A 71,939-nucleotide genomic window follows, 5' to 3' on the forward strand; every position below is an offset into this window, starting at 1 on the left:
GGGCCCACCCGTGGTCAAACCCGGGTCGGCTGCACCGGCGTTTAGCCACCGGCGAGCCCGACGCGGCGGCGGAAGTGGTTTTGGCTGTTTCGGCCGCCAAATGGGTCGCGGAGACCACCGGAGTGGAGCTGAGGACGAGCCGCAGCTCTTGGTGGAGTCCGTTGGGGTCGGGGTGGCCGGAGTTGGCGCCGGCGACGACTTTGGCGGCCACCGGGGTTCGGCCGAAGACGAACTTGACGCTAGAGGGGTCGGTGAGGCGTGGGGAGTAGCTAGCTAGGTGCTAAGTGACACGGTGAGCATGATGGACACCGTGGAGTGGTCGGAGGGTGACCGGGAGCACGTCGGCGACGAGCTCCACGGCGGTGGGTGCGGTTGAGCTCTGGGAGGTCGCTACACAGCTCGGGAGCAAGAAAAGGAGGGGGGGAAGATGGCTAAGCTCACAGTGAGTGCGACGAAGCCCTTGGTGCGGCCGGGGATGGACCGGAGCGACGGCGGCGTTGAAGGGGATCTCCGGCGACGGCGGTTCGGGCGAGGTCGTTGCGGTGGACTCGGGCGTTGCGAGCGCTCGGGGCTCGGCGTGCTCGATGGAGTGGACAACGGCGGAGCTCCTGGACACGATGAGAGGACGCACGGGCGGCGGGGAGCACGGCTACGACGAAGGCACGACGATGGTGGCGTCGGTCATGGCGGGGGAGCGCGAGGGGGAGGAGCTGGAGAGGAGAGGGGGTGTCTGGGGGGTTCGGGGGAGCGAGGGAGGCCGATCCACGACGTCACCGGGCGAGGGGAGCGGCGAGGCGGCGAGCAGGTGCGTGGCGCGCGCTGCGGTCGCCGTCGGGCACCTGCCTGCCTGCCTGGCCGGCAAGCAGCTCGCTGGAGCGGTGCTGGGCTGGGCCGGCAGGTGGGCCGGGAGCAGGCGTCAGGTAAGTTTTTCCATTTCTTTCTGTTTTCTGTTTTTTTTAATACTTCTGCAACTTTGTTGAATTAAATAAAATACTTAGGCAACTCCTAAAATCACCAAACTACTCCTGGTCCATAGTTGGATTATTTCCAACATGAAACATTTTAATTTGGAGATATTTGAGCATTTAAATATTTTATATAATTTTAAATGCCCAAATTCAAATATTTATGATTTAATTCAAAAACCCTAAGATGGCCTAGGAAAATGTGCATCACTTTTGGCAGAGGTTCTGAACCAAGACAAAAATGATGGGCATTTTAGAAGGGCATTTCAGGTTCATTGAAAAAGTTTTTAGTAAACCCTAATTGGTTTCAGAGGGGACTGGGGGTTCTGTCATCCCCATTTCAGGTTTCTGATGAAAGATAAACATGATGCAACACTCTAATGCATGGCTAACTAGGGTGTGACAAAAGCTCCCTATTTTTAGATCATTTTCCAAAAGCTTACTACTGATATGTTGACCCCCACCATGCATATTTTCTTTATATATGTATCGTTTTACTGTTTGCTGATGCAAACCATTAACACTTATGAATTGTGACACTTTGCTACCGCTATTATTATCACAGAATCTAATGGGAGTTCTCTTCAACATTAGGTATATAACATCCATGACATGCATCGGGTATCTCAGGTTAGAGTTAAAAAAACTCCATGTCGTGCATCAGGTATTCACAACTTCCATAAAGATGTATCAGGTATCTCTAATCTTACCCTAAATATCCCATACCAAACAATTGCAAACAATCAAGAACAAGAAAAACTACTTGCGTTTGGAAATGCCACAGAAACCAAACTACTAAAATGATAAATATGTTGTTAAAGATCCAATCATCAGGGAGGAAATCAACAAACACTGCCCAACTCGAACAACAAACATGTGGTACCTTTTTTCCAGTAGAACCAGTGAGGAGCTCCTAGTTCTTCATCCTTGGGGAGAAGGAGCTCCTGGTTCTTCATGTTTTTGGGGAAGGAGCTCCTAGTCCTTCATCCTTGTTTTGAAGGAGCTCCTAGTTCTTCATCCAGGGTGGGAAGGAGATCCTAGTTCTTCAGCCTTGGGGAGAATGAGAGAGGAGCACCAAATGCGAATGAATGTATGACAATGGACTCTACCCTCTCACAGCTCTTCCCTTCAACAAGTGTTAGGTTCTAGGTGTCTAGACAAGTGTTTGGAATCTTTTTGTACATGACACACAGCTACCCGCCCTTGGCTTCCAAAAAGCCCTTGAAATCTGAGCCACAGTAGATTCAGTTACAAATGACTATTTCACCCTCCTGCAGAAAGCACGCTAAATTTTATTAATAGTTTATGAAGCAACTTTACTCAATCTGCTGAGCTCAAAACATTGGGTTATTATCTTTTTTCCAATTGTATTAATTATCTAATCCACTAAATGCCATATGAAACGTGGATCCATTGAGGTTCATATTTTGGTATAGTTGTACAGTATTAAACCACCTTGTTTCTAACGGTCAAATACAGCCAGAATGAAATGTACAGTTGTTTGGTGTTCAGATAGAACATCCAAACAAGACTGTATACTACAACGGTTGGCACACACAAACGAAAGGTTCTGTGTTGATGGCATTTAGGTACATTAATTGTTGAATATTAAGTGCATATGTAAAAGGCATACTCCTTGGTTCACTGCCAGCTTCCCCGAATTTCTTTGATCTTATTAGGTTCTTCGGCACATGAATATTAAGTTCATTGGTACAAAAAAATTGCACCTTCATGAAATGTGTTCCTTTTTCGTCATCCATAGATCCCTAGGGCGTGGCTACACTTGTGCAAAATGAAAACATGCATGACGGGTACAAAAATAACTTGGTGGGTGACCAGGAAATGTAGAATGCAAGGAATACAAATTCTTGATAGTTCAACACCATCCACTTAACTAAAAGCCCGACATTTAAATCTACTGCTTACTTGACACTACTAGCATTGAAGCACTTCTTAAGAAGACGAATGATACCGGTCCTAAGACTCACACTAATGATAAGGTTGCAAATATAACTAAAGGAAGGTACTTTCCTGGTTTGCTAACCCATTTGTTCCCACTTAATCTGAACCAACTATTCATTTCCCAACCCAAGCAGCCCCGATTGCGATCATGGCTGCCACTGGCGCGGTGGACGCGAGTGCAAGTTGTAGCACCTTGTTCATCGTCCTGAGGTTCCTGATCTCCCTGTTCCTATCAGCCATTTCCTCGATGAACTCGTCTCGGTCTTCTGTCACCTCCCGCAGCTTCACTCGTTCAGCTTGGATTCTCTTCTGCATGTATTCCTCCAGTACATCCTCCCACACGTAGACCTCGCACGCTCTCCTCTGAACCTGTACATAAAAATCAAGAAACAAGAGCAAAAGAATCTTTAGCCAGTGCAGGTACTGAACTGAATCTGCTACATTTTGTCTTATCTATATATTCTTACCCCATAGTTCACGCAGCTGAAGTAGAACTTGTCCTGCCTCGCCACCGCAGATCCAGCTTTCCTGGCGCATGGCATGCCGCATGCACATCGAAGTATCGGATTTCCAGTCGACATGTTCTTGCAGAAGAAGTGTTTGTTCTTGCAGAAGAAGTGTTGTGCCGATTCATGTTCCATTCCACTCGTATGTATAGACCTTGAATTTATTGTATGCAGCTGTCTACAACCAACCATAGTACGCATGCTTTCGGCGCTACTGAAGGGGGCAGTGTCCGGGTCGTGCCCATACGGTGCGCCGATCAAACAATAAAGTTGTGAGGTCAAATCGACCTTATCTCTACTGCATCGTTGTTTGAGAGGAGTGCATGGTCGACTGGTCATTTTGACTCACCCGTGAGCTGTGTAACACTCTGGATAGTAGGGCATGGGCGACATGGCGTTGTACCACTCCTCCCTAATTGATGCATGTTTTCTGTTATTTTAATACATCCACTTTCCCTCCTCATCTACTCCACGGCATACACTCCCTCTTCACATGAATTGGTTAATCAACAATTCTCCATTGGGAGAGCCTTAAACTCGTCATTGGTATCTCAGAGTCAGTTTGCCCCATTTTCATATCAACACTGGAAAAAAAACTATTTTCCTTAACCGTGTATCCCACTGAGAAACAAGTCAAAAAAACTGCATTATCGTTCAGATAACGCCTCCCTTGGATCCCTCCTGCCCAGCTCCCACCTACATGTCAAATCAACTTAAACTGCTGCCCTGCTTGAACTCTCTATACGCTAGTACCTCAAAGCTGTATATAACTCAACCATCCCTACCTCGTTCTCCTACACACCAACGTCATGGATCACAATGCCGACGAGACGGATGCTCTGTTCACCGGCGAAGCCATGATTGTTCCCCCCGCACGCTCAACTGCCACTACCGTCATCCCCGTGAGTATTGCCACCGGCCTTTGCTTTCAAACTGGCATTGCAGAAATCATTGATATTTTGTTAAACCATATTAAATGTATAGGCTCATCCATCCACTCTCAGGCCTATGACAATTAAGCAGTTGTATGATGGATTCCTGGAGGACATAGAGCGTTACCCTATCGTAGTTGACGGAGACACCGTGTCATCAGTGAGTCTATATATAAAATCATTTAGATTTTCAAAAACCATCCACTAGCTGTTCTTAATATATGTCTTCATTTGATAGGTGATCCTGATAGGAACTGTTTCACACTCTACTGTTCGAATGAATCACTGGTCCTTCGATCTACAGGATGCCACAGGGTTAATCAACATATCTTTGTGGTACTAATTTCATCGTCAGTAAACTCCTTGTATCCAAAGAACTTCAGAAACAATGCATTTAACCTTTTGCTCCATTTTTTTTGTTCTTCTGTCAGGCCGGAAACAACTTCCGACTTTAAACTTGCTTGGTCATCAAGGTCTGATTTATGTATTAAGATAAAAATAATAATTTGCAGTCCTAGTTTTTCAACTAGTTGGTCAACAAGCCCACTGTTTCAATTGTTACATCTTATTTGCAGCAATGGCGACTATGTTCAACTATTTGGCAAACCTGCCATGAATGACAGATTCCTTTAGATTAAAGCTTTCAAGATCAGGTTATTTTAAACCGCATCTTTTTTCTGTGTCATAAATTTTTCACATATAACATTCTTTTTTACACATAGCCATACATTTTAAAAATATTGCAGGTTAATCGAAAACTACAATGACACCACGCACCACTACTTGTATACCATACACACCACATTAGACATTCGTAAGAGAAACACCCACAAGGTAATTCTTCGTGTTTTTTGTAAAATGTACCTAAATGATACATACATTCTTTCTCACATACATTACCTCTCATAGGCAAGAATGGAACCTGACTCCACAGCATCAACTGTTTTCCCAAAGGGGTCGTCAATTACCCCGTCGGAGGTGCCCTTGCATTCGTCAACAAAGGACAAGATATTTGCCATCCTGCGAGACCCAGCTTACCGGTAAGTACTGTATGGCTGGTACATAAAGTTCTTTGATTATTACGAAAGCTAAATGCAATATCCTGAACTAAGTTCCTTTGACCATTAAACATGTATATCCACAAATCTCACAAATAACATATAGGTCCTCGTGCCATGCAGGACCAACAGTTAAAACATAAAGTTCCATGATCCATCCAAAGGATAACTCCATTTTTTTCTCTCATTTGCCCTAACACAGCGATATTCAGCATGGCGTTAGCTTGAAGTTAATCTGTAGTGCACTGGACATCAGCCAGGACGAGATAATGTAAGACATCACATCATTAAATTCATTTAGCCTATTTCCTTATTCAACTTATAGTTGACACATTTTCCGATTACAACTTGGCATAATTAACCAGGCAAGTCATTACAGAGCAAATCAACATTGGGATGATATACACAACTGTTGATGACAACCACTTCAAGTCCTCCATCTGAATTGGTCGATTATCCCTGTGTTAATTATTAGAGCTAAATAATGTACTTGAGTGTCAGACATTTATGGTTAAGCCATTATGTGGATTTTCAGTTAGACCTATCATGATTGTAATATTTATTTCATCTCTTTAGCAATTCTCTCAGTTATTTTATTATGTGGTTTCCCTTTCCCAATTCTCTCGGTTATTTTATTATATGTGGTGTCCCACATCAACACTTTATTATCTGGTGTGCCATATCAACACCTTTTTCCTGGCGCACCTGCTGGATAGGTGCCAGTGTGCCACCCTTACACCCCATACCACCCTTCTTCCCCAAACTAACATCTGTCGTTCTCTATCCACCATGGACATTGACCAGATAGATTTTTCATCTCGCTTAGATAACAATATTTTGAGTGAGATTTTCATCAGGCTAGGATGCACTAGATCCCTTGTTCGTAGTTCTGTAGTGAGTCCTAGATGGTTTGAGATCTGTACCTCCCAGCAGTTCATCATGGAGTATGCTCGCCGCAATGCTCCAGCCGTCCTCGGATTCATTGTTGCATTCGAGCGCCTCTTCGAGCTGCACGTACGTCTTGTGGATGTCGTTGCTTCCCCTCCTGATCCAGGACAAGCTGCTCTGCTTGCTAGGGTCGACGTGGCAACCTTTGCCATGGAGAACATCCTTGCATCTGAAGCAGGTGAGTTGCTCGTCTTGGTCAGAGGTCTCGACGGCGGGTTCTTCTTTGTCTGTCCAAATCCTCCATTTTCTCGGTCATTCTTAGCCCCTAGAATGCCTAGAGTCCCCCTGTTCCAACATCAGCACACCCCTAATTTATATGGTCAATTTGGTGTCATTCTCATTGACAGCAGGCCTAATTTTTCGTTCTTCGTTAAGCAAGCAGCAGGCCCTTTCGTCCGTTCTTATTCTGGTTTGAGTTTCAGTTCAGTTGCTGACCTATATGTCCACGTTTGCATCCTAAAAAACAACGAATGGTCACGCTTTGTTTCCCGACCGCTTCGAACTCCTCCTGGTAATGATGGACCATTGTTCCATTGGGATCCATACTGTCTCCTAGTTGGTTCCAATCTATACATGATGTATGTGGTAGGATTTGTGGTTTGCTTCAACATAGATACTTTTGTCTTCTCCACTGTCCAGTTCCCTGTAAGTGTCACTTCCTGCTTTGATTACCACATCTCTAGGAGCAGTTCAGGTATCATATCATTTGTTCACAGTGACAATCTATCACTTCGCACATGGAGATTATCATCACGAGAGCATGAAGAAACAGCATGGTTTCCTATGTCAGAGATAAACCTTGCATCATCCTTTGGAAGCCGATGTCAGCATCCCATGTGGCGTCAATTATTCCTTGGAGTTGATTTAGACGATGGCATTCATTCTATGCAAATCAGGTCATCTAGCATAGATTTGTCCTTTGTCTTCCTGAAATTCAGCTTTCATCATGCAATTTTCATTTTGCAGAACTCAAGCGGCAACGTACATGAGGTGCAGTACCTTGATGAAGATGGCGCTCTAAGGTCTATTGTTTCTCTTACAGAGCATTGGCCACCAGTGGTTAATATGCCTAATCATGATGCACCATAGAGATAAACATGGCAATGGCCGTGACACCTGTGTATCTTCCTATTCAAATTTATCTTTAAGTACTGTCAAATGTAATATCTTATTATGTTCCTGGTTTGTAATCTCCGAATACTATTCGACTTAGTAATCCCTATGTATTTTTAGTCTTTGCTTTCCTATACATAATCCATTTAGCGAGAAGAATCATTTTCAAGCTCATTTTGTTGCACCACGTATTTAAATGTATTGAGCATTTGTTCCAAACTTTGAATAGGAAAAAACTGACTATTATGTTGATCCACTTATGATATTTATTTCTGTTGAAATATTTTCGGTGTGAAGATATAACGATGTAGAACAGAAAGACTTGTGGAGTATGCCAGTCCAATGTTTTTTTGGAGCTTGACATAATATATCAATTGCTGAAGTCCCGAACTACTTTTTGAATTTATTTGTGATTTCGCTAAACATTTAAACACTAAATTTTAAGGGCCTAGCAATGCGGTACAGTTATCCCACATAAACCGCTCAAGCCAATTCAGCGATATATAAATTAAGTGTGCCACGCGTTTTATCAAAGCACTTGGATTCTTTGTGAATGATTGTGAAGTTCATTAGTTTCGACCTCTCAGGGGCGGAACACGCATGAATAAGTTTTTCTATCCTAAGCGATGAAGTGTGGTACACTTTTTAACAAAGTACTCAGATAGTTATGGATGATCTTAAAGTCCTTTCCATTCGTCCTATGAAGTGCGCAATGTGCATGAATAACTTTTTGTATTCTAAGTGTTTAGAATATTTCCTAAGACATTTTGAAACCTATACCTCAAGTGTGCCACACTCCATTAGTTTCATATCATTCCTCACACTCCAGGGCAATTTTCCTAGAGTTATTGAATCGATTTTAATGATGTTAGGGTGATTCCCAATCAAGGTCTGAATTTTGGGCCTTTCATTAATAAAAATGCGATAGGTCCTTCGCGCAGTGTACCTTATGTCCACACACCGCTTTATATGGTTTTAGAAAATTAATGATGTTTTTTAAGGGCATCCACACCCAATAGCCATGAATGGCTCGTTTCGTATACATTAATCGCGCCTCGCAGTTTAGCAAAGTACTGACATTGTTATTGAGCCCTATAAAGTTCTTTCAGGTCGACTTCTTAAGTGAGAAACCTGCATTAACAACTTTTCCAGCAGAAAAGGTTGAAATAAAGTCGACAAGCCCTTCGTGTCGAATTAATTAATTGCACCACATGCCTTTTAACAAAGTGCACAATTTGCTACGGATGATCTATCAAGTGTTGGGAAACGTTGCATGTAAAACAAAAAAAATCCTACTCACAGGCAAGATCCATCCATGGAGAGTTGGTGAGCATTTTCACACCCTTGAAGACCGCTAAGTAAAAGCGTTTATTAATGCGGTTCATGTAGTCATACATTATCACGATCCTTCCCTATAAAATTCCAAACACACGACACCTCTGTGTGCTGCAAACGTTCATCTCAATGACGTCCTCTCCTTATTCACTGGGAAATTAGTAGATTCGTCCCGCAGCAATACAGAAACTAGACGGGTGATATACTAGATGGCACGGGATTCCTTGGTTAATATTGATGTGTCTTATGTGCTATTCCTGCCCCTATATTTATAAGTTCAGCCCTGGTGGTGCCGGGGCTTGGAGTAAAAGCCTCATCAAAGTGGCTTTTACATGAAAGGCAGGATTCATTCTCTTACTGCTGGACCAGACGCCATGGTTCCCGTTGTCTGGACCCAGATGCCACGGACCGAGGGGATTGACCACTTGACCCAAAGAAAGTGTTCTCGTGCCCAAACACTTAGGGAGACATCTTAAACACCTTTGATATCAAACACTATTATCAGCTATATTAATCTTTACCTCCTGAATATTCCGTAGTTCCTCATCATGACCGTGATGTCATCCAGAACTCCGAACAAAATTTGTTCACCAACATAGATAACTCATATAAGACTATATCTTGAACAAATGTTAATCGTGCGGCCCCATACGGGTTTGAACGCTACGTAGACATTACCGATACGCCTATCAGTTCAATAACAAGTAGCCGAACATGGATGACAACATATGTAATTTCCATTGCTATCTTAATTGCTTGAGATTCGATCGTTGGTATCTTCATACCTAGTTCAAACTCGTCACCGGCAAGTCTCTTTACTCGTTCTATAATACATCATCTCGTAATTAACCCGTTAGTCACTTTGCTTGCAAGCTCCTTCTTCTGGTGTATTACGAAGATGGCACAACGATACCTCTTCTTCACACGGAGTGACAAAATCCAGACTCGACAAATGCAAACCCAACAGACACATTCGGAGATACATGTAGAGCATCTTAATAGTCACCGAGTTAGGCTGTGACGTTTGTTAGCACACAAGATATTCCTCCGGTATTCAGGAGTTGCATGATCTCATGGTCAAAGAAACATGTATATGACATTAAGAATGAAGTAGCAATAAACTAAACGATCTAACGCTATGCTAATGGGTGAGTCTTCATCATCAGATCATCCTCCTTATCATATGAATGACCTGACCTCGTTATCAAATGACAACTCATGTCTATTGTTAGTAAAACATCAACCATCTTTTATCAACTAGCTAGTCAGTTAGAAGCTCACTATGTACACGGGATTTGGTTATGTATCCAAACATGTGTTCAAGATTTCGGTCAATACGATTCTAGCATGAATAAAAAACCTTTCATCATGATTAAGGAAATATAATAATAACAATTTTATTACCGCCTCTAGGGAATATTTCCAGCTGTCTCCCACTTTCAAATCTAATTAATATAATAATAAGGAATATAATAAGGAAATATTAATGCCCGTAGTTCCCATCAACATATGACCAATACCCAAAAGAGTTTACTAGAGTAAAAAATCTAATTCACATCGCCCACCTAAATATTTCTAAGGTGTGATCATGTTTTGCTTGTGAAAGATGGTTTTAGTCAACGGGTCTGAGACATCTAGTCCCATTTGTACTTTGCAAGAATCTATGTTTACAATGCTCTGGATAAGGCTACTTTAGCTAATTGCCCCTACATTTATTACGTTTCCATACTAAGACCCAAAGTGATATTTATTGGTGACAAAGCTGTCATCGACTTAACCCTTTAAGACGAACTATTTATCACCTCCATAGCAGAGAAACATCTTGTTTTTTCTTTTAGCATAATTTGTTGAGCAATCTCCAGTTATCCACCCCTGGAGCACTCTTGTATCCCCTTGCCAGACACGTGGCAAGGCACACTTCTGGTCTGGTACACAGCATGTCATGTTTTATACTCCCTCTGTCCGGTAATACTTGTCGGAGAAATGCATAAAAATGAATGTATCTAGAACTAAAATACATCTAGATACATCCATTCCTCCTACCAGTGTTTCCGGACGGAGGGAATAGAACCTATGGATGTGGCAGAGGGAATCACTTTCACTATCTCTCTATTTTTATGTTGTGGTTGGTCTTTGCGTCTTACTCAATTTCACACCTTAGAACTCAGGCAAGAACTACCGAGGTCTCAAGCAGCGTTCATTTTGAGATCGTTCAAAATCATGTCAATATATGTGCTCCGTGAAAGAATTATCAGGCGTCTTGATATATCCCAATACATAAGTAGATCTACCGAGGTCTTTCGTTCAAAAAGGTCCGTTAGAACAACTCTTTATGCTTTGCAGAAAATTATAATTCAGTCCTGATAAACAAGTATGTCATCCACATATACTTCAGGAATTGCTGTAGTGATACCACCCAATTTTAACATAGGTACAGACTTCACCATAAGTATGTAATAGAACAATATGCTTTATGTATAGAACAATATGCTTTGATCACCTCATCAAAGCGTATACTATATCTCAGTGATTCTTCCACAAGACCAACAATGGATCGCTGAACTTGCAGAATTACGGTGAATCATATACTTTACACGTGTTCACTTGTACCCTTCGATGATGGTATACTACTTATGCGCTTACATATGTGTGAGCGGAGCTACAGATTGATCGAGTATGAGTCCAAGATGAAGAGAACAACTCCACAATCCAAGAGGTATGCTTGGAAGCGAAGAATGAACTGTCAAGAAGAAGGCGAGGTTCAAGCAGCACCGATGGTAGTCCGCAAGAAGCCACGGTACAAGCCCATGCACATGGACGAATTCGTCAGTGCGCTTGATACCGCGACCACACATGCTTAGGTTACCCGGTTCACAAGGGCTGCCTCTATGGAGCTGTTTGGATTTTCCCATGTAATCCCAATTCTCCACTCCTTAACCGTTAGTCCCATGGATGTATAAATACTCCTCCCCATTCAGCAATAGCCAATAATAGATCTAAACATTTGAGCTTAGATCATGTATCTCCCTTTATGGGATTCATCTTGAGAAAGAGAAGACTCCATTGGAGTACAAGACCTCCACTTGTGGAGAAGCATTGCCCAATTGAATCATCAAGACCTCATCTCCTATGGGATTTGGGAAGAACTCTACCTTGTATCTTTCCATTTGATTGTTCACGTATCTTGTGGATCTTGTGTGTTTGTTAGTCTAGTGGATGTTTGATTGAACTTGTTATTGAGTGTTTCTCTTGTGTTTTCATCTCTTGTTCTTGATGGAAAAATGCCCTAGAGGGAATAACAAAGTTGATATTATTGTAATTCCTTAATCATCATAAGGGATTAATATTAATTCCAGGATTGTATTGACCAGAAATTTGAATATATGTGTGAATACATAAACAAATACTGTGTCCCTAGCGAGCCTCTACAAGGTTATCTTGTTTCAAACATAAATGATGATGTTTTTTGTTAGGTCCTTTCTGAAACATAAATATTCAAGTGTCGTCCTAACCGAAGTTGAGAAGTTCTTAGTGGCTTACGCATTAAGTGCGCCTCCCTCTTTGTAGAAAGTACTACATAATGGTATGAATGGCGGTAAAGTTCTTTCCGGTTGTCATCACAAGTGCGCAACGTTCATTGAGAAAGTTTCAATCCGAACTGACAAAGAGGTGAATAAGCACTTCGTGTCATATTATTAAGTGCACCACATGCCTTGGCGGAGTACTAATGAACTTGTGTACGCTCGAGAAATTTGTCTATGTATAACATATGAAGTGCAGAGCATGCATGAATAACCTCTCCTACCCTAAGTGACAATTTCATTTGCTAAACCCTATATAAAGTGCGGAATATGAATAAGCACTGTGCGTCATATAATTAAGTGCACCACATGCATTAGCGAAGTACTCAAGAAGTCGCGTACGTTCGTGAAAAGGTCTATATGTTTGACATATAAAGTGCGGAAGGTAGATGTATAAAGTATCTCACTCAGGCGACGGAGTTCACATGACCTCGAAGTACTCAAGAAGCTTTGTACGCTCATGAAAATTTCTATATGTTTGACATATAAAGTGCGGAAGGTAGATGGATAAAGTGTCTCTATCAGGCTATGGAGTTCACATGACCTCAAATGCGCCACATGTATTTGTAAAAGTTTCGTGGAATAATATGGAAAACGGTGTTTTCATTTCTGGTCGACCTCTAAGTGCGGAAGAATTCAAAGATAACTTTCTATTAATTAAGCCCTACATGTGCTCCAAGTTAAGTGCGCCATTCTTTCTGGTAAAGTATTGAGATTCATATAAATGACGTTTCAGACATAAATGGCAACGCTCTTTGGTTAGTCCTTCCTGGTCGACATATAAGTGCGAAATTATGCATGAATAAGATTTTCATTAAGCCCCACATGTTTTCTAACTTAAGTGCGGCATTCCTTCTATTAAAATACTAAGATTCATATGGACATTGTTAAATTCCTTTCTGTTTGGCAACTCGAGTGTGGAACGTGCGTGAATGATGTTTCAAACATAAATGATGAGGTTTTTTGCTAAGACCTTCTTGAAACCTAAAGATTCTAGTGTCGTCCTAACCGTAGTTGAGAAATTTTTAGTGACTTATACATTAAGTGCGCCTCCCTCTTCGTGAAAAGTACTAAGAAAGGTAGGACGGGCGGTCAAGTTCTTTCTGGTTGGCATCTCAAGTGCAGAACGTTCATTGACAACGTTTCAATCCAAAATGACAAAAAAATTGATTCAGCACTTCATGTCATGTAATTAAGTGCACCGCATGCCTTAGCGGAATACTTAAGAAAATGTGTATGCTCGAAAAAGTTCTCCATCTATGACATATGAAGTGCGCAGCATGCATGAATAACTTCTCCTACCCTAAGTGGAAAATTCATTCGCTAAGTCCTTTATAAAGTGTTGAACGTGAATAAGCAGTGCGTGTCATATAATTAAGTGCACCACATGCATCAGCGAAGTACTCAATAAGTTGTGGACGCTCGAGATAGTTCTATATGTTTGACATATAAAGTGCGGGAGGCAGATGGATAAAGTGTATCTCTCAGGCGATTGTATCTCTCAGGCGATTGATTTCACACGCATGAGTGTAAGTTCCTTGTAATATTATGCAATACGGTATTTTTATTTATGATGGAACTCTAAGTGCGGAAGAATGCACGGATAACTTTTCCACTAAGCATTACGTGTGTTCCACATTAAGTGCGCCATTCCTTCTAGTAAAGTACCGAGATTCATATAGATGTTGTTAAAGTTCTTTCTGTTCAGCAAATCAATTGCAAAACATGCGTGAATGACGTTTCAAACATAGATGATGAGGTCCTTTGATACCGCCTTTCTGGTCGACCTCTAAGTGCGACATATGCACAAATAAGTTTTACATTAAGCCCTACTTGTCGTCTAACTTATGTGCACCATTCCTTCCAGTAAAGTCATAAGATTTGTATGGACGTTGCTAAAATTCTTTCTCTTCAGCAACTCGGGTGCGAACGTGCGTATTATGTTTCAAACATAAATGATGATGTTCTTTGCTAAGTCTTTTTTTGAAACCAAAAAGTTCAAGTGTTGTCCTAACCAAAATTGAGAAGTTATTAGTGGTCTATAAATTAAGTGTGCCTCCCTCTTTGTGGAAAAAACTAAAACATGGTATGAATGGCGGTAAAGTTCTTTCCGGTTGGCATCAAAAGTGCACAACGTTTATTGACAATGTTTCAATCCGAACTAACAAAGAGGTGAATAAGCACTTCGTGTCATATAATTAAGTGCACCACAAGCCTTGGCGGAGTAGTCAACAACTTGTGTATGCTCGAAAAAGTTCTTTGTGCATAACATATGAAGTGCAGAGCGTGCATGAATAACTTCTCCTACCCTAAGTGGAAAATTCATTTGCTAAGCCCTTTATAAAGTGCGGAGTGTGAATAAGCGATGTGTGTCATATAATTAAGTGCACCACATGCATTAGCGAAGTACTCAAGAAGTCGCGTACGTTCATGAAAACTTCTATATGTTTGACATATGAAGTGCGGAAGGTAGATGTATAAAGTGTCTCTTTCAGGCGATGGAGTTCACATGACCTCGAAATACTCAAGAAGTTTCGTACGGTCGCGAAAATTTCTATATTTTTGACATATAAAGTGCGGAAGGTAGATGTATAAAGTGTCTCTCTCAGGCGATGGAGTTCGCATGACCTCAAATGCGCCACACGCAGTTGTAAAAGTTCCTTGGAATATTATGCAGTACGGTGTTTTCATTTCTGGTCGACCTCTAAGTGCGGAAGAATGCACATATAACTTTTCAATTAACTAAGCCCAATGTGTGCTCCAAATTAAGTGCGTCATTTTTTCTGGTAAAATACTAAGATTCATATGAATGATGTTTCAATTATAAATGGTGAGGTTCTTTGGATAGTCCTTCCTGGTCGACGTATAAGTGCGAAATTATGTACGAATAGGTTTTACATTAAGGCCTACATGTCGTCTAATTTAAGTGCGACATTCCTTCTATTAAAGTACTAAGATTCATATGGACATTATTAAATTCCTTTCTGTTTGGCAACTCGGGTGTGGAACGTGCGTGAATGATGTTTCAAACATAAATGATGATGTTCTTTGCTAAGTCCTTTTTGAAACCTAAAGATTGTAGTGTCGTCCTAACCGTAGTTGAGAAGTTCTTAGTGACTTAAACATTAAGTGTGTCTCCCCTCTTTAAAAGTTATTAAAATCATCGTAGGAAGGGCAGTAAAGTTTTTTCTGATTGGCATCTCAAGTGCAGAACGTTGATTGACAATGTTTCAATCCTAAACGACAAAAAATTGATTCAACACCTTATGTCATATAATTAAGTGCACCACATGCCTTAGCGTAGTACTCAAGAAAATGTGTACGCTCGAAAAACTTCTCTATGTATGACATATAAAGTGGGCAACGTGCATGAATAACTTCTCCTACCATAAGTGGAAAATTCATTCACTAAGCCCTTTATAAAGTACGGAACGTGAGTAAGCAGTGTGTGTCATACAAATAAGTGCACCACATGCATCAGCGAAGTACTCAATAAGTTGTGTACGCTCGAGAAAGTTCTTTATGTTTGACATATAAAGTGTGGAAGGCAGATGGATAAAGTGTATCTCTCAGGCCATGGATTTCACATGACCTCAAATGCGCCATACACATTAGTGAAGGTTCCTTATAATATTATGAATTACAGTATTTTCATTTCGGGTGCAAACGTGCATGAATTATGTTTCAAACATAAATTATGAGGTTCTTTGCTAAGTCTTTTTTTGAAACCTAAAAGTTCAAGTGTCGTCCTAACCAAAGTTGATAAGTTATTAGCGGTCTATACATTAAGTGTGCCTCCCTCTTCGTGGAAAGTACTAAAACATGGTATGAATGGTGGTAAAGTTCTTTTCGGTTGGCATCAAAAGTGCACAATGTTTATTGACAACGTTTCAATCCGAACTAACAAAGAGGTGAATAAGCACTTCGTGTCATATAATTAAGTGCACCACATGCCTTGGCGGAGTAGTCAAGAACTTGTGTACGCTCGAAAAAGTTCTCTGTGTATAACATATGAAGTGCAGAGCGTGCATCAATAACTTCTCCTACCCTAAGTGGAAAATTCATTTGCTAAGCCCTTTATAAATTGCGAAAAGTGAATAAGCGATGTGTGTCATATAATTAAGTGCACCACATGCATTAACGAAGTACTCAAGAAGTCGCGTACGTTCGTGAAAATTTTTATATGTTTGGCATATAAAGTGCGGAATGTAGATGTATAAAGTGTCTCTTTCAGGCGATGGAGTTCACATGACCTCGAAGTACTCAAGAAGTTTCGTACGCTCGTGAAAATTTCTATATTTTTGACATATAAAGTGCGGAAGGTAGATGTATAAAGTGTCTCTCTCAGGCGATGGAGTTCACATGACCTCAAATGCGCCACACGCATTTGTAAAAGTTCCTTGGAATATTATGGTGCACCACATGCATTAGCAAAGTATGCAAGAAGTTATGTACGCTCGGGATAGTTTTATAGGTTTGACATATAAAGTGTGAAAGCTAGATGGATAAAGTTTCTCTATCAGGCGATGGATTTTGCATGACGTCAAATGCGCAACACGCAATTGTAGAAGTTCCTTGGAATATTATGGAATACGGTATTTTCAGTTCTGGTCGACCTCTAAGTGCGGAAGAATGCACAGACAACTTATTAAGCCCTACATGTGGTCCAAATTAAGTGCGTCATTCTTTATAGTAAAGTACTGAGATTCGTATGGATGTTGTTAAAGTTATTTCTGTTTTGCAACTCGAGTGCAACATAAATGATGAGGTTCTTTGGTAAGTCCTCCCTGGTCGACCTCTAAGTGCAAAGTCATGCACTAATAAGTTTAGATTAAGTACTATGTGTTGTCTAACTTAAGTACGTCATTCCTCCTAGTAAATAACTAAGATTCATATGGACGTTGTTAAAGTTTTGTATGTTCGGCAACTCGGGCGCGGAACGTCCGTGAATGATGTTTCAAACATAAATGTTGAGGTTCTTTTCTAAGTCCTTTTTGAAACCTAAAAATTCTATTGTTGTCCCAACCGACGTTGAGAAGTTCTTAGTGAATTATACATTAGGTGTGCCTCCCTCTTCGTGAACAGTACTACAAAAAATGGTATGAAGGGCAGTAAAGTTCTTTCGGGTTGGCATCTCAAGTGCACAACGTTCATTGACAATGTTTCAATCCGAAATGACAAAAAGGTGAATAAGCACTTCGTGTCATTTAATTAAGTGCACCACATGCATTAGCGTAGTACTCAAGATCCTGTGTACGCACGAAAAAGTTCTCTATGTATGACATATGAAGTGCGTAGCGGCCATGAATAACTTCTCCTACCCTAAGTGAAAATTTTCATTTGCTAAGCCGTATATAAAATGCGAAACGTGAATAAGCACTGCATGTCATATAATTAAGTGCACCACATGCATTAGCGAAGTACTCAAGAAAATTCTATACATTTGACATATAAAGTGCAGAAGGTAGATGGATAAAGTGCCTCTATCAGGAGATTGATTTCGCATGACCTTAAATGCGCCACATGCATTTGTAAAAGTTCCTTTGAATATTATGGAACATGATATTTTCGCTTCAGGTCGACCTCTAAGTGCAGAAAAATTCACGGATAACGAGTCCATTAAGCTCTATGTGTGCTCCAAATTAAGTGCGCCAACATAGTAGTAGTATAGCTTGTTGGAGTAAAACATGTACTTTTGATTTTATTTATCAAAAATCCTAGTTCATCGCATGGTTTTGTTATCATAACTCTGTTTCATCAAGTTTTATTCTGAAAGTGATATGAGATTTTAGCCAAGCTGTTTTTAAATTTTTGAGCAGGCATGTAATTCAGGCAATAGATGAGCTCCCAGCCTCCTTAGACTGGCATGGGCACATCAATAAGGGCATGGAGCCCATCAAAGAGGAGGTCGAAGCGGCGTTGGACCTGGATCAACTCATCTAAATCAAGCGGCCGGCTACGGCTGGGAGTCCCCAACGCTCCACCTGGACGGCGTCGGCTGGGAGCTGCAACAGCTCCACATGCAATGGCTGGCCGGGGACTAGACCTCGACAGGAACGTGTTGCCCTTTGAGCCGGTGCAGAGCGACAAGTTCATAGCATCGTTATAGTTTTTTGTACAAAGATAGACCCTGTAGTACTACTGATCAGGTGAAACACATCGACGTGGCACTGGTACTGAACTGAAGCAACGATTTGTTCAACAAAATATGATCCAAATAGAAAATGAGTGGGCATATTAGTTTCTATAACAAGGAATCGTCGCCGGTTTTGTGCCATTCATGTGTTTTTTTTCCTATATATAGGATTGCTCTTCCGCTTTGGTTTGTCAAGATTTGAAATGGTTGTGGTGGTTAATATCTCTGTAGGTGTTCTTTGACCTCGAGAATGGCAACCAGGAGCTCAAGAGCGACGTCAAGGACCTCTACATCAACCTCGGGCAAGTAAAGACATGTTTGAAGTGGAAATGTATCCATTACAGTTAGTTGTTGTTGTCAACGATTTTTTTGGAGAAGAACTAATAGTATGATAGGGAAGTAATCTAATTCAATTTCCTTTTTCATTGCAACCACTTAATTTCAATCGGGTCAAAATAAAAAATCAAAGACAAATTTTTTCAGCCATAAGTAGAACACCGGAGCTAATTGATACACCATTTTGAAAATTGATACACTGTTGCAGGGAGAGCAGCACACGCAGCGGTGGTCAAGGGCTTAGTACCTGTTGACCTCGTCCGTGGTCGCTGTTGGTCGGTGAAGGAGGCATGCATGAGGTGGTGCAAGGGCATGCTGGTGACGGAGTCGCGCATCATGAGGCCGGGTGAGTAACGCTCGGGAACTGCCGGGCGCTCAGACTGACGCGGGATTGGGTTGGCGCGGTGACTCAAGGAGGAGGATGTAGTTATGGGGGAGGGAGTGACGACGGAGGGGCTTCGATGGCCCAACGAGACCCTACATCATAATCAAGGAGGACCCTACATCTAAAGAAAATAGAGCAGTCTATATCATTAGTCTATTACTGGATTTCTAGAAGAAGGAAAAAGGGAGAAATGGTTGTTTCTGCTACTCCACATTTGCTTTAAAATTGGTGTACATATATCAAGAAGAAGTTGGTTGCAAAAGTGATCAAACATAACATTCAACACAAACACATTGGTTTTGTAATTAAATGCCTAAGATCTTATAATTTTGAATTAAATTGGTTGATTATACAATCAGTTCACATTATTTGGTGTAGCATGCTGTTTAACATTTTAGAGTTCCATCCTTTTTAGTAACGAAATAATGATGAACTCATATTAGTGGATCCATAAAAGTGTATGCTATTAGTTTGACGAGGTTATATAGCAAGGCAATTCTTATTTGACGAGAATAATGAAAAACCAAGAAGCAAAAGAAGATAAATTTGGAAAGAAGAGATAATTTTTCGCTCGAGGGTGGGGCTGTAAGGAATCCGTGGCACGAGTAAACAAAAGCATCTTGGTCGCCATATAGAAAAACATCTTGGTTGCCTCCTCTCTATCTCGCCCATCTTGTTGCCAGGCATGGAAGAGAGGAGGGAGAGCCGAGGAGCATGGTGGCCTCTGGTTGTTGCCTGGGAAAAGGTAAAGGCCGTGGCACGACTGTCCGTCGCAATGCCGCTGCTCCTTGCGTGCTTGTTTCCCTCCTTACACCCCCACGTCCAACTCGATCTTCAGCTGCCGCAACGTCGTAGATGACCAAGTCTAGCGCCCACGCCCGCCGCCATCTTGTGAATGGCCAACTGATAGCCGATGATGGGTAAGGTTTTGATAGTATGATAGTATGATGTGTGTTAGCTGATTGTCAAGAAAAAGATGTGAGTTAGTTGAGACCGCTTTATTCTTGGTTATTTTAGCTCCGTGAGTAGCATCTTAAATTTTTCCAAAATCCCGTGGCAACGCACGGGCGTTTTACTAGTATTATTAGTTGCTCAAATGAATATGTCTAGCACTAAAATACATCTAATATATCTGTTTGAGCAACACATAATATGAATGGGAGGGATTAGGTGTAAATTGGAAGTGGCAGCCCCGGCAAGGCCTCGCTACTCGCTAAGACTACGTCCGAAACGGGGATGACACGGCTTGCAGCCGTGTAGCCAGTAGAGAAAGAGAAGAAACTTGATCGACGCGAGTGGATGGCCTTTTAGCTCCGGCTCCCACTCGGATTAGATAGCTACCTCGCTGGAGGTGGAATGGAAATATTATGCGGTACACAATATGTCAAGGCTGAGATTTGACCCTTCGGCAATGGAGAGATACACTCTGGGCCCACTCAATATTACGGTATCCAACATCGTGTGGCAGGTATAGTGACTAAGGTGTTAGTCGCGAGGATACCGGGATAGAGAGATACACTAAGGAGTTTTAGAATCAAAATCAGGATGTCGTATCCCTTGTTTGTAGGAGGGTTTCTGACGAAAGGAACAATGCTCTACTAGCCCCTTATTTTGCCAAGGATGTCCGTATGGCTCTATTTGATATTGGTGCTTTAAAGGTTTTGGAACTTGATGGGCTTTATGTAATTTGCAATCTGAATTGCGACCTATTCTCTTTCAATACTATGATTTTTTTTCCATAAAAAAATACTATGAAATTCCATTCCCATTAGAATATTCATTGACATGTAAAAAAGAGGAAAGCTCTAATATGATAGAAAATAATAATCTATTTTAACCCATTTGCGAGAAAGCGTGAACTAAGAGACTTGAAATTTTGACTTGAACAATAAGAATTTACGATTTGTATAGTCGGATTGAAATTAGCAAGTAAATTGGTTGTCTTATTTTTAATATAAAGTATTGCAATATCTATGAATTACAAAATTCATTTAAGTGAAAAAAAGTGCATTACAGGCGTATGATCATTACCCATCAAGCAGGTTATTCGATTCCACCTCTATACATATAAAAAAACTAAAAGAGAATACATAATAATACAGTGAAACATTTATAGAACACCTATACCAAGCACACGCAAGGGAAACATAGACGGGCAAGTGAAATCCAATCCACGAAATAATTTAATCCATCGAAGATCAGTGTATCGATTGCTCCTAAACATGGGAATGCGAAAGAAGATGTCGATGGATTCTATAGCGTGAGCATGCGGTGCACCCCCGAGGGTCTGCTAGACCGGTTGATGCTCCCGGCTAGTTGGCGGGCGGCTTGGTGAGGTCATCGGATTTCTTGGTGTGTGTGGCGAGGTTGTAATTCCAGAGGAGTCATTATTACAAGGCATAAAGAGGGAGGTCATAAGCGCCTATACCTTAAAATAGTTTTTTGATGGATTCAGAAGACATATCTTGTAGAAAGTGTGTGCATGACCATGAGTCATTGTGTTATATCTCATCTACACCTAATGTGAACATTGTTTAATAGATTGTAGCAGCAGTAGTAGCAATTCATGTTGTTTCCGATCATAGAACAGAACGGAAGAACTTGTATTTTGCACAATCATTTAGTTTCAGCTGTGTTTGTTCCATGATCTTAATCAGATTTCCAAACATAATAATGAAACATCTGTCACATAACACGTTGTCACACTGACAAGCAGTCTGTTTAAAAAGATATGGAATTCGAGGATCATCATTACATTTCCAATACACATCAGGACATTGAGTTTATGTCCGAAGTGCTTTGATTTGTTAAGCTACTCATCTAAACCACGATTCAAATGTTCTGTTGCATTGTGTCCTGATGTGTCCAAGTACGCCACACTTCCCGCACTTTGGTTCTTTCCTCTGCTTCTTGTTTGATCCGTCATTTGTTGGGCACTTCCCAGAGTTGTGTCCCTTTCCCCTGCAAGTTTTACAAAACTTGGTTCTTGGATTGCTCACTTCATAGCCTGGCCTAGATCTTGCGTTGGTAGGTCGCCCACGATCTCTCTTGCGAGATTCTATCCTCATTGATGATTTGAGATTAATGTCGCCTGCATCAACCCCGTTGATATCAATGTTTTCTTTACCTAGTATATCCTCTAGTCCTTTGCCATCTTTCTCAGTTGCTTTTTCTTTGAGATCATCCCTTGCATCTGACAGCCTTACCATTGCAAGGTCGAAGGCCTCAGGGTTGCTGTCACCCATCCTTACAATATCAAGAGCTGTTGTGTAAAGTGTTGTATGCCTGAAGGTAGTTGATTCCAGGATAGGGCTGTGTCCCTTATATATTTTCAAGTGCTCAGGTAAATCTTCACATGCGTTTTTAGTCCACCTCCTCATGATGTGCTCTTCTGGTATCTTCGTGAATTTCAAGTGTGCCATTACCTGAAACATTAGTTAGCACGTTTTAAACAGATTCAATAATGATCTTCAAATTCTAACATAACCTTTTAAGGAAAACATTTTACCCGGATCGCATGGCAGCAGAGCAAACCCATATGCTCATACATTCCACACTCACATTTGAAGATATTCTCAGGTTGATGCACTTTGACATTGTAAGATGTTTTTGACCAGCTCTCTCTCCGCTCTGCAAAAAGGTGTGTGACACAATATGTATCGTTTATGACCAGAGTGTTCTCGACGTAGTAGGATGCAGATTTGAAGCATGCTTCTTGGAACTGTTTGAACAGCACAGGTGTGTAAACCTTCGCAGCATGCCTCTCCATAGGCAAACCGGTCTTGAGCACTGTGCTCACCTATATTAAGAACAACGAAAATTATAGTCAGAATTGTTTGTCCCAACAGTTAGAAAAAGTAAGCTAATAACTTAGTATTTAGTACAGTTAAGGCCATTAAACACACCAAGTGGCTTTTCTTCTCAGCAAAATTTTCTTCTGAATCACGGTCAAACTGAAGTTTCTGGTAGTTCCTAACAAACATGTGCATTGAGGCACCAGCAGGTACAAAATTCTTCAACATGTGGTTAGCGCTCTCTGACCGTTGGGTGCTTGTCATCCTCGCGCAGAATACACCTGCAAAATATGGCTTTGCCCATTTCTGTCGGAGCTCGTATATCTGTGTCAACATTGGGTGTTCCTGAAGACCATACTTTTGAATCAACTTTGCCCAAGCTGCTTCGAACTCTTCTACAGTGAGCATATATTCCAATATCTTGTGTAGTTCATCCCTGAAATCTTTGTTCTGTGTGTATACAGAGCCAAGGGATTCCTTTGCACGACGCAGCACATGCCATTTGCACCACCGGTGCTTCCTTCCAGGCAATACTTCAGCAATAGCCAACTCCATGGCACGGCATTGGTCTGATAGGAATTTTATGGTCAGTACGTGATAATGAAGGTACAAGATAAATTACATGTTTTGAAATGCATTAGGAGGCTCCAATTATTTACCTGTTAGGATAGTTACCGGTGCTTTACCTCCCATTAATGACACAAATTCCTTGAATACCCACTCGAATGATTCTTGCTTCTCGTTCCTCATCATAACGCCTCCTAATATTATGCTCTGGAAATGATGGTTGACCCCAACAAATAGTCCGAATGGCATATCGTACTGGTTTGTACGATATGTTGTGTCGAATGTGATTGCATCGCCAAACATTTTGTATTGGTATCTACTCCTTCCATTTGTCCACATAAGAGCCTGAATCTTGCTGTCGCCGTCGACAAGAACACTGTCAGCAAACATTGGGTCATTCTTCTTAAGTTCAGAGAAGAGTTGAACTGTTTTCCTTATGTCATCATCTGCAGTTTCTTGGTTCATCCTCTTGCACATGTACTTGAGAGCTCTCTTGTTGAATGGTACACTCTCCATTGATCCAAAGAAGCTTGCGATGACACAAAAAACCTTGGTTATCCCAATGTTGTTGCTCCTCAAGTGCTTGACAATATCTTTTGTGTGTGTGTCAATGTTCCTGTGTGATGGCCAATGTAGTTTCTCGCCACACGATGAGGACAAATGGTGGTTGTGTTCAGATCTAAAATCATGTATATACCATCCATTGTCGGCTGTGCGGTGTAGCCTGATCAAGGCTTGGCAGTTGCAGGCTACTGACTTTGTGTTTTCTTTCTTTGGCCTTCCCTGAAATTATAACGGTAGCGCAACATTAGTATTTTTAGTGGCTAAGAAGCATGTCATCCAAAGAATCACTTGATGCTGTCTATACTCACCGCACAGCCGCAAACGATGTCCTGAACGGTTCTGCTCTTCTTTGCATTTGTCCTAGATTGACCATATCTGATGCCAAACCCAATCTCCCAAGAATAAAGATTATAAAATTCAAATGCCTCCGCAAGTGAGTCGAACTCTCTTCCAATCTCAGGGGCGACAACTTGTCCAGACTTCCTTTGAACAAATTCACGCATTGCTTTTTCGAGCGCACAGACCCTTCCCTATTTAGGCTGCCGCTGATCTGGTATTTTCCCACGACGTATCCTGACAGAAATGAAAGTAAACTTCTCAGGGAAAGACTGAGTTATGTGGCGAATCTTATCTGCATTTTCATGAAAGACTAAGTTTCAATATGATTTTTGCAGAGCTATTTGGAGTCCTAGATGACCATAAAAAGCTGTCACAACCCATAATTCCTCGCATGTAAAACTAACCATACTGCACATACAGCAGTTACCAGTTCATGGAGTTCTGAACTTTATGGCTGCTCAATGTTATATGATTAACGAGATATGCACACAAGCTACAAATGGTTCAGACCAAAAAGTTCAGTATGTAACCCAGATTAGAATCCAAAGTCCAAAAAACAGATTCAGTCCCAGCTTCCTCTACTGCAATGTAAATATTGCAGTGATTGGAGTTGCATATAGACACAGTTTCTTTCACTGAAAAAACCACCATGTTGGCTGTAATCGCTGATAAGTTAGTGCAGTATGCAACTCCTTGTAATCGGTAACCACAAAGCATTCAACAGGATGCAAAGGAAAAGAACATGGAGACCTAAGCGGCAGATGTGGTTACCTTCTCTTCCATGGACATTGGTCAGGACGAGATTGGTCTGACTGAACCAGGTTTGGCTTGTTGGTTTGCTCTGACAGCGGCGACTTCAAGCATTCATCTCCTGACCAAGTGTATCCATCGAGCTCTGGCGTTGGCGAGCGGAGCTTGGCATCGTCGTTCTCACAATTCACCTCGCCGTCGGCCTCATAGATGGGGGAAGTTGGATCTGGTATGGTGGGAGAGGACTGAAATTGATCCTCGGTGTCGATGCCGCCCCCGCAATGGTTTCCGCCCTCCGTCCAATCTGTCTCTCCCACATACTCTTGTTCTTCTTGCTGGGTCCAACAGAGATTTGGATCTTGGAAAGGGATGGAGGAGAAGCTGTCCGCCGGAGGGCATGTGAGATGAATCGTTGAGGAACAAAGATTTGAATGGATTGCCAATGGGTTTGAGCATACCTTAGAAGTAGTTGGGTGAACGATCCAGGCGCGAGGACCATCCGTGGCGGCGGCGTATCCATCGCCGGACGGGAGATCTTTTGCGGAATTCTCTCCGGAATCTCGGAGCTCTAGTCAGGAACTGGGAGCTGTTCAAATTTTGAATGGTTTGCTCCTCCCACAGGGTGGGGTCGTTTCCACAGCACAGGTATGGGCCGCCGCTCGTATCTGAATACGTATGGTAGGAATGGTCTCTGTATTCCTGGCGTATTGGTTTAGGAAAAGATGCGAGGTGGGGTCGGAGGGAATTGCCACATGGGCTGCGGGTCCGGCTGGTGTGGATCCACACGCGCTCGCGAGCGGTTGGGATAGCCGCTGTGAACGGAACGCGAAAGTAAAAGGCTTTATCGGGTATGTATCCGGTGTTGATGAAGGCGGCGTATATTTCAGTGATCTCTGACACCTTGCGCACTCGACGGCTGCGACGGATTACGCAGCTTGGTTCCTTAGGAGTGAGTCCATGCAGCTAGCGTTGTGCTGCAAACGCGGAGCCAATACCGGATTTGAGGGACGTCGTCCGCGTCGGCGTCGGCGTCAGCCACGCTGGCAGGCCGGATGGCGGGGTGCATATCGGATAGCTGGAAAATCCACCAGCCAATAAAATAAGTAAGTGGCTCGCTAGTAATTCCGGAACATTAATGAAGATAAAAGGAGACAATCTAGCATGAAGATTATACATGAAACGACGGAAATCACAAACAAAGAAAGAATCTCACGGGATGCATGGATGGAAATTGCAGGGCCATACGGAATACCTTATTTGTTGTTGATAATTGCCCCAGATCCCATTATTTCGGTGCAGATGTGATTTGGAGAGAGAGAGATCTTTGGATGGCATCGATCCAGGAAAGGCTGCGCCATAAAAATCGGGACATCCGGCCAACAACTAATCGGGTTCAAGATTAATTACGTTTTACTGTGCCCGATCCGTTTAGGAATGCACGAATCTCAAAGAATCTAACGGTAATAGAGATGTAGGTAACTACCACCTAGTGGTAGGATGTATTTTTCCTATATGTGTGTGTGTATAAGATGCACGCACATATGCATTGCTTGAGTATGTATGCATACTCTCTGTATATGTATGTATGCATTACAAAATTAAGAAAGTGATAACAGAGCATCTGAGTTTCCATATGGAACAGGGAGGGGTGGTTGTGGTTGTAACAGCAAAGTGTTTTAGCTCACTCCAGCCTTGATCCGGCAAGAGCATCTGAGCTTCCATATATATGATCATATCTTCAAAAGGAAAAGCTTCTTCCTGAATCAAGCTAGCTCATATCCAGAGAGAAAATCTTCTCCGAGAAAGAATGTCATGTGCATCAGGAGAAGCTTCTTGCAGAGTCATGCCGTGTGCAGCAGAAGAAGCTTCTTCGTCGGTATAAAGAGAGGGGCAGCCCATCGACTGTCACAACTCACAAGCAAGAGGAAGAACTAGAACCAATGTGGAGGAAGAACAGGAGAGTGAAGGCTGCGGCCGTCTGCGTGCTCCTCGCCGTCCTGCTGTCGGCGCAGCAGCTGCTGGTGGCCGGCGCCGCGCCGGCGTTCTGCAAATGTTACGTCAGCTGCTACTCCGACTACAGGCTGAGGCACCCCCCGCCCCCCCTCCCCCGCTGTTCTACAAGCCGCTCTGCGTCGTGGTGTGCGCCCTGGGCGGCCAGATGGGTGGCTTCTGCCCGGGTGTCTGCGGGGAGGCCTCGGACAATGTCTTGTATGGTGGAATAAACAAATAAATTGATATGGAAAATCATACTCCCTCCTTTTCAGTTTATAGGGCTTATCTCAAATTTTTAGTTTTTTCATTTTATAAGGCTCAATTTGATTGTTCCCCATCACATGTTCAGACTTCAAGGTGCATCAAATCATTGCATGCAAGTATTAAGAGAAAACTGACCAATGCATGCATGCATTGCAATTAATGCATTCATAAACATAATGTTTTGAGGAAAACAAAAGCATTAATTGGGTGCTTTTGCAAACTACAAAAAATATTCCACCACTCATCATCTACCTTGGTTGGTGAGATTTTTGAATTGAGTCTTATAAACCGGAAAGGAGGGAGTATATGAGAATTTGGTTGGGTTGTCACTCGATCGGTTTAGTGGAATGTTACTATGTTCTTTGTGAAATGTTGTAGTACTACACTGAAGAGAGCTTAGTTTGAGATGTTGTCATACTCCCTCCGGTCCTTTTTACTTTGCATATAAGAATTGTCTGAAGTTAAACTTTAGAAAGTTTGACCATATTTATATGAAAATATATTAACATCTACAATGCTAAATTTATACAACATGAAAACTAAAGTCATGACGTATCTAATATTGTTGATCTCACATTCTAAATATTAATATTTTTTTCTATAAACTTGGTCAAAGTTTACGAGGCTTGACTTCAACCGGAGGGAGTATGTGAGAGTTGTCACAGGTTTGTGAAACCAGCAAAAAAGAAAAAGATGACCAGGTTCAGGTTTGCTCAATTTCACCTGATGATTCAGGTGTAGATGTGTGACGACCCAAGTTGTCACAGAGCGTTTTCATCATCACATGATGTCATTTTAAGTTGGGGTGAGAGAGGCTCGAACTCTCGACCTCAGGATCACTCAAGTCTTAGCTATGAGACCTACGCGCTAGCCAACTGCGCCACCACCCCTTTGTTCTTTTTTCAGCCAAACATCCTTGAAAGTTAATATCTTTGTTCAGACAAAGCAAAGGACGATTAACCAGGCGACACAGGTCTGTGCATACGCTGCCCAAATCGGCTGGTTCTTCCATCGTTAAAAGAAATGGCGAAAGGAACTGCAGAAATGCCATCTTAAAAGGCCAGAGCTATCAAAATATCGGACCTTTTTTGACACTGTCATAGTGTAAAAAGAAACTCTTGTATTTTGATAGAGGGAGTACTCGTGTAAAATTAGCACATTATAGTCACGAATCAGATGTAAAATCGACATGGCATTGAAATGTCCACAGCTCATACAATGTGCTAACTCGAGATAACCTGAGCATTGGGTCACTCATGCCACCGCATCGATCACAGCAGATCCTACCACCAAGCGGAAATAATCCAAGTCACGACTTAATATCTTAATAATCAATTCGGTACAGCGCTGAGCGACTGTGGCTCGTCTTTGCGCTGATACAGATAGAACTAACTGTGCGCTTACGTGCGCAGCAGCTATGTCCGGGCCAAATCTTCCGTAAACAAGAACAGAAATTGGCACTAGTAAACTAGTAGGTAGATCAGGTAGGCACCATAACTACAGGTTTCCATACAGAACCAATGGTGTGCTTACAAAATATCATCAACGGGCGACTGCAGCAGAACCCTTCACGTCGAACGGAGATCCCAACGGCGCGATCAGGCCCAGGCTCTGCATGATCTTGATCTGGCGCGCACTACGCTGCTCCGATCCCCCCGCGCCCCTGCTCTGGTGGAGTTTGGTCAAATCAGTGTCCGAAATTCATTCAGACAATCGATTCAGAAGAATGGAGTGTCTACTTACAGGAGAAGAGTTGGGGTCCTTGGTCTCCGGCTTTGCCGCCTTGCCCTTTCTAGGTTTCTTCTTCGCAGCACGGGTTGAGTCAGCCTCCAGCCCACTAGCGGCCCGCTTGGTGCTTAGTCCACCCTCTGTCTCAGTAGCAGTAGCAGCAGTCGCCTTTGCCTCGGTAGCTTCACAGATTCCAAAGATCACTTCATCCACATATGCCATTTCAGCAGCAAGCTGCTTGTCTATGACGTCCCCCAGCAGTATATCCCTGACCATAGCTTTTATCTTCCGGTGGGTTCCTTCGACCGTCAAACCAGTTTTGTGCTGGCTTCGATTCACGGATGTCATGTCTCCTGCTTCAGCTGCATTTTCACTTGCGCTTGAAACATGGAGCTGTGATGTGCTGTCCTCCGCCGCATCTGAATATTCCTTCAGATTGGTACGGCCCGACCGCTTTGAGGATCCTTCCTTTTTGGCCACCGATGTTCCTGATGATGCCTTCTTACCACTCTTTTTATCTCGCACAGCAGAAGCTTGCTTGGGTGTCTTATCTCTTAAACCTTCAGCAGAATCTATACTCAAAGCTTTGTCAAGAGCACTTGCTTGCCTCACACCTTTCTGCTTTTTTCCTTTCTGAGCAGCACCTCCACCTTTTGCATTGCTCCGAACTTCTTGGTCCTGCTCTAAGGCTTCTTGCTTTCTGACTTTCTTAGTAGACGTCTTGGCTGTGGCCAATATGGTCAGACCATATGAAAAATAGAGAATTAGATGCGTAGCAATTAAAAATATATATGTGTGTACCATTGATAGCAAGGCGATTTGAAACTTGACAGAGAAATAAAACCGCACAGGTGATAATTTAGCAATACTGTCACTGATACTGCTCCTAGAACATGTTACCTAATCACACCATTGTGAAAAGATTCACAAACGGTAACATATCACTGTTAACATAAATCACTAATGAAAAAGGGATAACATGAATGGTCAAACCACAAGGACCACCATGATCAATGCACATAACGTGTTTTTCTGCATATATTCTCCAGCCAAGAAAAAACAGAAATTCACCTTTTGTGTTGACAGCTTCCTCCTCGTCATCACTGGCCGACTTAAAATGAGAGAGCTCCTGCATTTGTAAGATTAAACATGGATCTCAACAACCCCCACCAAACTGTGATTCATAATATGTTCAAAGCGAAGGCGAGATTGCCCTACCTTCTGAAGCACCTCATGGAATGCTTCCATGGCTGTCTTATTTTCTTTCTTCAGAAACTGCATACAATGAGCTCATATGAGAAATATTTAAAATTCAAAATGGTCAGGGTTGGATATCATTCATGCGTGAGAAGACAAAAACAACTAATTTTCTTGGAAGTTAAATAACAAAAAGCAGTTTATAGTTTATACACCAGAATCATTTACCATAAAATTACTACAACTCTACAAGCAGCACATAAGTAGTGACGCTGGGTGAGGATTCGATTGATATGACCGGTTTAGGTAGAAAAAAACAAATAGGGCAATTATTAACTAGAAAAATATTCATTCAATCAGCTATTAGTTTATTAGTTATGCAACAATGATAAAATAAAATACATGCTTTACCTGTACAATCCTAAAACATATATGTGTGAGTCGTGCTATTGGTACATTCTGTTAGTTAGAACAAAGCATATTACAATTCAGAACAATTGTTAGAATTTCATTATCAACATATGCAATATTATATAATTTATCAAGTGTGTGTGAATATATGTCCGTCAGTTCAGCCTTTTGGTTATATCAGCTTCCTGCAGTTAAAAACCTAGGGAAACCAAAATTGCAATAATGATTGAAGTTGTTGGTTATTTTCGTGTTTCAGCTGATTTAAGCTTCTTTAATACAGTTCAGTCAGTTACCACTACTCCATATTAGCATCCTCATGAGCTGTAGGATAGAAGATGTGCATACCATTTCGAATTCCATGTTAGACTTCCAAGGGTCAACATACAAGCTGAAAATAAAATAGTGAAGAAAATTACCTTTATTGTAAAGATTATCAGTTGATCGCCACTAGAAAGAAAAGAAAGGCTTCACATGTTATTAGGACCCTTACTCTAGGCATGTGCCATACAGTCGAACCAGAGCGTCATGGCTGGTCTTCTTCTTGGCCTTGCTACTGGCACATGCTTCATCAATGACCTTGAATTCAGAAACAGAAGTGGTCTAAATATGTGCATGGGAAGCTAGGATGAAGAACATAACAGTTGGGGAAAGTCTGAAATGTTTTGTCTTTGCAACATACAAGTACAAAGGTTGTGGCATTGGCACTTGAGACTTGACCAAACTATCTTACTCATACATGATCTATATAATTGATCTACTACAGATGCAACCATCTGCCAGCGTTCAATTTAAGCTGATGTGCAATGCAACAAGCATATTCACTGGCATCTAGAATTATTTTAGAACCATACTGGCATTGAGTGCAGCAAAAAAATGGTTCAACATGTTGGGGTAATCTAAATTGCTGATCCGTAGCAAAGCAAAGGTATTTAGCTAATTGAAGTATGAAGTGCTCAGAAGGTGTATGCATCATACCTGGGCTGGCCACCATGAGGAGCCATCATGCTTAACCCATGTTATATCTCCTAAACGGAAATTCTGCCTTGGGTTATTTTCTGAGGGTTCAGGACTTGATGTGCATGCAGCCATACGACCATAACTTTTCTCTGCACTTTTCCTCACCATAATGACCAATTCAGACCTGCAACAGCATTAAACAAGAAATATTAGTATTGATATTGCCCACTCTTACTGCTTGTTAGATTGACAGAAAGCTATTCGACCAAAAGATCAACTTAAATTCACTGTTATAAAAAGCAGTCGTGTAGCCTGACTAAGTGTTTGGCTCCAGCAACTGCCCACCTGGCACCTAACACCTGAAATCATCTTACTCAAACAAGGCTACAGCTCATTCCGTGGTATGGTTGAATATACGATATACCAACATCAGTTTTGACGATGCTATAGCCACCAAAATATAGAGAGCAAGTGACCTTAATTTTTTACCAGAATGTTGGTGTAGGTTTTGAATATGTGGCCAGATGGTGGTGTTACGAAGACTGGTAAGATACTGGGCAAGGAATGGAGGTATTATGAAAGACTGGTAAGATACAGAGACGTTTCAAATCAGTTCTCTCAGACGACAATGTAAAACAAAACTGCATCTGAATCGGTTATCTCAGAAATATGTTGCATCGCCAACGCAAACAGCACTAAAAACAGTGTAGTATGATGCACACCATCACTGCCGTGTGACATGTGCAATTATGCAATTAGCGAATCAGAGCATCAGACTGGCTCTGGAGATCTCAAATGGGATGTGGCCTTACTCTCAGTCTCTCACCGAAGCTTAAGCAGTTATTCAATATCATTATATCCCTAAAAAGCACTTGCTCAGTGAATTAAAGGGGGGTGCAGGAACAAAACCCGTCAAATAAATCAGGTGCAGACTTTTGCACTCTGAAGTTCGCTGGCATTTGAGTATATGCCCCCTCGTCCAGCAGTCTCTTGATCAAATGCATGGAAGCTGAATGTGCTTCCCATGATTTGCCTTGAGGGATGTGTTTTTAACGGAAAATCAACAAGATGCCGCGCATTTATTTGCAATTTGACACAAATGACACATTTACAGGTGGCCCCAGGCCCCACATGTCAGACAAAGGCGTGACACTTTGCCAACTTCCTCGTTCTTCACATAACAAAATCAATTAACCCCTTCATTCAATAAAAATCAATTAACCCTTTTTACCCGGCCAAGGAAAAGGCAACTTTGGCCCTTCTTTCCGTTGCTCCAGCACACAGCATAGATAGATAGACAGGAGGCGGCGAGCTTTCGCTGTTTGCACTTGCACGTGCACGGCGCGCCCTGGGGTAATGGCTCGACCGATGCCAGCAAAAATCGATTAGTCCGCACATAATGTGGTCCGTCGCGCCTCTCCCCTCCCAAATCCCCCCTCGAAAGCAGCCCTATCTCGTCTCGCGAACAAAACCTAGGGTTCGCTCGTACGACAGAAAATCGGGGGCCAAAACCTACGATCTGGCAAGCGGATGCGACGAGCGGCGAGACGGTGCGGGGATGACCTCGCTGGCAGCCGCCGCCCTGGGTCTCAGCCGGTCGCCGGGCTGGATGGGGGCGTGCTGCTCCTGCAGCGAAAAGAGGGGGAGCGGGTGGGCGCGGCGAGCAGGGAGGGGGCGGGAGAAGAATGCAGAGGGGGCGGGGCGAAGGGAAGCACCTCGCTGCAGGATGCCGCGCGGTCGCCGGCCGGAGTAGTGGAGCAGGCTGCCCCGCTCCCTGGCGACGGCGAGGCTGAGCTGGGTGGAGAGGTCGAGGGTTCGAGTGTGAATGGAGAGGCGAGCTGGGGGAGCTCGGGTTTGATTATTGCCTTGGGGGGCAAATGGGTCTTTTTGGTTTCATTCACACTCTCGAGTCTCGAGTGTGGGGCCGGCGGGCAGGCTGGCATCGCAAGGCAGCTAAATTATTTCTTCTCGACGACTAACCCTCTCACGGCATCTACAGCGGGTTTTGTCAAACCCGGCCCCGGTCGTGGACACAACCACACATCTCAAATTCAAACAACCCTCAAAACAAAATTCTCAAATTCAAACTCACAAATTAATGCAAATCCATGCATGTGCATCATACACGTGAAATGTCGTATCATTGTAGCTCCATGAAATAATTTTCCAACGAGTTTGGAACACTCCGAATGCCCTCTTCACATCCTTCCTAACTGCCTCTTGCATTTTTTGTAAAGTAACTTTGTTTGTTGCCTTGAGTTCGGATATGGTTTTCACAAATGCCACCCTCTGAGGATACATGCAATCGATAAGACGGTACCCCCATGTTTGTAGTCGCGGCGTTGATAGTGTAGTTGCATGGCGGCGATTCTCCCTTACAATGTCTCCTGGACACAGAGATCGCTGAAGCACATTGATATCGTTGTGAGAACGTGACATTTCAAAGAACCAGTCCTCGGATGAGGATGATTTTATTGCTTGGCAGTATGAGAAGAGTGGTTTGTTCACAGTAAAAAGTGCATATAATCCGGCACTTAGTCTCAAGGAGGGGAAGGAGGAGCAAGTGCAATCTAGTGGAGACACGAATGGGGATAGGAAACTTTGGAATGTCATTTGGAAAGCCAATGTCCCCCAAAAGATCAGAACTTTTGTGTGGCGGGCGGCTTCTAATAACCTAGTGGCACAGGTTAATAGAGTTAAGCACCATCAGGCTACTTCAGAATTATGCTCTATTTGTGGTATGGAGGATGAAAGTATGTTTCATGCTTTGGTGACATATCCTAAGGTGAGTGCTCTGCACATAGAGTTGAGGGGAGTGTGGAATATTCCCAGAGAAGAAGTGTTTAAGTGCTCAGGACCCGATTGGATGCTTATCTTGTTGGACCAATTAACCACTACTGTTCGTGAGCTTGTTCATATTCTGGAGAGCTTGACACTTACATAATGATCTTATTTTTGCCAAAGGGAAAGAATTTGTTTCAAACTCGGCTAATTTTGTGGATAATCATTGGGCGACATTTTTCATCTTGCCATCATGCAAAAACTGCCACATGAGTCAAAAGGTAAGGGATCAGAGGTGGGGTTGCAGTCTCGTACTTATCCACCGAGTATCTGTGAGGTATCCCCCCCCCCCCCGCCGCCTTTTGATTATATTAAGATCAACGTGGATGCTAGTTTTGTGGAGATCATTTGTGTTGCGAGTGTGGGAGATATTGCCAGGAATTTGGTTGGTAAAGTTGTCGTTTCCTCTTGGGATTATATTGGTTCGTGTACTAGTGTTGATGAAGTGGAACTCAGGGCATGTCTAGCGGGACTATATATCGATATCACTCTCCATAAGCCTGTTGTTTTGGAAACAGACTGCCCTTTTGTGTTTTCTTTTCTTCCACATGATAACCTTGATAGATCAGCTCTGGTGGATCTCAAGAAGGAAGCCTTAGCCCTTACCAAGCTTCTTCCAAATGTTAAGGTGGTGAAGATCAAAAGACATGCAAACGAGGTGGCTCATCAGATAACTAAGTTTAGTTTTGATAATAGGTCGGGTGGCCTTCTATGTAATAGTTTTCCGCCCTGCGTAGCGAATGTTGTAATGAACGATTGTACTCGATCTTTTAATTAATTAATACATGGGTTTTTCAAAAAAAAACATGCCAAATCCATAAGTCATGTGATGCCATTGCTTCCAATGTGATGATGGTGGCCTCTTTGGTGTGATCTTGGTACGTCCCGCTCAAACCTTTAGGGCGGTTCTTCCATTGCCAATTACATGCAATTTGAACCGAGCATACCTGAAAACCTCTTGCCTTCCGAATAGCCAACAACTTTCCTATATCCTACACATTTAGTTCTCTCGTATACTCTAGTACAAACACATGCACCACGGTGCGAGCAAACTTGACCGTGGTCTTTAGGCATATGCCCTTCCCCATCCAAACCATCTTACAAACGGCATCAGCGGCGGTACCGAATGGAAGCATCGTCCGAGCAACCGTGCATTTCTGCTTAGTAGAGAATGATAGTTGTCTGCAACAATCCCTGGTGAGCTTGAAGTAGGGATCAAGTGCCTCCACTCCCTCCCTTTGATTGAACCCTTAAAGTTGAGAATGCACTCCACCTCCCAGTCCATTTTCTGTTGGATGCTCATGATCATGATATCTCGGCTTTCTCGTCATTTTGAATCATTTCATCAAGCTATACCTGTCCATACTCCTCGTCCGATGAACCCCCTGAATCCATCGTTTTGCATGGGAGTAGGTGAGATCTGATTCAAAATACAACTTTCAACTCTAGTGATTACCAGAATTGAATACTTAAATTCTCCCCTTTGAGGTGGTCCCCGATGCGGAGTCTAGATAGGAGGAAGATGGTACATCCATAAGGAATGGTGGTGAGGGAAGAAGTGCATAACGACGACACATAAGGGATGAAGAAAAAATTAGTGCTTGTGTTGATGATTTTGTTAACAATGAAATTTTGAATACTCTAGTTATCAAGGTTAATCTTGAAGATGCCATTTGTTGGACTCACACTCCTAATTCAGAATGTACAAGAAAAAGTGCATACATAACTTTTGTGTAGGTGATCCAAGATAGGTCTTTGTGAAGACAAGCTCTTACTTCGGATTAAGAAAGTGTTATCCTCAATCATGCTGCGAAAAACAAAACCATGGCCCCTAGGGTCAAAACTTTTGCTTGGAGGCTTATTAGGAGAGTTGTTGCAATATGATTAAGATCTTCTAGGTATTCTAATCATACCAACAGAGAATGTTGTAGATCTAGTTAAATAGAATCTATATTAACCTTTTCTTTCAATGCAATTTCTCTAGATCAATCTGGTTTAAATTTGACCTCAAAACTGATATGCTGAACTCCAATTCATATTTTGTTGATATCATTCAAATGATCGTGTCTTCTCAGCAATATGAGTTAAAACTAGATATTGTTTTCACTGTTCTTTGGAACATATGGAGAGCCAAAAATTATCTCCATTTCAATAAAAGAAAAGGAGTCCTATGCAAGTTCTCCATGATACATACACAATACTTACTGCGGGTTTAATAGAGGAGAAGAGGGAAAGGAATATATCTCATGAAAATAACAATTATTATTCTCTCCTAAATACAACTATGCATATACAATCTAATCTACAGGTACTGTAGCATATGTGGACGCAACCTTTCGTTGGCTGAGAATGAAGCCTCCTTCGAAGTATATCTCAACAATACACGCACCAAGCACACCATATGCATTCATGCAGCGGCAACAAATGTGCAATATGTTTTGCAGGCTGAAGCGATGGCCTTACTTCCTACCTCGGCAACCAATGCATTGGGCTGCAGTTTTGCTTCTTTCTATTCTAATTGCAGGACTTTGGTCGACGCTGCGGAATCAAGGAATCTTCTTGTTAAATTATGACATTATTTCTTGTCTCGGGTCCTCCAAGTGCTCCACAGTCCTAGGCCCTAGAATCACTTTGCTCAGGCTCTAGCTAAGAGAGCCTTCTCAAACAAATTTACTTTGCTCATGAGTTCAAAAATGGCAATTGAGGTCATCTCATTTCCCTTCGAGAAACTACCTTTGGTGTACTACCCTTTGCCAAAAAAATCTTTTACAAATGCTAAACAGTTCAAATGTAAAAGTTGGCAAGGATTTTTGTGAGTAAATCTGTTCGATTGTGATGCTTAAACAATTATATCAAAATGATATGTAGGAAAGAACAACCAATCTATTTTGAAGATTTTCAGGTTAGAACCCAAATCTAGTGTAAATGCATGTTGTGATTTTCCTAATAAAAATGAAGATACTGCATACACACACCTACCAACTATAAATGCATATTGACCCCAGAAAACAAAAAGCTATAAATGCATACTATTGGAAATCAACCATGCTATGCTAGGATAACCACTAAGAGCAAGTATAATAAGGTGACGTAAACGGCTATAAGAATTTAAATATTATGTTTTTGCTAAGTTGAAAGAGAGAAGAGAAGTGGACTGTAGATGCACTGCCGGCTTCAGCACGACTCCAATAAGTTCTCTGAGAGTGAAAGATTGGTCATATGTTAATAAATTAGTACTTCCTTATAGTCAACTACTATACATATTGGCTATTAGACTACCCACAGTGGGAGTAACATAGATAGTAACATCACACATATCTAGGTTAAATAAATGATGTGGCATTGTAATAAATGAAAAAAGAGATGAAAATGGTATAGTTACTACTAGTATGAGTAACATCACACATATCAAGGCAAGATGTATCTACAACCTAATAAATGAAATGCTGCATGTTACCACACATATGTTACTATCCACTATAGAGGTAGTAACATAGACTACTCACATGAGCATGTTACTGCCCATTGTGGCTTGTCTTATATTAGCTAGCGAAGTGAGCATAGCTTGGATGGTTAGGTTTTTTGTGGTACAACCAACCCATCAGGATTAAATCCTAGACATTGGTGGTCACATCTTCCTATATTTATTTCACGCCTTCCGATTGAAGTTGCTCATAAAGATAGAGTGTGCATATGTACATTTATAGAGAAACGTTGGCTATAAATGACATGATACTCCAATCGCAGGGTCATGTTAAGTGCAATGCTACATGTAATAACAGTGACAACCATAATTAATCGTAGGTTCTTCCAAGCATTTGATCGATGGTAGATACTTCCCCTAGCTATAGCTATGGAAATAGTATTTCAAGTCACATGTCAATGAAAATCGAAACTGCAGTTAAAACCATGGCCAAAGCCTCATAACCTGGTGAACAAGACAATGGAACATCCCATATAATTATAATGTGTGGCTACTACATACAACAGCAGCCGCAGGCACATATTCAGCAACGCTTGATGTTCACGTTGCCAGCCTAAGAAACAAAACTCTCAACGCCGGAAGGTAACCAAGCAACGCAACTCATCGGTTGACTGTCGTCGTATTCTCGGTGCAGTTTTATTACAAAAAGCAACAATAACATCCATTCGGTGTGGCTTACAGCACCTGCCGTCACTTGAAAAGAAAAATCACAGATCGGTCACCCCAAGGGTTATCATCAATCAGGGACCTAGAGGAAGTTTCTAATGTCCAACTTCCTGACGTCAGGCATCGCCTCATCTTTAAACTCCTCCCTGGAGGCAAATTATGTCAGTGAATCGCTAACTTGTTAGCAAAGAAGAGATACATACAGCATATATAAAATTCATGAAACTTTATGACGACTTGAGTGCTTTACTAGTCAGCTAACTGATAATCAGACAACTTTATATTGAAACTTTGCCTCAAGAGATTTCTAGCTTTCCAATTAAAAGCCTTGAAAGAATTGAGGTACCACTAAAGCAAATAGTGGTGTATGAGTTGAAGAGGCGTACCTCTTTAGTTGACCCTCCATTGCTTCAACAACTTCCTTCTTAAGTTCCGTCAGCTCAGCTTTGGCAAGTTCCATTTCAAGATTTTCCTCAATCTTGGGAAGATCCTCCTTCCGAATGCCAAGCCTATTTCAATTTCCAAAGACAAGAGAAGAAACATATAAAACACATGCTAGTCAAGCTAAAACATGTATGCACTTAACAGGACTAAACAGCAGATGTTGCAACAGATCCAGACCCCCAACACTAAGGAACAAACAACAGTTGGCCATGGCATCATCTTAACTGTTTTGCAGTATGAATAAAAAAACTCCTGTAGCAAATCAACAATGGGGTGCATTCCTTTTCCCAGGCGAAATGTCAAACTCGTTCAGCGTCTAGGTTAAAAGTTGTTAAAGAAGTGCTGCTAAAAGGTAATAGCAACCACAGATGACCCAGATTCTCAGGTCATCAGCATATGCATATACATGAACTATCAATGGCATCTCCTGATGAAAATCAACAATGGGATGCATTTCTCTTCTTAAGGGAAATATCAACCTCATTCAATGTGTAAATGCTACTAAGGCAATAGCAACTGCAGATGATCCAGAGTTTCCGGTCATCAGCAGATGTATCTCCATGAAATTATCAATGACCATATTGCAATTGAAACTGAATGGATACTACCATCATAAGTAGAAGATGCACATATGTACATACTTTTTGTTTATCTTGTCAAACTCTGCCAAGAGGAGACCCATGTTCTTCTTGTCACTCCTCAGAAGAGGCTTCTTAATATCCTTCTCAACTTTCTCAAGAGCTTCCATCATCATATCCTCAATACCCATATCATCTATGAGACCACTCCTGTATAAAATAAAATAAACGTTCATTGAGCAAATATTCATGTCAAGCATAAGGATTTCTGAGAGCATAGGAATAAACAGCCTATGCTAATTGGGTAATAGCCATACTTTTTCCTGAGCTGCTGAAGGGTATCCAAGTACGTCCTTGCATCAGGGATGCCCTTCGTGAAAGTCTCAATAGTATGTTTAATTCTCTGAGGATCGGAAAGAAGATCTGCCCTGCATTTAGACAATGAGTAGTGGCGATCAGGTCATTGACAATAATCTCAAATGATTTAAAATAAGATAAAGGAAGACAATTCAAGCATAGAAGAAGAGTGCTTGTTTGAGATGGCAGATTCACATGAAATCCATTGAGCAAATGTTTTATGTCCAATCAGGTTAATTGCAGAAAACAAAGCCTTGTAGTCAAAGAGGGCATTAAAATGTGCACGTAAAACTTCCTTAATTTCAGAGAAATACATCTTACACCCAGAAAAATTGAACCTTCACATGCTTATCAATTCTATTCAGTCAGCAAGTAATATAAATGTGAAATGCTTGTTTCCATATTGATACTGAAATATTGGAAAATAGGGTTCAGTAAATCCAAGTTCTAGTTGCAGAACATGGACCAGATTATAGAGGGGGCAATCCAGCAAATAAAGTACCAAACACCGGCCCTAGAGAACTGTGTGCAACAGAGCACAAAAGTGAAGAAAAAACAATAGGAAGTAACAAACTCAATGATCATGAAAACATGCAATGCAAAAGCCTGTAGATTTCCGTACTTTTCTCTTACAGTCCTCATGACTTGGGCATAGTTAGCAACTGCTGTTGGGTCATCTGGGTCTATCGTGATCTTCTCCTTCTTAAGGACCCCAAGTGCGGTCTCAAACTTTTTCTTCACCTCAAAAAAGATGCCCTTCAATAGGTCTGTACAACATGGGAACAATGAAATTAGGACTATTACACAATAATTTAAACAAATAAATCCAGAAACAACAGAAGCAGTACTAGGAACATTGTTGCCATAGAACTTACAAAGAAAATGCAAAACTAACAAATTCGATGAAAATCAAAATGAATGAATAAGCTGCATGTGCAGGGAAAGAGATAATACTGATTGATCCATCATTAAGGGCGCAGCTAATCATGAGAGAAATATTCAAGACATAGAAGTTAGCTCCAGCATTTAATTAGGTTAAAATTCCATGTCCTGTATGCTTCATTTCAGTCTTGTCACAAAGTGATATTTAGTGATGTAGCATCACTCAGCAGTCACCAATTAAAATATCACAGCAAGCCAGGAAACAGTGCCGATCACAACAAACTCAAATCTTGATGTGAATTCTTGCGTCAAAACTAGATCAGTTATAATTTGAAAGTATTTTTTTCAGAACCAACACTACTACGGAACATGCACAGAATACCTGTGCATACAATAGCAAGATGTTAATTTCACACAAATGCAGCAAAAGATTAAAATGCATACCATCTCCGCTGACAGGAGCTGCCTCCTTGGCAAATGAGCGGACTTGAGTGACGCCTCCATTGGCCAAAGCAGCTTGGACAGAATATAACTGCACGAACATTAATCGACAAACTGATCAGCATACACAGAGTGTGAATTTGACAGAGACATCACAAACGAAATGTTCAGACATCAAATAGCTCCATTCTAGAACTACACAGACCATGGACTAACAGTCTTAACCACAACACCATCCGGATTAAACAAAACCAGTGCCAGTCTACACTGCTGTGGTCTGAAGCTCAATGATAAATCACTCGCTATCCACACACGAGCCAAAGACATGCACGGCTCAGACAAGAGGAAACCAAAGTTCAACGATAAACCCACCACCCACACACCAGCATAAAACATGCACAGCCCGAGAAACAGGCGACTAAGAGGACGCAACCATGATTATTAGCATTTCTATTTCTGAGCTTGCCACATGGCAGTCTAGATGGCTTCCTTCGGTCGGTATGAGGACACATGACTACGGATCAAGGAGGGAGCCGAAATGGGGAATTGCATTGTCGCAGAAAGATCTAGAGCTGTTCCCTGGCGGGCCCGACTCCAATCCCCTGTGCCCCGCGATCTGCAACGGTTCCCCTCCTAACCGAGAGGATCTCACCGCAACGAATCAATTGATCCAACCAAATCGAAGAGAGACCCCAATCACTCCCAGCACCCCGATCGACGACCGACTAAAAATCTCACCGGCGCGACCGAGATCCCGGGCAAACCGAATCAGACGGGCCGCGGCGCACGCGCGCCGGATCAGATCTACCGAAAAGCTACTAGGGTTACAGGAGGGGAGGGAGGGAGGGAGCCGGGCGCGCGGACGAACCTGTCGGGAGCGGGATACGAGGCGAGCGGCGAGCGCCATGGCCGGTGCGGGGGCGGCGGAGCTAGGGCAGCAGAGGCCTCTCCGCTCCTTCTTCTCCGATTCGATCTCTCGGCCGCGAGAGCGAGATGGGGATGGGGGGTGGAGGAGAAATGGGGGCGGCGCCTTGGGTGCGCTTTGTGTGGCCTCCAGGACCTCGCCCCGCCGTCCGATCGCGCACGGAACCCGCGCGCCCGGATCTCAAAGCGCGGCCGGGTGCGTGGCAGCGTGGGGTCCACCCGCCTCCCCCCCGTGCTCAGTGGGCCGAGTCCGTTGTCCGTTCGTGGGCTTGGCACACCCACTGACTGCTCTTTTTTTTTGAAAATAACCGCTCCTTCTTAGTTTGAAAAAAGAAAAGAAAAAAACATTCTCCTTCCCCGGCCTTGCTCGAGGCGTGACATCTGGCATTTGACTGGATAGTTCTTTTCCTCCAAAATATTAACCGGATAGTTCTCACTACTTACTTCTCACCAGACTAAGGTGGTGTTTGGTTCTCTAGTCTTAAGACTGTTTTAGTCCAGCTAAAAAGTCCCTAGTTCCTAAAAAGTCTCTCCCTGTTTGTTTCCAGAGACTAAAAAATCCCTAATCCCTTCCTAAAGGTTATTAAATGACCATGTTGCCCCTAATATATAGAAAAATAACAATCAAACAACATCATAGGGTAGCGGGCCAATGGGTGCATGGAGGGGCATTGTTGGAAAAGTCCCAAAAAATCTCAAGAAGACTCTCCTTGAGAGTCTTCTTCATTTAGTCCCAAATGTCTAGTTTAGTCCTTAAAAATTCCCTCCTGTTTGGTAAAAAAGTCTCTAAAAGGGACTTTTTTTTAGTCCATACACAAAAAAGTCCCTGAAAACAAACACCCCCTAACAATAAAACTTGCTTCTCGCAGAAAGCATCTCTGATGTAAAAGTTGATGTCAAAAAATGTTTTAGGCAGGACAGTGAAGGTTTCAGGGCACCAGAAATTTTTCTATTGTAACAGATGATGTAAAACTGGTGCCCAAAAACATTGGGCTTCTTCAACTATTAAAACAAGTTCAACAAAAAAAAATATCTAACTCATCTCAAATAAACTCAAAAACAAACATAACACAAATAGCACTTATTACATAGTTCATCAGTCCACAACATCTAATTCAACACAATTTATTCGTCAAACATAACACAAAGTTCATCACACATGCATGAAACATAGGGATAAAGTCATAAAACTAGAGATTTTGTTGCCCATTCCATGCCCACCACTCATTGAAGAGATCTCCATGGGTATTCGAATTTTGAATGTCATGGTAAACTTCAAGAAAGCGTCGGAATCAGTCTTCCCTTCTACATGGTTGTACAGACTTTTGCATCGATTCATAGAGAAAAATAATCTAGATCTTTCCTACAATTATGCTCAATGATCATATTATGCATTATCATGGCGACTGTCATGATGTACCATATTTCTATAACAGAACGCAGTTTGCATCATCTAAAAAATACCACATGCCAACAACCTAGCTATCCAAAATTCGCATCCATGCATCATCAAGTAGAGCACAAATGGGGATTAAATTAGAAGTAGAAGAAACCTTGATCCATCCTTCCCTGTCCCAAGGTGGCTGCGCTAGGAGGATTATCACGTGTGAAAGGATCGATATAGTTGACTAAAGAGGGGGGGGAATAGGCAACTAACAATTTTTAACTTTTCTTTACCAATTTAAACTTTGCATCAAAGTAGGTTGTCTAGATATGCAACGAGGTGAGCAACCTATATGATACAACAACAAAAAGTACACAAGCAAGCTAAGGATACAACACAAAAGCTTGCACGAGTAAAGGCACGAGATAACCAAGAGTGGAGCCGGTGAAGACGATGATGTGTTACCGAAGTTCCTTCCTTTTGAGGGGAAGTACGTCTCCGTTGAAGCGGTGTGGAGGCACAATGCTCCCCAAGAAGCCATCAGGGTCACCGTATTCTCCTTACACCCTCACACGATGCGAGATGCCGTGATTTCACTATTGGTGCCCTTGGAGGTGGCGACCGGACCTTTACAAACAAGGTTAGGGCTCTCTCCACAACCGAATTGGAGGCTCCCAACGAAACCACGGAGCTTCACCACAATGGAATATGGCTCTGAGGTGACCTCAAACGTCTAGGGTGCTCAAACACCCAAGAGTAATAAGATCCGCAAGGGATGAGCGGGGGGAATCAAATTTCTCTTAGTGGGAAGTGTAGATCTGGGCCTTCTCAACCAATCCCTAGAAAATCAACAAGTTTGATTGCGTAGGGAGAGAGATCGGGCAGAAATGAGCTTTGAAGCAACAATGGAGCTTGGGGAAAAGAGGTAAGTCAACTTGGAGAAGAAGACCTCCTTTTATAAGGGGGGAAGACAAACCAACTGTTATCCTCGCTCAGCCCCACACAGGGCGGTACTACCGTAGGGGTAGGCGGTACTACTGTTGTGGCCAGCGGTACTACCGTTCCACCTCGCGGTACTGCCGCGCAGAAGGACGGGAGCGGGGAGCAGAGTAGGACCTGGACCCAGGGCGGTACTACCGCGGTGGTAAGAACGGTACTACCGCCTAAGAGCGGTACTACCGCCCCTATTGCCGCAGCTAGTGCCGCAAAACCCGACACGAGAGGAGAAACCTCGAGTCGAGGTGGTAGGAGCACGGAGCCGCAGCGGTACTATGGCTGCGGGCTCCAAGCGGTACTACCGCTGGGGTTCGCGGTACTGCCGCTTGTAGCTCTCGAGCGGTACTACCGCTGGGGTTCGCAGTACTGCCGCTAGGACCAGACCACAGGGAGAAGGCAGCAAGGGAGCCTTCAACGAAACGGAAAAGCTCAGAGGGTGCACAAGGGATGTGTATGTGTTGATTCCACCCTAGCCTCACCAATGCGGACCCCCTCTTAATAGTACGGCTTTCCTACGACTCAAAACCACCGAAAAGAAACATAGACAAACGCGGTCTTCAACAGTCTTCAAGGGGGACAAAAACCGTCTTGTGCCTAGTGATGAAATGTCTGAAATACTCAAGGCACACGATTAGTCCGCAAAGGCATTGTCATCAATCACCAAAACACCTTAGGGATAAATATGCCCTTACAATCTCCCCTTTTTTGGTGGATTGATGACAATACGGGATTTGCACAAAGGGGAAAATATAGGACATAAGCAAACCCCTCATCTCTAAAATATAGACGGGCTCCCCCTAGATGTGTGCTATCTAGATAAGTGCTTTGGACCGCACAGCGCACATACTAGGATCAACACTCCCCATATATTTTATAGACAATACATATCTTGCAACAATAAGGCTAACACTAAGCAAGATAGTAAATATGAGCATAACATAAATAGCACAAGATAACATATGCTCAATAAGATGCGATAGAGTGTATAGGTCTTACACCATATTATAGGTAAGTCTCACGAGCACAACCAAACCAATGCAAGCAAGGTTCAACACGAGAAAAGAGTTTGCGAGAAAGACATGCAAGGCAAACACGCCACACAAACACACGCTCACAACTCAACAACGACAAATCACTAAGCTCTCTCCCCCTTTGGCATTGAGACACCAAAAAGGCAAAGAGCGCTGCTAAGGCTCCAAGTGATAGCAAACTGAGGGGCTCTATCATCACATCCTGGCGGGATCGTCTGCACTGTCATCCTTAGTCGGAAACTGCTCAGTGTCTGAATCGGTCCACGGACAGTGCTGCTGAATCCACTCCTCCTCATCAGTGATCTTGCCCTCAGAACCACTGGCAACGGTCGCACCCAACTGACGCATGAGCTCCTTGTGACGACTCCTGGCCTGCTTCTCAGCCACATGAGTCATGTACTGGCCGTGAGACTCCATGCAAAAGAGTTTCTTCATCTTGCGCTTGAGCTTCTTTGCCCAAGAGGGCTCTGCTCCAGATGGCTCATAGTCATCATCATCAGCAGCATCAGCCTCGGTCTCCATGTGAGCAGCTCCAGGCGGAACGCCAGAACTCGGAGTTGCGGTGCCCCAATTCTCCTTCTTCCTCAGATACTTGATCTCATGAGAAACTAGATCCCCAGTCTCCAGCACCACCTTAGGATACACACGCTCCCAGGCCTGCAACATGATAAACGGTCCATAGATAGGGCACTTGCGCTCAGAGATGGCGGAAACCAACTCAGACCACATGACATGAGAGATATCCAAAGAGTCTCCAGTTTTTTCTTCCTTCTCATGTTGACAGAAAAGAAGCATGTCCACAAGAAAAGAGTGTACCATATCCAAGTTGCCAATGCGAGGGAAGAGGGTCTCCCTGAAGATGCGATGGAGAATATCCAGAAATGCTGGCAGCTCATAGGACTCCTTCTGAGTCATTGGGTTAATCTTCAAGGTACAGTATGGCTAGAGAGCTTGCTTGTGAGTGGAAGTTGCATTGCGATGAGGGCGAAAGCCAACTGGGTTCTCAAGACCTTGATCCTCAACTTCAAGAAGCTCCATGAAGGCCTTCCACTTGACAGAAAGCATCCTGCCATTTGTCATCCAAGTCAGAGTCCTGTCCTCATCTGTTCCAAGATGGACGGTAGCATAAAACCGAGCCACCAAATCTGCATCAAAGTCCTTGTTGAATTGCATGATCCTGAGGATGTTCAACTGAGAGCACATCTGAAGAGCCTCCCCAAAGTAGTCAGGATCCTTCTCCATAAAGGCAATGTCGATGGAGCGAACATCAACAAAAATATTCTTCTAGGCTTTGATCACATCAAAGTAGATGGCATACTGAAAACGGTTCCAGAACGGGCGGTTGACCAAGGCGGGTTCTTGAACGACCTCATAGGGGTTGCGCCGACGCTTCTCCCAGAATTCCTTGGCAGACATCTCTGTCACAGACTTGGTCCTTGGCTTGGGCTTGGACGCACTCATCTTCTTCATTTGAGGCAGAGGCGGAACACTTGATGAGGCCGTCGTTGTCTCAGAGGTGCAGTAGCGCTTGGAAGTTGCACGCCCGGGGTTGACACAGTGTGCATGCTGCTCAGAAGGACCATCACCTGGAACCAAACACACGGACACACGGAACAACTAGAAAGAACGAGTATAAGCCACCAAACATAGCAAAAGAGATCAAAAATGGCAGGAACATAATGGAACTAGGCAAACAGCGGTAGTACCGTGATCCATAAGCGGCTATACCGCCCTAGCGGTAGTACTGCTTCACTGGGAGCGGTAGTATCGCTCAAGACGGGGAAACGGCGGTTCCCTACTATCGTGGTCAAATCTGGCACTACCGGACTGCCAAATTCGAAAATACTCCTACCAATTATCAATCCCAAAAGTCTAGTCGCCTTCTCCAACCTACTCAAGCCTAGATTTAGCCAAAAATCGAGAGATGCAACCACTGTTGCCCCTAAGACACTAGATCTGAAATCTAGACAAAAGGAGAGAAGGAACGGGGGCAATACTGGCATCCATGGCAAGAGGACGGGGTGGGGATCGACTCCACCAAAGGAAATAGAGAGGGACGACCCGGAGGCGGCGGCCCGCCGGAGCCCTCCCCCGGTGAGTCGACGCTGGAGAGACGAAGAAGAACGAGGGGGCCGTGCGAATGGGTATGAGGGAGACGAAACCTCCCCCTGCCCCGACATAACCCCTGGTCCCGCCCCTCAACGGTAGTACCGCTCGGGTGGGCGGTAGTACCTCTTATCAACATAAGCGGTAGTACCGTGCACCTCCAGCGGTAGTACCGCCCAACAAGAGCCAACGACTAGACACCACACGGCTAGCTCAAAAAGAAGGGAAAAAACAAAAGGCAAGAAAAGGGAACCAAAACACAGCAACGAGAACACTAGAGAGAGGACAAGAAACACACACCTCTTCAAGAGAGGGCAGTGGCCGAGGCCACCTATGTATGAGTCAAGAGGTATGGCACCGCGAAGATTTTAACCTTGGGCCCATGACCAAAACTCGTCTTTGAAGCACAAGTACCATCAAAATGGCTAAAGTGAAAGACTTGATCAATTTATGCATAATGGGGGGAGGGAGAGTTTATTGAGAGAACAACACTCCCCCTATGTCCATGCCTACACCTAAACAAGACAACAAGTTGAGTATGGTGGGGTGTGCAAGGGTTCAAGTCACATCGCTCGAATCTATGATATTAGCTCATGCCTTAACTCGCGAAATCTTGCTTCATCCAAAGGCTTCGTGAAAATATCTGCAAGGTTATCATGAGTATTGACATAGTTGAGCTCGATCTCCCCTCGCCTAATGTGATCCCGGATGAAGTGATACCGAATCTCAATATGCTTCGTCTTGAAATGTTGAACCGGGTTGAGAGAAATCTTGATGGCACTTTCATTGTCACACCAAAGAGGCACTTTGTCAAAAATGACACTGTAATCCTCTAAAGTTTGCCTCATCCGAAGAAGTTGTGCACAACAACTACCGGCGGCCACATACTCCGCCTCGGTGGACGAGAGAGACACACAACTTTGCTTCTTGGAAGACCAACTCACCAAAGAGCAACCAAGAAATTGGCATCCTCCGGAAGTGGACTTCCTATCCACTTTGTCTCCCGCCCAATCGGAGTCCGAATAACCTACAAGCTTGAAGTTTGCTCCTCTTGGGTACCATAAGGCAAAGTTTGGGGTATGATCCAAATATCGAAAGATTCGCTTGACCGCCACAAAGTGGCTTTCCTTAGGTGCGGCTTGAAACCATGCACAAATTCCCACACTCAACATGATATCCGGTCTAGATGCACAAAGGTAAAGCAAGGAGCCACATGGAGCGATATACCTTTTGATCCACCGCTTTACCATTGGGATCTAAGTCAAGTTGGCATTTGACAGGCATTGGAGTGGAAGCCGGCTTGACATCATTGAGCTTGAATCTCTTGAGCATGTCTTGAGTGTATTCGGATTGGTTGATGAAGGTTCCTTCTCTCCGTTGCTTGACTTCGAACCCGAGAAAGAACTTCAATTCTCCCATCATGGACATCTTAATCTTGGAGGTCATGAGTGCGGTAAATTCCTCATTGAAAGCTTTGTTAGGGGAACCAAAGATAATATCATCAACATATAGTTGGCACACAAACAACTCCCCTTTGACCTTCTTGGTAAAAAGAGTGGGGTCGATTTTCCCAATTTCAAAACCGCGATCTTGCAACAACTCGGTAAGGTGGTCATACCACGCACGTGGGCTTGCTTAAGGCCATAGAGTGCCTTATCGAGTTGGTACACATGATCGGGAAAATAGGGATCCTCGAACCCGGGGGGTTGCTTGACATACACCAACACATTAATGGGACCATTGAGAAAAGCACTCTTCACATCCATTTGTTGCAACTTAAAGTTATGATGAGAAGCATAAGCAATCAACATGCGAATGGATTCAAGGCGAGCAACGGGAGCAAAGGTTTCACTGTAGTCGATACCCTCGACTTGGGAGTAGCCTTGTGCTACTAACCGGGCCTTGTTGCGAATGATAATTCCACAAGCGTCTTGCTTGTTCTTGAATATCCACTTGGTTCCAATGACATTATGGTTCCCCGTTGGCCTTGGCACCAACCTCCACACCTTGTTGTACTCGAAGTTGTTGAGTTCTCTATGCATGGCATTGAGCCAATCCGGATCTTCGAGCGCCTCATAGACCTTTTGGGGTTCAACACAAGAGACAAACGCGTGATGTTCACAATAGTTTGCCAATTGTCTACGAGTGCTTACCCCCTTTCGAATGCTTCCAAGAACATTTGTCATGAGATGGCCCTTGGTTGAGAGCTTGGAAGTGATCTTGGTGGCACGACGCTCCAATTCCTCCTCAGGGGTGAGTTGAGGAGCGGTGACTTGATCAACTTGGGCGCCATCTTGAGCTTGTTCTTGATCTTGAGCTTGCTCTTGATCTTGAACTTGCTCGGAGAAGAGAACTTGACCTTGGGCATCACTTGGTGATTCAACACCGTCTTGAGATTGATCTTGCCCTTGGTCTTGTTCATGATGTTGAGGGCCTTCACTTTGTTCTTCGGAAGTGTGTGGGCCTTGGGTTGGTGATGGCTCCACTTGAGTGGAGCATTTTCCTTCTCCTTAGGCCACAAGGGGTTTCTCAATGGGTAGGATAAAGCAAACTCCCATTCTTCTTATGTCTTGGGGAGGAATTTCATCACCTACATCACAAGTGCCACTTTGCTCCACTTGGGAGCCGTTATTCTCATCAAACTCCACGTTACACGTCTCCTCAATGAGTCCCGTGGACTTATTGACGACACAGTAAGCATGAGAGTTGGTAGCATAACCAACAAATATGCCCTCATAAGCTCTAGCCTCAAATTTAGACAAACGAACACCTTTCTTGAGAATGAAACACTTACACCCGAACACCCGAAAGTACTTGAGGTTGGGCTTGTTACTAGTGAGTATCTCATAAGGAGTCTTTGTTCAAGCCCTTGCATAGGTAGAGCCGATTGGATGCATGACAAGCGGTGTTGATGGCTTCGGCCCAAAAGTTGTATGAAGACTTGAACTCCGTCATCATGGTCCTTGCCGCATCCATCAACGTCCGGTTCTTCCTCTCCGCTACGCCATTTTGTTGAGGGGTGTATGGTGCGGAATATTGATGCTTGATCCCCTCATCACTAAGGAACTCATCCAAGGTGTAGTTCTTGAACTCAGTGCCATTTTCGCTTCTTATCGTCAAGATCTTTGCATTGTGTTGTCGTTGGGCTTCATTTGCAAAGTCAATGATGGTTTGTTGGGTCTTGCTCTTCCTCTTAAAGAAGTATTCCCAAGTGTGTTTTGAATAATCATCCACAATCACCAAGCAATACTTTCTACCCCCAAGACTATCAAAGGATGGAGGCCCAAAGAGATCCAAGTGAAGGAGCTCCAAAGGCCTCTTCGAGTAGATGATAGTTGTGGGAGGGTAAGCCTTTTCATGAAGCTTTCCTTCGATACAAGCACTGCAAGCAGATCTTTAGCAAAACTAACATTTGTTAGTCCAAGGACATGGTCCCTCTTGAGAAGATTTTGCAAAGATATCATATTGACATGGGCTAAACGGCGATGCCAAAGCCATCCCACATCAACTTTAGCCATTAGGCATGTCGCGGTCTTAGTGGGTTGCTCTGAAAAGATAATCACATAGAGACCGTTCTCGACATGCCCAACAAAGGCTACTTTAAGAGTCTTGCTCCACAAGAGGGCCACGGTATCAACATCAAAGAAAGTGGCAAAGCCCATGAGTGCAAGTTGACGAACGGAAAGTAAATTGTATGCAAGGGACTCAACAAGCATGACCTTCTCGATCGTGAGATCATGAGAAATGACAACCTTGCCAAGCCCCAATACCTTGGAGGACAAGGCATCACCCTACTCGACATTGGTGGGCATAGATGGAATCTTGTGAACATCCACCACCAAATCCTTGCTTCCGGTCAAATGATTAGTGGCTCCACTATCGAGCAACCATGATCCCCCACCGGAAGCAAACACCTACAAGAGATCAATGCTTGGTTTTAGGTACCCATTTAGTAATGTGTCCTTTGATGTTAGTAACAAGGGTCTTAGGAACCCAAATAGACCATTCAATGTACTCATAAGGAGAGCCAACAAATTTGGCATAAACATGTTGCTACCTCTTGAGCATTGCGTTGGATTTCCCCGAAGAGGAAGGGATGATGCAGCAAAGTAGCGTAAGTATTTCCCTCAGTTTTTGAGAACCAAGGTATCAATCCAGTAGGAGGCTACGCTCGAGTCCCTCGTACCTACATAAAAACAATAGCTCAACGCAACCAACACGCTTAGGGGTTGTCAATCCCTTCACGGTCACTTACGAAAGTGAGATCTGATAGAGATGATAAATAATATTTTTTGGTATTTTTGGTATAGAGATGCAAAGTAAAAAGTAAAAGCAAAGCAATAATAAAGTGATGGAGATTAATATGATGATAAAGAGACCCGGGGGCCATAGGTTTCACTAGTGGCTTCTCTCAAGAGCATAAGTATTCTACGGTGGGTGAACAAATTACTGTTGAGCAATTGACAGAATTGAGCATAGTTATGAGAATATCTAGGTATGATCATGTATATAGGCATCACGTTCGAGACAAGTAGACCGAAACGATTCTGCATCTACTACTATTACTCCACTCATCGACCGCTATCCAGCATGCATCTAGAGCATTAATTTAAAAACAGAGTAATGCCTTAAGCAAGATGACATGATGTAGAGGGATAATTTCATGCAATATGATAAAAACCCCATCTTGTTATCCTCGATGGCAATGATACAATACGTGCCTTCTGCCCCTTCTGTCACTAGGAAAGGACACCGCAAGATCGAACCCAAAGCTAAGCACATCTCCCATGGCAAGGACAACCAATCTAGTAGGCCAAACCAAACTGATAATTCGAAGAGACTTGCAAATATAACCAATCATACATAAAAGAATTCAGAGAAGATTCAAATATTATTCATAGATAGACTGGATCATAAACCCACAATTCATCGGTCTCAACAAACACACCGCAAAAAGAAGATTACATCGAATAGATCTCCACGAGAGAGGGGGAGAACATTGTATTGAGATCCAAAAAGAGAGAAGAAGCCATCTAGCTACTAGCTATGGACCCGTATGTCTGAAGTAAACTACTCACAATTCATCGGAGAGGCTTGGATGATGATGTAGAAGCCCTCCGTGATCGATGCCTCCTCCTGCAGAGCTCCAAAACAGGCCCCAAGATGGGATCTCGTGGATACAGAAAGTTGCGGTGGTGGAATTAGGTTTTTGGCTCCTGTTCTGATTGTTTGGGGGTACGTGGATATATATAGGAGGAAGAAGTACGTCGGTGGAGCTTCGAGGGGCCCACGAGGCAGGGGGCGCGCCCTCCACCCTCGTGACTGCCTCGTGGCTTTCTGGACGGAGGGTCCAAGTCTCCTGGGTCTTATCTGATGAGAAAATCACGTTCCTGAAGGTTTCATTCCGTTTGGACTCCGTTTGATATTCCTTTTCTTCGAAACCCTAAAACAGGCAAAAAACAACAATTCTGGGCTGGGCCTCCGGTTAATAGGTTAGTCCCAAAAATAATATAAAAGTGGAAAATAAAGCCCAATATAGTCCAAAACAGTAGATAATATAGCATGGAGCAATCAAAAATTATAGATACGTTGGAGACGTATCAACCTACTTTAGGGCGAGCAGGATTAAGCTTGGAGATGCTTGATACGTCTCCAACGTATCTATAATTTTTGATTGTTCCATGCTATATTATCTACTGTTTTGGACTATATTGGGCTTTATTTTCCACTTTTATATTATTTTTGGGACTAACCTATTAACCGGAGGCCCAGCCCAGAATTGCTGTTTTTTTGCCTATTTCAGTGTTTCGAAGAAACGGAATATCAAACAGAGTCCAAATGGAATAAAATCTTCGGGAACGTGATTTTCTCACCGAACATGATCCAGGAGACTTGGACCCTGCTCCAAGGAACAAAAGAGGCGGTCACGAGGGTGGGGGGTGCGCCCCCTAGGGCACGCCCCCTGCCTCATGGGCCCATCGTTGCTCCTCCGGCGTACTTCTTCCTCCTATATATACACACGTACCCCCAAACGATCAGAACAAGAGCCAAAAACCTAATTCCACCGCCGCAACTTTCTGTATCCACGAGATCCCATCTTGGGGCCTGTTTCGGAGCTCCGCCGGAAGAGGGCCGTCATCATGGAGGGCTTCTACATCATCATAGCCTCTTCGATGAAGTGTGAGTAGTTTACCTCAGACCTCTGGGTCCATAGTTAGTAGCTAGATGGCTTCTTCTCTCTCTTTGAATCTCAATACAAAGTTCTCCCCCTCTCTTGTGGAGATCTATTCGATGCAATCTTCTTTTTGCGGTGTGTTTGTTGAGACCGATGAATTGTGGGTTTATGATCAAGTCTATCTATGAATAATATTTGAATCTTCGCTGAATTCTTTTATGTATGATTGGTTATCTTTGCAAGTCTCTTCGAATTATCCGTGTGGTTTGGCCAACTAGATTGGTAGTTCTTGCCATGGGAGAAGTGCTTAGCTTTGGGTTCGATCTTGTGGTGTCCTTACCTAGTGACAGAAGGGACAGCAAGGCACGTATTGTATCGTTGCCATCGAGGATAACAAGATGGGGTTTATTTCATATTGCATGAATTTATCTCTCTACATCATGTCATCTTGCTTAAGGCGTTACTCTGTTTTTAACTTAATACTCTAGATGCATGCTGGATAGCGGTCGATGAGTGGAGTAATAGTAGTAGATGCAGAATCATTTTGATCTACTTGTCACGGACGTGATGCCTATATACATGATCATGCCTAGATATTCTCATAACTATGCTCAATTCTGTCAATTGCTCAATAGTAATTTGTTCACCCACCGTAGAATACTTATGCTCTTGAGAGAAGTCACTAGTGAAACCTATGGCCCCCGGGTCTATTCTCATCATATCAATCTCCATTACTTTAATCTTGCTTTGCTTTTTTACTTTGCCTTTACTTTTTACTTTGCATCTTTATACCAAAAATACCAAAAATATTATATCTATCAGATCTCACTCTCGTAAGTGACCGTGAAGGGCTTGACAACCCCTAATCGTGTTGGTTGCGAGTAGCTATCGCTTTGTGCAGGTACGAGGGACTTGAGCGTGGGCTCCTACTGGATTGATACCTTGGTTCTCAAAAACTGAGGGAAATACTTACGCTACTCTGCTGCATCATCCCCTCCTCTTCGGGGAAAACCAACGCAAGCTCAAGACGTAGCAAGAAGGATTTCTGGCGCCGTTGCCGGGGAGTCTATGCAAAAAGTCAACATACCAGGTACCCATCACAATCCCTATCTCTCGCATTACATTATTTGCCATTTGCCTCTCGTTTTCCTCTCTCCCCAATTCACCCTTGCCGTTTTATTCGCCCTCTCTCTCCCTATCCTCCCTCCCTATTTGCCTCTTTTTTCCCGTTGCTTTTTGTTTGCTCGTGTGTTAGATTGCTTGTTTGTCGCGATGGCTCAAGATACTACTAAATTGTGTGACTTCACCAATACCAACAATAATGATTTCCTTAGCACTCCGATTGCTCCTCTTACCAATGCTGAATCTTGTGAAATTAATACTGCTTTGTTGAATCTTGTTATGAAAGATCAATTCGCCGGCCTTCCTAGTGAAGATCCCGCTACTCATCTGAATAGCTTTGTTGATTTATGTGATATGCAAAAGAAAAAAGATGTCAATAATGATGTCATTAAATTGAAGCTATTTCCTTTTTCGCTTAGAGATCGTGCTAAAGCTTGGTTTTCGTCTTTGCCTAAGAATAGTATTGATTCATGGAACAAGTGCAAAGATGCTTTTATCTCTAAGTATTTTCCTCCCGCTAAGATCATATCTCTTAGAAACGATATTATGAACTTTAAACAACTTGATCATGAACATGTTACACAAGCTTGGGAGAGAATGAAATTAATGATACGTAATTGCCCTACTCATGGTTTGAATTTGTGGATGATTATACAAATTTTTTTATGCCGGATTGAATTTTGCTTCTAGAAATCTTTTAGATTGGGCCGCGGGAGGCACTTTTATGGAAATCACTTTAGGAGATGCTACTAAACTCCTAGATAATATTATGGTTAATTATTCTCAATAGCATACTGAAAGATCTTCTAATAAAAAAGTGCTTGCGATAGAAGAAATTAATGTGTTGAGTGGAAAGATGGATGAACTTATGAAATTATTTGCTACTAAGAGTGTTTCTTCTTATCCTAATGATATGCCTTTGTCTACTTTGATTAAGAATAACAATGAATCTATGGATGTGAATTTTGTTGGTAGGAATAATTTTGGTAACAACGCTTATAGGGGGAATTTTAATCCTAGGCCATATCCTAGTAATACTTCTAATAATTATGGGAGTTCCTACAATAACTCTTATGGAAATTATAATAAGATGCCCTATGATTTTGAATCTAATATTAAAGAATTTATTTCTTCGCAAAATAATTTTAATGCTATGATTGAAGAAAAATTGCTTAAGATTGATAATTTGGCTAGGAACGTTGATAGAATTTCTCTTGATGTTGATTCTTTGAAACTTAGATCTATTCCACCTAAGCATGATATCAATGAGTCTCTAAAATCCATGATAATTTCAATTGATGAGTGTAAGGAAAGAACCGCTAGGATGCGTGCTTCCAAAGATGCCTTTATTAAAGCGTGTTCCTCCAATTCCTATGAAAATCAAGATGAAGATCTAAAAGTTATTGATGTGTCCCCTATTAAATATTTATTTTGCAATATTAATCTTGATGAAACTGAATATGATCTTCCTTTACCTAGAAGGCGTTCTAAAAATTCAGAGTATTTAGATCTTAATGATGAAATTGATGAAAGTGGGATTGAAAGAAATAAAAATCTAGATGTTGCTAAACCCACTATATTGGATTTCAAGGAATTTAATTATGAAAGTTTCTCTTTAATTGATTGTATTTCCTTGTTGCAATCCGTGCTAAATTCTCCACATGCTTATAGTCAAAATAAAGCCTTCACCGAACATATTGTTGATGCCTTGATGCAATCTTATGAAGAAAAACTTGAGTTGAAAGTTTCTATCCCTAGAAAACTCTATGATGAGTGGGAACCAACTATTAAAATTAAAATTAAAGATCATGAGTTTTATGCTTTATGTGATTTGGGTGCTAGTGTCTCTACTATTCACAAGACTTTGTGTGATTTACTAGATTTCCGTAACTTTGATGATTGCTCTCTAAACTTGCATCTTGCAGATTCCACTATTAAGAAACCTATGGGAAGGATTAATGATGTTCTTATTGTTGCAAATAGGAATTATGTGCCCATATATTACATTGTTCTTGATATAGATTGCAATCCTTCTTGCCCTATTATTCTTGGTAGACCTTTCCTTAGAACGGTTGGTGCGATTATTGATATGAAGGAAGGGAATATTAGATTTAAATTTCCATTAAAAATGGCATGGAAAACTTTCCAAGAAAGAAAATAAAATTACCATATGAAACTATCATGAGAGCCATTTATGGATTGCCTACCAAAGATGGCAATACCTAGATCTATCCTCGCTTTTATGCCTAGCTAGGGGCGTTAAACGATAGTGCTTGTTGGGAGGCAACCCAATTTTATTTTTATTCCTTGCTTTTTGCTCCTGTTTAGTAATAAATAAATTATTTAGCCTCTGTTTTGGTTGTGTTTTTTGTGTTCAATTAGTGTTTGTGCCAAGTAGAACCGTTGGGAAGACTTGGGGAAAGTCTTGTTGAACTTGCTGTAAAAAACAGAAACTTTAGCGCTCACGAGAACTGCTGTAATTTTTATTTGAAGAGTGCTATTTAGTTAATTCTTTTTTCAGATCTTTAATAGATAAATTCCTCACGTCCAGCAATTTATTTTAGAATTTTTGGGGTTCCAGATCTTGCGCTAGATACAGATTACTACAGACCGTTCTGTTTTTGACAGATTCTGTTTTTCGTGTGTTGTTTACTTATTTTGATGAATCTATGGCTAGTAAAATAGTTTATAATCCATAGAGAAGTTGGAATACAGTAGGTTTAACACCAATATAAATAAAGAATGAGTTCATTACAGTACCTTGAAGTGGTCTTTTGTTTTCTTTCGCTAACGGAGCTCACGAGTTTTCTATTTTGAGTTTTGTGTTGTGAAGTTTTCAAGTTTTGGGTGAATTCTTTTGATGGATCATGGAACAAGGAGTGGAAAGAGCCTAAGCTTGGGGATGCCCATGGCACCCCCAAGATAATCCAAGTACACCAAAAATTCAAAGCTTGGGATGCCCCGGAAGGCATCCCCTCTTTCGTCCACTTCCATCGGTAATTTACTTGGAGCTATATTTTTATTCACCAACATGATATGTGTTTTGCTTGGAGCGTCTTGTATTATTTGTGTCTTTGTGTCTTAGTATGCCACAATAATCCTTGCTGTACACACCTTTTGAGAGAGCCATACATGAATTAAAATTTGATAGAATACTCTATGTGCTTCACTTATATCTTTTGAGCGTAGTAGTTTTGCTCTATGTGCTTCACTTATATCTTTTGAGCGTTATAATTTTGCTCTATGTGCTTCACTTAGATCTTTTAGAGCACGGTGGTGGATTTGTTTTAAAGAAACTATTGATCTCTCATGCTTCACTTAAATTATTTCGAGAGTCTCTTAATAGCATGGTAATTTGCTTAATAATAATATGCTTGGTATTCAAGATTTGTGAAACTTTCTTTTGAGTGTGTTGAATACTAAGAAAAGATTGAAGCATGATAATTGTTTTGATATATGGAGGTGATAATATTAAAGTCATGCTAGTTGAGTAGTTGTGAATTTAAAGAATACTTGTGTTAAGGTTTGTGATTCCCGTAGCATGCACGCATGGTGAACCATTATGTGATGAAGTCGGAGCATGATTTATTTATTGATTGTCTTCCTTATGAGTGGCGGTCGGGGACGAGCGATGGTCTTTTCCTACCAATCTATCCCTCTAGGAGCATGCGCGTAATACTTTGTTTTGATAACTTCTAGATTTTTGCAATAAGTATATGAGTTCTTTATGACTAATGTTGAGTCCATGGATTATACGCACTCTCACCCTTCCACCTTTGCTAGCCTCTCTAATACCGTGCACCTTTCGCCGGTATCATACACCTACCATATACCTTCCTCAAAACAGCCACCATACCTACCTATTATGGCATTTCCATAGCCATTCCGAGATATATTGCCATGCACCTTTCCACCATCTAGTTCATCATGACACACTCCATCATTGTCATATTGCATATCCCGGTACACCGCCGGATGCATTCACATAGAGTCATATTTTGTTCTAAGTATCGAGTTGTAATTGTTGAGTTATAAGAAAAATAAAAGTGTGATGATCATCATTATTAGAGCATTGTCCCAGTGAGGAAAGAATGATGGAGACTATGATTCCCCCATAAGTTGGGATGAGACTCCGGACGAAAAATAAAAATAAATAAAAAAAGAGGCCAAAGAAGCCCAAATAAAAAAGGGGGAGGCCATAAAAAAAGAGAAAAGTCCCAAATAAAAAAATGAGAGAAAAAGTAGCACCATGATCTTCATAGTAGAGAGTCTCTCATGTTATCGCTTTCATATACTAGTGGAAATTTTACATTATAGAACTTGTCTTGTATATTCCAATGATGGGCTTCCTCAAAAAAATTGCCCTAGGTCTTCGTGAGCAAGCAAGTTGGATGCACACCCACTTAGTTTCTTTTTGAGCTTTCATATACTTATAGCTCTAGTGCATCCGTTGCATGGCAATCCCTACTCACTCACATTGATATCTATTGATGGGCATCTCCATAGCCCGTTGATACGCCAAGTTGATGTGAGACCATCTTCTCCTTTTTGTCTTCTCCACAACCACCATTCTATTCCACCTATAGTGCTATATCCATGGCTCACGATCATGTACTGCGTGAAGATTGAAAAAGTTTTGAAAAAGTTAAGAGTATGAAACAATTGCTTGGCTTGTCACCGGGGTTGTGCATGATTTAAATACTTTGTGTGGTGAAGATGGAGCATAGCCAGACTATATGATTTTGTAGGGATAACTTTCTTTGGCCATGTTATTTTGAGAAGACATAATTGCTTTGTTAGTATGCTTGAAGTATTATTATTTTTATGTCAATATAAACTTTTGTCTTGAATCTTTCTAATCTGAATATTCATACCACAATTAAGAAGATTTACATTGAAATTATGCCACGTAGCACTCCGCATAAAAAATTCTCTTTTTATCATTTACCTACTCGAGGACGAGCAGGAATTATGCTTGGGGATGCCTGATACGTCTCCAACGTATCTATAATTTTTGATTGCTCCATGCTATATTATCTACTGTTTTGGACTATATTGGGCTTTATTTTCCACTTTTATATTATTTTTGGGACTAACCTATTAACCGGAGGCCCAACCCAGAATTGCTGTTTTTTTGCCTATTTCAGTGTTTCGAAGAAACGGAATATCAAACGGAGTCCAAACGGAATAAAATCTTTGGGAACGTGATTTTCTCACCGAATGTGATCCAGGAGACTTGGACCCTGCTCCAAGGAACAAAAGAGGCGGCCACGAGGGTGGGAGGCACCCCCCTAGGGCGCGCCCCCTGCCTCGTGGGCCCCTCGTTGCTCCTCCGGCGTACTTCTTCCTCCTATATATACACATGTACCCCCAAACGATCAGAACAGGAGCCAAAAACCTAATTCCACCGCCGCAACTTTCTGTATCCACGAGATCCCATCTTGGGGCCTGTTCCGGAGCTCCGCCGGAAGAGGGCCGTCATCACAGAGGGATTCTACATCATCATAGCCTCTCCGATGAAGTGTGAGTAGTTTACCTCAGACCTTCGGGTCCATAGTTAGTAGCTAGATGGCTTCTTCTCTCTCTTTGAATCTCAATACAAAGTTCTCCCCCTCTCTTGTGGAGATCTATTCGATGTAATCTTCTTTTTGCGGTGTGTTTGTTGAGACCGATGAATTGTGGGTTTATGATCAAGTCTATCTATGAATAATATTTGAATCTTCTCTGAATTCTTTTATGTATGATTGGTTATCTTTGCAAGTCTCTTCGAATTATCCGTTTGGTTTGGCCAACTAGATTGGTAGTTCTTGCCATGGGAGAAGTGCTTAGCTTTGGGTTCGATCTTGCGGTGTCCTTACCCAGTGACAGAAGGGGCAGCAAGGCACGTATTGTATCATTGCCATCGAGGATAACAAGATGGGGTTTATTTCATATTGCATGAATTTATCTCTCTACATCATGTCATCTTGCTTAAGGCGTTACTCTGTTTTTAACTTAATACTCTAGATGCATGCTGGATAGCGGTCGATGAGTGGAATAATAGTAGTAGATGCAGAATCGTTTCGATCTACTTGTCACAGACGTGATGCCTATATACATGATCATGCCTAGATATTCTCATAACTATGCTCAATTATGTCAATTGCTCAACAGTAATTTGTTCACCCACCGTAGAATACTTATGCTCTTGAGAGAAGCCACTAGTGAAACCTATGGCCCCCGGGTCTATTCTCATCATATCAATCTCCATTACTTTAATCTTGCTTTGCTTTTTTTACTTTGCCTTTACTTTTTACTTTGCATCTTTATACCAAAAATACCAAAAATATTATATCTATCAGATCTCACTCTCGTAAGTGACCTTGAAGGGCTTGACAACCCCTAATCGCGTTGGTTGCGAGTAGCTATCGCTTTGTGCAGGTACGAGGGACTTGAGCGTGGGCTCCTACTGGATTGATACCTTGGTTCTCAAAAACTAAGGGAAATACTTACGCTACTCTGCTGCATCATCCCTTCCTCTTCGGGGAAAACCAACGCAAGCTCAAGACGTAGCATAGGTAAATGATAAAAACAGAATTTTTGGTGCGGAGTGCTATTTGGCATAATTTTAATGTAACTCTTCTTAATTGTGGTATGAATATTCAGATCCAAAAGATTCAAGACAAAAGTTCGTATTGACATAAAAATGATAATACTTCAAGCATACTAACTAAGCAATCATGTCTTCTCAAAATAACATGGCCAAAGAAAGTTCATCCCTACAAAATCATATAGTTTAGTCATGTTTCATTTTCGTCACACAAGAATGCTCTCATCATGCACAACCCCGATGACAAGCCAAGCAATTGTTTCATACTTTAGTAATCTCAAACCTATAAACTTTCACGCAATATATGAGCGCGAGCCATGGACATAGCACTATGGGTGGAATAGAATATAATGAGGGGGTTATGTGGAGAAGACAAAAAGGAGAAAGTCTCACATCAACGAGGCTAATCAATGGGCTATGGAGATGCCCATCGATTGATGTTAATGCAAGGAGTAGGGATTGCCACGCAACAGATGCACTAGAGCTATAAATATATGAAAGCTCAACAAAATAAACTAGTGGGTGTGCATCCAACTTGCTTGCTCACGAAGACCTAGGGCACTTGAGGAGGCCCATTGTTGGAATATACAAGCCAAGTTCTATAATGAAAAATTCCCACTAGTATATGAAAGTGATAACATGAGAGACTCTCTACTATGAAGATCATGGTGCTACTTTGAAGCACAAGTGTGGTAAAAGGATAGTAACATTGTCCCTTCTCTCTTTTTCTCTCATTTTTGGGGCCTTTTCTTTTTATGGCCTTTCTCTTTTTTTTGGGCCTTCTCTTTTTTATGGCCTTTCTCTTTTTTTATTCCTAACTTGGGACAATGCTCTAATAATGATGATTATCACACTTCTATTTATTTACAACTCAATGATTACAACTCGATACTAGAACAAAGATGACTCTATATGAATGCCTCCGACGGTATACCGGGATATGCAATGAACCAAGAGTGACATGTATGAAAGAATTATGAACGGTGGCTTTGCCACAAATACTATGTCAACTACATGATCATGCTAAGCAATATGACAATGATGAATGTGTCATGATGAATGGAATGGTGGAAAGTTGCATGGCAATATATCTCGGAATGGCTATGTAAATGCCATAATAGGTAGGTATGGTGGCTGTTTTGAGGAAGATATAAGGAGGTTTATGTGTGAAAGAGCGTATCATATCACGGGGTTTGGATGCACCGGCGAAGTTTGCGCCAACTCTCAATGAGGGAAAGGGCAATGCATGGTATCGAAGAGGCTAGCAAGGATGGAAGGGTGAGAGTGCGTATAATCCATGGACTCAACATTAGTCATAAAGAACTCACATACTTATTGCAAAAATCTACAAGTCATAAAAAACCTCGGCACTACGCGCATGCTCCTAGGGGGATAGATTGGTAGGAAAAGACCATCGCTCGTCCCCGACCGCCACTCATAAGGAAGACAATCAAATAACACCTCATGTTTCAAATTTGTTGCATAACGTTTACCATACGTGCATGCTACGGGACTTGCAAACCTCAACACAAGTATTTCTCAATTTCACAACTACTCAACTAGTATGACTTTGATATTATTACCTCCATATCTCAAAACAATCATCAAGCATCAAACTTTTCTTAGTATTCAACACACTCATACGAAAGTTTTATTATTAATCTTGCATACCAAGCATATTAGGATTTAAAGCAAATTACCATGCTAATAAGACTCTCAAAATAATCTAAGTGAAGCATGAGAGATCAATAGTTTCTATAAAACAAATCCACCACCGTGCCCTAAAAGATATAAGTGAAGCACTAGAGCAAAATTATAAAGCTCAAAAGATATAAGTGAAGCACATAGAGTATTCTAACAAATTCCAAATCATGTATGGCTCTCTCAAAAGGTGTGTACAGCAAGGATGATTGTGGTAAACTAACAAGCAAAGACTCAAATCATAAAAGACGCTCCAAGCAAAACACATATCATGTGGTGAATAAAAATATAGCTCCAAGTAAAGTTACCGATAGAAGTAGACGAAAAAGAGGGGATGCCTTCCGGGGCATCCCCAAGCTTTGACTTTTAGGTGTCCTTAGATTATCTTGGGGGTGCCATGGGCATCCCCAAGCTTAGGCTCTTGCCACTCCTTGTTCCATAGTCCATCAAATCTTTACCCAAAACTTGAAAACTTTACAACACAAAACTTAAAGTAGAAAACTCGTGAGCTCCGTTAGCGAAAGAAAATAAAAGACCACTTCAAGGTACTGTAATGAACTCATTCTTTATTTATATTGGTGTTAAACCTAATGTATTCCAACTTCTCTATGGATTATAAACTATTTTACTAGCCATATATTCATCAAAATAAGCAAACAACACACGAAAAACAGAATCTGTCAAAAACAGAACAGTCTGTAGTAATCTGTAGCTAGCGCAAGATCCGGAACCCCAAAAATTCTAAAATAAATTGCTGGGCGTGAGGAATTTATCTATTAATCATCTTCAAAAATAATTAACTAAATATCACTTTCCAAATAAAAATGACAGCAGTTCTCGTGAGCGCTAAAGTTTCTGTTTTTTTACAGCAAGTTCAACAAGACTTTCCCCAAGTCTTCCCAACGGTTCTACTTGGCACAAACACTAATTAAACACAAAAAACACAACCAAAACAGAGGCTAAATAATTTATTTATTACTAAACAGGAGCAAAAAGCAAGGAATAAAAATAAAATTGGGTCGCCTCCCAACAAGCGCTATTGTTTAACGCCCCTAGCTAGGCATAACAAGCAAGAATAGATCTAGGTATTGCCATCTTTGGTTTTCAACTTTTTAGCGGAATCAAGCTCGAATCCGGGAGGTTCTTTAAGTTTCCCTTCATATTCTGAAATTTTTAGATCTAAAGAATCCAACCGCTTATTGCAAAGGGTAATCAACATATTCGTGCGGTGAATATTTCCACTAATGTTCTTAAGAGGTTCAAGAGATTTCTGCAAGATTTTAGTAACTTCACAATTTTTTTCAAAAACTTGTGTCTCTTCCTGAGTAGGATGAGGCCCCTTTTGTTGAGGTAGTGTTCCCACTATACCTTCTATAATTTCAAGTGCAATATGGGGATTGATTTCAATAAAATTGCCTTTGGCAACGCAATCCAAGAGTTGTCTATGAGACATATTTAATCCAACATAAAAATTGCAAAGCAAAATTCTCAGATTTATTTTAGAGGTACAATTACGATGAGATTCCATTATTCTCAACTAGACATCTTTTAGGTTTTCTCCTAACCTTTGTTTAAAGTGAAAGATTTCGAACTCAGGGGTCAACGGAGAAGATAAGGGACTAGCCATAACGACAAGCAAGCAAACTAACACACAAGCAAACAAAAAGCAAACGGGTAAAAGAGGCAAATAGAGAGAGAGGGAGGATAGAGAGAGAGGGCGAATAAAACGGTAAGGGTGAAGTGGCGGAGAGGAAAACGAGAGGCAAATGGCAAATAATGTAATGCGGGAGATAGGGATTGTGATGGGTACTTGGTATGTTGACTTTTGCGCAGACTCCCCGGCAACGGCGCCAGAAATTCTTCTTGCTACCTCTTGAGCACTGCATTGGATTTCCCCGAAGAGGAAGGGATGATGCAGCAAAGTAGCGTAAGTATTTCCCTTAGTTTTTGAGAACCAAGGTATCAATCCAATAGGAGGCTACGCTCGAGTCCCTTGTACCTACACAAAAACAATAGCTCAACACAACCAACGCGCTTAGGGGTTGTCAATCCCTTCACGGTCACTTACGAAAGTGAGATCTGATAGAGATGATAAATAATATTTTTTGGTATTTTTGGTATAGAGATGCAAAGTAAAACGTAAAAGCAAAGTAAAAGCAAAGCAATAATAAAGTGATGGAGATTAATATGATGATAAAGAGACCCGGGGGCCATAGGTTTCACTAGTGGCTTCTCTCAAGAGCATAAGTATTCTACGGTGGGTGAATAAATTACTGTTGAGCAATTGACAGAATTGAGCATAGTTATGAGAATATCTAGGTATGATCATGTATATAGGCATCACGTCCGAGACAAGTAGACCGAAATGATTCTCCATCTACTACTATTACTCCACTCATCGACCGCTATCCAGCATGCATCTAGAGCATTAATTTAAAAATGGAGTAACGCCTTAAGCAAGATGACATGATGTAGAGGGATAGTTTCATGCAATATGATAAAAACCCCATCTTGTTATCCTCGATGGCAACGATACAATAGGTGCCTTGCTGCCCCTTCTGTCACTGGGAAAGGACACCACAAGATCGAACCCAAAGCTAAGCACTTCTCCCATGGCAAGAACAACCAATCTAGTAGGCCAAACCAAACTGATAATTCGAAGAGACTTGCAAAGATAACCAATCATACATAAAAGAATTCAGAGAAGATTCAAATATTATTCATAGATAGACTGGATCTTAAACCCACAATTCATCGGTCTCAACAAACACACCGCAAAAAGAAGATTACATCGAATAGATCTCCACGAGAGAGGGGGAGAACATTGTGTTGAGATCCAAAAAGAGAGAAGAAGCCATCTAGCTACTAGCTATGGACTCGTAGGTCTGAAGTAAACTACTCACACTTCATCGGAGAGGCTTGGATGATGATGTAGAAGCCCTCCGTGATCGATGCCTCCTCCGGCGGAGCTCCAAAACAGGCCCCAAGATGGGATCTCGTGGATACAGAAAGTTGCAGCGGTGGAATTAGGTTTTTTGCTCCTGTTCTGATCGTTTGGGGGTATGTGGATATATATAGGAGGAAGAAGTACGTCGGTGGAGTTTTGAGGGGCCCACGAGGCAGGGGGCGCGCCCTAGGGGGGCGCCCTCCACCTTCGTGACCGCCTCGTGGCTTTCTTGATGGAGGGTCCAAGTCTCCTGGGTCTTATCTGATGAGAAAATCACGTTCCCGAAGGTTTCATTCCGTTTGGGCTCCGTTTGATGTTCCTTTTCTTCAAAACACTAAAACAGGCAAAAAACAGCAATTCAGGGCTGGGCCTCCAGTTAATAGGTTAGTCCCAAAAATAATATAAAAGTGGAAAATAAAGCCCAATATAGTCCAAAACAGTAGATAATATAGCATGGAGCAATAAAAAATTATAGATACGTTGGAGACGTATCACATGTCCATCACTAGCACGGCACAACACATAAGAAGGGTTAAAGTCGCCGGCTTGGTTGGGAAGGGTAGTGTTGCCCTTTTTGGCATCACCTCCCTTCACGGTGTTCTTCTTCTCCTTAGTAGCACCCTCTCCCTCCTTCACAAAGGTTTGCTTGAGAGGGGGAGGTCGTTTGGCCTTGTCATTCTTCTTCTTGTTCTTAAACTTGGGTGCGTACCCAATCCCTTCCTTGGCCACAACTCCCTTTTAATTGCTCAAAAGGTCGTTGAGGTTTTTCTCGCCTTGTATGCAAGAAACAAGGCCTTTCTCAAGTCGCTCCTTCAACTTAGCATTCTCCTCAACAAGATGCACATGCTCACAACATGGGTTAGTAGCATTTGCATTATCAATTAACACCATATGAGGAAATGTGGCTTTCTCCTTGGTTAGCTTTACTTGAAGTTGATCATGAGACTCTTTGAGGCTAGCATGAGTACCCTTCAAGACCTTGTGAGCCTTGTCAAGTAGGTCAAACTCCTCTTTGAGTCTAGCAGGATCAACCCCAGGCTTGGCCTTCTCGGAGTTTAGCACACGAGAAACAACAATAGCATGATCAAGATCTTTCTTTAACTTAGCGTGATCATCGTTGTGTGACTCCTCAAGAGCCAAACGAAGACCACACTCTTTTTCAAGAGCATTGGAAAGATCCGAAATCTCATCGGCATAGTCACGACTATGCCCCTCCATCTTAGTGATGGTATCTTCGTGAGCCTCGATCATGTCATTGGCTTCACCAAGTTGTTCCAAGAGAGCAACGAACTGCTTCTTGGATTTACCCTTGAGTTTGCCCATAAAGGACTCAAACTCATTCTCCTCCACACTAGATCCATCATGTTCATCAATGTAATCCGTCAAAGAAAGATTATTAATGATGGTAGTTTTGATGTTGGGGGTTACCTTGTTGGTGGCTTTAGCCATGAGGCACTTGGCGGTGATGCTCTCATTGGGTGAGTCGAAGAGCGACACTCGTGGAGTTGTCGCAATGGCAACGGAGGCCATGGCAACCAACTCACCATCCTCCTCCTCATCATCATCCTCATTGTACTCTTCTTGTACCACCAAGGCCTTGGGAGGAGTCTTCTTGGTGAAGTTGCTCTTGTTTGGGAAAGACTTTGCTTTGTCCTTTTGGATGAGCTTGTCACCACTGTCTTCCCTCTTCTCATACGATCACTCCGCAACAAAATGGCTCACATTGCCACAATTATAGCAAGTCCTCACACGTTGCTCGCCCTTCGTGCCACTTGAGTTGTTCTTGTTGAAGCTGGGACTTGAGTTTTCTTGCTCCAAAATTGCCTTGAAGCAAGAGCCATGTGTTCATGATAGGCATACTTTCTATCTTCGGGGTTGCTCTCCTCTTCTTCTTCGTCCTCTTCTTCCACACTAGCCTTGGCTTTTAATGCAAGGTTGGGCTTCTTTGCTCTTTGAGAACGTAGCACCGCATTGTCGGCGGTCTTATCCAAGATGCTCATGGCCACAAACTCATCCAACACTTCACTTGAGGACAAGGTGTGGAATTCCGGCCTTTGACGAATGACAGAGGACATGGCCTTGTGGTAAGGCATCATTGCCTTGAGGAATTTGCGCTTGATCCAATTGTCATCCGTGTCCTTGCTCCCATGATCTCGGAGTGAGACCGCGAGTTTGGTTACTCACCGATAAAGCTCACGAGGTTCTTCATCTTCTTTCATTGCAAACTCATCGACTTCATCTTGCACCACTTCATAGTTGGAGCGTTGAATGCTTGCGCTTCCCTTGTAGAGGGAAACAACTTGATGCCATGCATCTTTGTCCATGGCGAAGGGTCAGAGATGAGGAAGATCTTCGAGTGGAATTGCATCTTGGATGATGAAGAGAGCATTCTCTTTGAATTGATTATCCGCGGCTTCTCTAGGAGTGAAGTTGCTTCGGTCATGCGGACATAAACCTTCTTCAATGATTCTCCAAAGATTAGTATTCACATGATTTAAATGATGCTTAAAGCGATAGACCCAAGAATCAAAGTCCTCATTTTTCACAATCTTGGGGGGAGGACCGGCATGATTCAAATGAGTGGAAGGAATCAGTCCACCATAAACAAGTGGAGGTTCCACATGGGCAAAGATGCCGGTGCCATTTTTACCACTAGAAGAAGGAACTTGATCACTAGTAGCTTCCCCCTTGTCGGAGTTAGCATCCATCACCTTGTTAGTGGGATCACCCATTCTCAACGGTGCGGTGGATAGTTTAAGCCCTTCTATGAATTTATTAAACATGCTTTCAACCTCGGTCGTCATGGAGGTTTTCAATGTGTCCAAGGCCACATTGAGTTCCTCACGAGAGACCGCGGTTCCCCCATCGGCTGTAGACGAGATTGGATTCACACCGGAGTGATCCTCCACACCGTCTACGGTGTCAACCATACTCTTTGGACGGTAAAGTCCTTAGTAAAGAGACGAGGCTCTGATACCAATTGAAAGGATCGATATAGTTGACTACAGGGAAGGGGTGAATAGGCAACTAACAATTTTTAACTTTTCTTTACCAATTTAAACTTTGCATCAAAGTATGTTGTCTAGATATGCAACGAGGTGAGCAACCTATATGATGCAACAACAAAAAGTACACAAGCAAGCTAAGGATACAACACAAAAGCTTGCACAAGTAAAGGCACGAGATAACCAAGAGTGGAGCCGGTGAAGACGAGGATGTGTTATCGAAGTTCCTTCCTTTTGAGGGGAAGCACGTCTCCGTTGGAGCGGTGTGGAAGCACAATGCTCCCCAAGAAGCCACTATAGGTCCACCATATTCTCCTCACGCCCTCACACGATGCGAGATGCCGTGATTCCACTATTTGTGCCCTTGGAGGCGGCGACCGGACCTTTACAAACAAGGTTGGGGCTCTCTCCACAACCGAATTGGAGGCTCCCAATGAAACCACAGAGCTTCACCACAATGGAATATGACTCCGAGGTGACCTCAAACGTCTAGGGTGCTCAAACACCCAAGAGTAACAAGATCCGCAAGGGATGAGTGGGGGAATCAAATTTCTCTTGGTGGAAGTATAGATCTGGGCCTTCTCAACCAATCCCTAGAAAATCAACAAGTTTGATTGGGTAGGGAGAGAGATCGGGCGAAAATGAGCTTTGAAGCAACATTGGAGCTTGGGAAAAAGAGGTAAGTCAACTTGGAGAAGAAGACCTCCTTTTATAAGGGGGAAGACAAACCAACCGTTATCCTCGCTCAGCCCCGCATAGGGCGGTACTACCGCAGTGGCCAGCGGTACTACCGCTGTGGCCAGCGGTACTACCGTTCCACCTCGCGGTACTGCCACGCAGAAGGACGGGAGCGGGGAGCAGAGCAGGACCTGGACCCAGGGTGGTACTACCACGGTGGTAAGAACGATACTACCGCCTAAGAGCAGTACTACCGCCTAAGAGCAGTACTACCGCCCCTACTGCCGCAGCTAGTGCCGCAAAACCCGACACAAGAGGAGAAACCTCGAGTCGAGGCGGTAGGAGCACGGAGCCGCAACGGTACTACGGCTGAGAGCTCCAAGCGGTACTACCGCTGGGGTTCGCGGTACCACCGCTTGTAGCTCTCGAGCGGTACTACCGCTGGGGTTCGCGGTACTACCGTGGGACCAGACCACAGGGAGAAGGCAGCAAGGGAGCCTTCAACGAAACGGAAAAGCTCAGAGGGTGCCCAAGGGATGTGTACGTGTTGATTCTGTTGGAAATATGCCCTAGAGGCAATAATAAATTAGTTATTATTATATTTCCTTGTTCATGATAATCGTTTATTATCCATGCTATAATTGTATTGATAGGAAACTCAGATACATGCGTGGATACATAGACAACACCATGTCCCTAGTAAGCCTCTAGTTGACTAGCTCGTTGATCAATAGATGGTTACGGTTTCCTGAGCATGGACATTGGATGTCGTTGATAACGGGATCACATCATTAGGAGAATGATGTGATGGACAAGACCCAATCCTAAGCATAGCACTAGATCGTGTAGTTCGTATGCTAAAGCTTTTCTAATGTCAAGTATCATTTCCTTAGACCATGAGATTGTGTAACTCCCGGATACCGTAGGAGTGCTTTGGGTGTGCCAAACGTCACAACGTAACTGGGTGGCTATAAAGGTGCACTACGGGTATCTCCGAAAGTGTCTGTTGGGTTGGCACGAATTGAGACTGGGATTTGTCACTCCGTGTAAACGGAGAGGTATCTCTGGGCCCACTTGGTAGGACATCATCATAATGTGCACAAAGTGATCAAGGAGTTGATCACGGGATGATGTGTTACGGAACGAGTAAAGAGACTTGCCGGTAACGAGATTGAACAAGGTATCGGGATACCGACGATCGAATCTCGGGCAAGTATCGTACCGCTAGACAAAGGGAATTGTATACGGGATTGATTAAGTCCTTGACATCGTGGTTCATCCGATGAGATCATCGTGGAACATGTGGGAGCCAACATGGGTATCCAGATCCCGCTGATGGTTATTGACCGGAGAGTCATCTCGGTCATGTCTGCATGTCTCCCGAACCCGTAGGGTCTACACACTTAAGGTTCGGTGACGCTAGGGTTATAGAGATATTAGTATGCGGTAACCCGAAGGTTGTTCGGAGTCCCGGATGAGATCCTGGACGTCACGAGGAGTTCCGGAATGGTCCGGAGGTAAAGAATTATATATAGGAAGTGCTGTTTCGGCCATCGGGACAAGTTTCGGGGTCATCGGTATTGTACCGGGACCACCGGAAGGGTCCCGGGGGTCCACCGGGTGGGGCCACCTGCCCCGGGGGGCCACATGGGCTGTAGGGGGTGTGCCTTGGCCTACATGGGCCAAGGGCACCAGCCCCAAGAGGCCCATGCGCCAAGAGAAGAGGAAAAGGGAGAGTCCTAAAGGGGGAAGGCACCTCCGAGGTGCC

The 71,939-nt window shown here is 42.6% G+C and overlaps 3 protein-coding genes and 1 non-coding gene across 6 annotated transcripts; all 4 read right to left on the bottom strand.

The window, feature by feature from the left end:
• Positions 1 to 21,967: 21,967 nt before the first annotated feature.
• On the bottom strand, positions 21,968 to 26,091 carry LOC119314961 (protein FAR1-RELATED SEQUENCE 5-like). Of its 2 annotated transcripts, XM_037589642.1 has the most exons (8): positions 25,730 to 26,091; positions 25,293 to 25,652; positions 24,491 to 24,755; positions 23,711 to 24,401; positions 23,163 to 23,620; positions 23,006 to 23,056; positions 22,766 to 22,887; positions 22,542 to 22,682 (listed from the first exon to the last, which is right to left on the bottom strand). In XM_037589642.1, the coding sequence occupies exons 3-8, from the start codon at positions 24,683 to 24,685 to the stop codon at positions 22,679 to 22,681; spliced, it is 1,521 nt and encodes a 506-aa protein (XP_037445539.1). In that variant the 5' UTR covers positions 24,686 to 24,755; positions 25,293 to 25,652; positions 25,730 to 26,091; the 3' UTR covers positions 22,542 to 22,678. The 2 variants fall into 2 exon arrangements, with proteins under 2 accessions (XP_037445538.1, XP_037445539.1); XM_037589641.1 differs by having other exon boundaries at positions 21,968 to 22,682; positions 22,766 to 23,056; positions 25,730 to 26,013.
• A 2,237-nt stretch (positions 26,092 to 28,328) lies between these two features.
• On the bottom strand, positions 28,329 to 28,417 carry TRNAM-CAU. Its single transcript is given in 2 exon segments — positions 28,329 to 28,364; positions 28,380 to 28,417. It is a non-coding gene; the product is annotated as a tRNA-Met (tRNA).
• Positions 28,418 to 28,702: 285 nt separating this feature from the next.
• Positions 28,703 to 33,685, bottom strand: LOC119314962. Of its 2 annotated transcripts, none has more exons than XM_037589644.1 (8): positions 33,536 to 33,685; positions 31,839 to 32,004; positions 31,354 to 31,439; positions 31,209 to 31,251; positions 30,474 to 30,530; positions 30,327 to 30,384; positions 29,271 to 29,980; positions 28,703 to 29,190 (listed from the first exon to the last, which is right to left on the bottom strand). In XM_037589644.1, exons 2-8 carry the CDS (start codon positions 31,986 to 31,988, stop codon positions 29,164 to 29,166), a joined length of 1,131 nt encoding a protein of 376 aa, XP_037445541.1. In that variant the 5' UTR covers positions 31,989 to 32,004; positions 33,536 to 33,685; the 3' UTR covers positions 28,703 to 29,163. The 2 variants fall into 2 exon arrangements, with proteins under 2 accessions (XP_037445541.1, XP_037445540.1); XM_037589643.1 differs by having other exon boundaries at positions 28,703 to 29,195.
• A 4,900-nt stretch (positions 33,686 to 38,585) lies between these two features.
• On the bottom strand, positions 38,586 to 42,541 carry LOC119314964 (probable ATP synthase 24 kDa subunit, mitochondrial). Its single transcript, XM_037589645.1, has 7 exons — positions 42,382 to 42,541; positions 41,517 to 41,604; positions 40,813 to 40,957; positions 40,151 to 40,261; positions 39,897 to 40,043; positions 39,198 to 39,320; positions 38,586 to 38,957 (listed from the first exon to the last, which is right to left on the bottom strand). The coding sequence occupies exons 1-7, from the start codon at positions 42,418 to 42,420 to the stop codon at positions 38,894 to 38,896; spliced, it is 717 nt and encodes a 238-aa protein (XP_037445542.1). The 5' UTR covers positions 42,421 to 42,541; the 3' UTR covers positions 38,586 to 38,893.
• Between the last annotated feature and the right edge of the window lie 29,398 nt (positions 42,542 to 71,939).

The sequence above is a fragment of the Triticum dicoccoides genome, chromosome 6A (assembly GCF_002162155.2).
Source record: "Triticum dicoccoides isolate Atlit2015 ecotype Zavitan chromosome 6A, WEW_v2.0, whole genome shotgun sequence".
NCBI lineage: Eukaryota > Viridiplantae > Streptophyta > Magnoliopsida > Poales > Poaceae > Triticum > Triticum dicoccoides.

Bases quoted from the DNA above. Each gene is read 5' to 3' on its own strand.
- LOC119314961 (XM_037589641.1), bottom strand. From the start codon at position 24,685: ATGCGTGAATTTGTTCAAAGGAAGTCTGGACAAGTTGTCGCCCCTGAG. The intron at 24,402-24,490 runs GTGAGTATAGAC...TTATAATTTCAG, and splicing joins ACATCGTTTGCGGCTGTGCG to GGAAGGCCAAAGAAAGAAAA. The intron at 22,683-22,765 runs GTAAAATGTTTT...CTAATGTTTCAG, and splicing joins TCTGCTGCCATGCGATCCGG to GTAATGGCACACTTGAAATT.
- LOC119314962 (XM_037589643.1), bottom strand. From the start codon at position 31,988: ATGGTGAGGAAAAGTGCAGAGAAAAGTTATGGTCGTATGGCTGCATGC. The intron at 31,440-31,838 runs GTATGATGCATA...TCTGAATTCAAG, and splicing joins CCTCATGGTGGCCAGCCCAG to GTCATTGATGAAGCATGTGC. The intron at 30,385-30,473 runs GTAGGGCAATCT...TTACAAATGCAG, and splicing joins TCCATGAGGTGCTTCAGAAG to GAGCTCTCTCATTTTAAGTC.
- LOC119314964 (XM_037589645.1), bottom strand. From the start codon at position 42,420: ATGGCGCTCGCCGCTCGCCTCGTATCCCGCTCCCGACAG. The intron at 40,958-41,516 runs GTATGCATTTTA...CATGTTGTACAG, and splicing joins AGCTCCTGTCAGCGGAGATG to ACCTATTGAAGGGCATCTTT. The intron at 38,958-39,197 runs GTACGCCTCTTC...ATTTGCCTCCAG, and splicing joins ATGGAGGGTCAACTAAAGAG to GGAGGAGTTTAAAGATGAGG.